Consider the following 62,910-nt stretch of genomic DNA (forward strand, 5'->3'; position numbering starts at 1 on the left):
CTAATAATCCCCTTATGAACTTCGCAACCACAAATTACTCTTATGAAAACCCGTTGTAGTGGAATTTTTACACATCATGGTAAATTTTTCATAGAACCCTATTAAAACCTAAAATATCAGTTCAACCTATAGACAATTCGGTTTAAAACGTACCCAAAATCTCGAAAGTACCGAATTACTTATGATAGTATAATTTTCTAACCAATGATAATCCAAATTACTATATTCAATTTGATTGAAAAAAAGGATCATAAACTCCCCAAAATACGCACAAATGGGGTGTACCGTTGTATGAAGGCTGCATTAAAAAGAGGACAATTACGGATAATTACTAGTTGAATGCTACAAATCCACAAAATTCCGAAAAATTCCGATGGTACCAGACTCAGGGATCTGGCACTGGAAGTTAATTGGTTAATTAGCGACCAAGTTAAATTGGCTAGAACATCTAAATTATTTTAAAATCGGTCCAGGTCGGAGGAAAGGATGATCGGATTCTGGAAGCAATAGCTTTGCACACCATTTTCACGCATATGAGGGAAGGGATCAACCAGAACAGGCCATGTGAGGGAACAGTTATAGTGTCATTTGACGCGTCATTCCCGCCGAACTGCTGCATTACGTCGATGCAACTACTCTCCTACCAAAGTAAAAACGTTAGAAGGTGAATTAAATGTGTAAACGCCAGTCGTACGTGGAATTCAGAAATAAGAAACCATAGGCCCGTAGAGTGAAACATGGAGTTCCCCAAGTAGGGGTGTCGTCTGCTGATGTAGGTGCAACGCAATGAATGAACATTAAATCCTACCACAATGCCGCTCTGGGGACTGCAATAGGGTGTATCCATATGGCTTCAATAGACCGCTTTCAATACACTTTCTTTTCTTTCTTGATAATACTAGATGAAGATACACTTTCCAGAACACCACTGTGATTTGGTATTCTGGAAAGTGTATCTGCCTTAATTCGTAAAGCGCACGAATCGAGGGCTTGGATAATGGTCCACATGACACGATACACCTCATCTACTGCTAAGCCAAACTTACTTATCTTACCCCATCTATCTGGTCGCATATACTTCAAACCTGAAGCTAGAATCAGAAGAAATTCTAGCCACGTAAAGAGGTGGTTAAATCTAGTCTAGGGAATATTACATAGATAAAAACAAGATGAAAATCTCAATCTCTTGGATATATAGCTGATTTATTTATTTGGCGTCCACTTAACCGGTATGTCTATATGTATTTACAAACATTGGCCTATATTGCACATTTTTTGGGGGAGAATTTTAGCAAAAATCTGGAATTCCAAATTAGAGCCTTTTCGGCCTACAGCTATAAGCCTCCAAATACCGAAAATTGGCCGGGATCTTTATATGGGATTGTGTCAAAACATTAACGTATACTGATCATTATACCCTAAGTCGTATGGCTAATGAGGGTATATACACTTCTATACGGCAAGAATATGCATAATCGAAACATTAGTTTTAGACCCCATGTTTCTTCGGACCAAATCCGTTTCGGGCAGTTTGGAGTCGATTTACAAATGTCCGTCCGTATCTGCCTGGCTGATACGGGCCATTACTCTCGAAGGGATTAACCGATTTCATCCGAACTTTGCACATCGTAATATTATTTCCAAATTTAGTTCCAGATCAAAGCTATGCTCCATTACTTCTGGTTCCTCCTGAACAATATGGCCAAATTGTGCAAATAGTTTGTTTTCTAATATCATATGAATGGACTATTCGATTTAACCGAAACTTTAATGGTTCACTTTAAAGGACCTTCTGGTACCTCCCGCACAAAGGGTCAATAAACTTGTAAATTTAATATGAATGCGAATTGAATAACCGATTTGTTCAAAATTAAATCGGAAATATATTTGTAGGTAACACCGACTAACACTTTTTTAAATGTTTTTCTGCAGAGATATATGTCAGCCTTTAAACCCCGGGATATCAATTTTGAGCCTTTTCTGATGGAAAAATAACGTTTAAAACCCCTAAAATACCGGAAATTGAGCCGGACCTCTATATGGGGGCTATGTCAAAACATGTATATGCATTTATAATTTTCTGCATATGTGGATTTCTGCATCCAAAAACCTGGCATGCCAAATAACTGTCCTTTGTGTTGGATAATGTGTCTGAACCTTCAAAATAACCAAAAATGGGTGGTACTGTTATGTGGGAGCTATACCAAAACGTGGACCGATAAACCTCATTTGAATTCTAGGATTAATAGCAATGACAGTACAAAGATCAATTGTGATTTCAACAGACAGACGGACGTGGCTAAATGGACATACAACTGTATTCTGGTCAAGATTATATACATATTGGGGTCTCAGGCGAGTATCTTGAGGTTTTTCAAACGAAATGACAAAATTATTACAACTTTACCCCATGGTGAAGGGAAAAATAACATATTTTATATGGACTTTTCTACTCTGACTTCAGCCAAGTTGTTCGACCCTTCACTGATACGTTGTTTCATTAGCATTAAAAAATATTAATGCAAAAATTACATTTGCCGATCTTTAATGGTCCTCCTCTTTTTTTAAGGACAATCAGTCATTTGCAGTTTATCCCGTTCAACCTTATAAATCATTTCACTTCAGACTGTTTAAAATCAATTTATTATAAAATTTTTGCTTTTGGGGGTGGTTGTGGTATCAGCAAAGCTGGTGAGCTCCTAGCTGGCTGACTGGGCTGGAACTTAACAATAAGGTAATCAATCTTAACATCCAAACTCATTATGGCACTTAGATAAAGTAGTCTGACATCATGCTGCCAAACACTTTGAACACATAGAGACACTCACACATACACCAGAGATAAAGTGAAATTCTCGTTAAACTTAAACCAGAGTAATGTCATACATGTATGTTCGACGATGTGTGCATGTATGCATATATGCTGCACATGTTGGGGACCAACAGACTGACAATGCAAACATTTTAACAAACTCCTTGCTTTCATAACGGGTTTTTTGCATCTTCAGCTCTTCAGATATCCCCCGTTCTTTTACTCTATATTCTTGCTTATCCCAAGCTCTAATATGCATTACTCCAAGGATCAAACACACATACACACATATATTTTTGTATGTTGATGGTTTGCTGCGGAATATAGAAAAAAATAACATCGACAACACCTTAAGCGTTAAAGGATATGAACCCATTTACTGCCTGGTCGTGTTGAGATGTATGAGTCTGTGTGTGTGTTTTTGTGTCGTTCCTAAGGTGATGGTAATGGTGCCGTGTGAACAATTGTTATTAGAAAAAATTTCAGCTGAATAGCTACATTTTAAGTGGATGAAGGAGAACATGAATGTTGCAATATTTTCAAGTGTTTGCCCACCAGTAAACCCTTAGTGCAGATGGTGTTTTGCAGCAGCATGGTCGACGGATGTGTGTGTAAAGACGACAAGAGACCCACAAGAGAACATCAACATAAAATCATACAAAAAACAACAACATACACAAATATAAAATGGCATGGTTTATGTAGCCGGATGAACCTTAATGGGGGTACACAAAATAGACATTGCTATAAGGAGGTTCTACAGAATTCTTAAGTGTTTATAGGGCTTATAAATTAGGCTCAAAAAACTTCCGACAGTGGATCTGTTAAGAACACCCTTTAAATGAATACTTGAGCCATAATCGTGCAATATTTTTATTCGCACTTGATTGTCTAGATAACCGTGAGCAATTTCCACGTTTGTATCTCCGATAATCTCGTTGGTGGCTCATAAACTCAGACCCATTTTTGTCTGTTGGCTGGGTGTCAAATGTCAAGACTCACATCTGCAGGAGATATCAGTTCAAGTTCGCAGCATGACAACGGAGCTGATACGTGGCCATATCAACGCCACAAGCCGGTATTGAGCCTCCGATAAAGGAGTTCTATAGACTTTTACTAAAGCAGTTATGGACCCTGAAATAGGGGTCGGTGTAGAGAGTGTTTTAACTCCTTTAATGAAGTCTTTGTAGTTTCCTATAAATTATATTCCTATAAATGGGCTCTGTGAATACTTCTATAAAGGAAACTGTTTAGATTCCACTAAAGCGGTCTCTATAGGCTCCTATGAATGATTTTTTATTAAGTTATTCAAGACACCTATGAAGGAGTCTCTATAGACCTTTATGAAGGAGCCTCTATAGACTCCTATTCAAGAGTCTATAGTGCCCAATAAGGGAGTCTCTATAGACTGTTATAAAGGATTCTCTATAGACAGCTATAAAGGGGTTTCTATAGTCTCCTAAGAAAGAGTCTCCTATGAAGGAGCCTCTATAGACTCTTCCAAGGAAACTCTATAAACTCCTATGAAGGAGTCTCTTTAAACGCATATAAGGAACTTCAAAAGACTCATACTCCAAAGACTCCATAGACGCTTTTGAAGGAGTCTCTATGGACACCTATGAAGGAGCCTATATAGACTCCTATGTAGGAGAGTCTGATATGAAGGAGCCTCTATAGACTCCTATAAAAGAGTCTCTATAGACTCCTATAAAGAAGCCCCTATGAACTCCTTTGAAGGAATCTCTATAGACTTCTATGAAGGAATGTCCTTAGACTCCATAGACTCCTATGAAGGAGTCTCTATACTTATATAAAGGAACCTCTATAGACTACTATAAATAAATCTGTTTTAAATCAAATAAAGCCTGATGGACCGCTATAAATGTAACCTCTATAGACTCCTATAAAGGAAACTTTTACAGACTCCTATGAAGGTGTCTCTATGAACTCTTATGAAGGAGTCTCTATAGACTCCTATGAAGGAGTCTCTATAAACACCTATGAAACAGTATCTATAGATTCCTATGAAGAAGTCTCTATAGACACCTATGAAGGAGTCTCTACAGACTCCTATGAAGGAGTCTCTATAGACTCCTATGAAGGAGTCTCTATAGACTCCTATGAAGGAGTCTCTACAGACTCCTATGAAGGAGTCTCTTTAAACACCTATGAAACAGTATCTATAGATTCCTATGAAAGAGTCTCTATAGACTCCTATGTAGGAGTCTCTGTATGAAGAATTCTCTACATCTGTAAATTCCTATATACTACATTAAATGGATCTCTATAGACTCCTATTTGCCTATAAAGGAGTTTGTATATACTTTGATAAACGAGTCTGCATTGATTCCTATAAAGGATTCTGTATAGACTCGTATGATGGAATCAGACTTGGTTCCTATTATAGAGTACGAATGGACTTCTATAAATGACACCTATAAATCAGTCTGTATAGACTTATATAATGTAGTCTGTATGTACTCCTCTTCAGGAGTCTCTTAAGATTTCCAATAAATCAGATTTTATTGGTTCCTATCTTAGTCTGTCTTACGTTTCCATAGTCTTCTAAAAATAAAAATGTTGCTATGAAGAGTCCCCAAAGACTCGAATATACGAATTTCTTCAGACATCCAATTAGAATTATTGGTTCACTCCTATATGACATTCTTAAAAACTGGACTATAAGGTGGAATCCTCCCTGGATTCCACCTTATAGTCCATTCCCATATGTAAATTTAGATTCGTATGTTCATTCTTCTACAATTTATTTTATGCCAACTGTTGTATGCATTTATACAACATCCTTGTGCATTCGATGTGAACTCAGCCAAATGAAAATAGAAAAAATATTTCAATTTACTCTATTGCTGCAACACCATTTTATTTCTTTCACTTTTATTACCACACAATCAACAACAACAACAAGAGCAAAATAAAAGTGTTGTCTTAGAATGATGAAGAGATGACGCGTACAACAAAGTATACCTCTTATTCGGAAACAGGGTAAGGTAGCTCTGGAGTTTAGTTAAGTAGAATATATATCAGGGGATTACTTAACATAAACTATGGAAATTGATGTTGATGATATTTGTTTGGGGAGTTATTTGCAGATTATTTTACCCTTTAGATATTCACTATTTATATATCACCATTTTTTCGTGATAAAGAAACTCCTCTGACCTCGCCTCGTTTTATTCTGCATTCATGTGCAATGGTAAAAATAAATACACTTTCTATGCTTTTGATCTTCAAACATAATTTTCTTGAAAGGAAACTGAAACATAAATGCAGAAGAAACAAAAACTCTGTTTTGAGAAGGTCTATAAATTTCAGCTCGGTTACATTTCTATTATTTTTCGGTTTTTGTTGAACGGCTGGCTGACTGGCTTCATGCATTTATCCAAGCACACCCAACAAGTACCCACACATATTTTAACACTTTTCCTTCAACACTCTTCTTCATTCATTTGTTCGTCATTCAATGGATTCATTCATCCATTGTGGTTATATTCGCACCAGTAGACTTCTATACACGGAGGTGCCTTAAACTAAACACACATACAGTTATGTTTGTGTGACTGTGTGTGTGTTTGCATAAATGTGTTCATATCTAAAAAGGTAGATTTAAACGTATGTCGTCGACGTTGGAAGGCTTGACTTGAATGATGGAAATGTTTATTTTAAATTAAACAGTTACACTAAAAGGACATTTTAATGGAGAGAGGGATATGATAAAATACTAAACTTCTCTACATTTAAGAAGGGCATATAGACCTTCATATAGTAGATAAGAACAAGTTTTACAATAAAATTGTAAGTTAAGGTTTCCTTTTAAAAAACTTGACATACTTCGAATTTTTTCTTCCGGGTTCATAATATACTCATCAAGGACTTTAATTGTCCAAGCAATTTTCTTAAATGTTTTAAGAATTGTACTTATAAAATAGTCTTCATAGACTTCTATGAAGATGTCTTGATAGACTCCTATTTAGGAGCCTTGGTAGACTCCTATCGAGTAGTCTTTACAGACTTCTATAAAGGAGTCTTTATAGTCTGCGATAAAGAAGCATTTATAGACCCCCATAAAGTAGATTTTATATACTTTTAAAAAGCAGTCTTTATTGACTTCAAAAAGGAGGGTGTTTTGGACCATTATGAAATAGTCTTAGGATATTCCCATAAGTAAGTACTAATAGGTTTCTATCAATGAGACTTTATAGACTCTTAAAAATTAGTCTTTGTAGACTCTTAAAAATGAGTCCTTATAGACTCCTATAAAGGGGTCTTTAAAGACTCCTATACATGAGTCTTTATAGACACCTATAAAGGAATCTTTAAAGACACCTATAAAGCAGTCTTTAGTTACCTATAAAGGGGTCTTTATAGATTCCTATAAAGGAATCTTTATAGACTCCTATAAAGTAGTCTTTATAGACCCGTTTAAAGGATTCCTTATAGATTCCTATAAAGGAATTCTTACAGAGGAGTCTTTATAGACTCCTATACAGGAGTCTTTATAGACTCCTATAAAGGAGTCTTTATAGACTCATATAAAGGAGTCTTTATAGACTCCTATAAAGGAGTCTTTATAGACTCCTATAAAGGAGTCTTTATAGACTCCTATAAAGGAGTCTTGATAGACTCCTATAAAATAGTCTTTATAGACTCCTATAAATTAGTCTATATAGACTCACGTGTGTGATAATGAAACTGCTTATTTTTGTTATGGAACTAATGGAGGATATATTGAATGATTTTAAATTCATAATAATACTTTATTTTAAATACTGGAAATACTATTTATCAATTCTTAAATTTTGTACATCCAACTTATAGTAATAAATAAAAAACGTCAAGTAATTATTTTTATATTCCAGTAATAAATGTAAATTTGCTTTGAGATCCTTCCGATTTTTGTTTTCCAAATTTGGTTGTGAATGTGTCGAGGAATCCAATTTAATCATTTATAACAGCCATTTATTTCAAATTTCACCTTTATCTACTATATAAAATTTCGTACTTTTACCAGAGTATATCCGCTTTTATTTGCAACATTTACCATCCCACTGTTCATGAGCTCACTGCAAATACTAGTTTAATACATCCTCTCTTTCTTAAGTATTATCCAGTTGATGCTTTTCTATTTATAAAAGTAATTTAGAACGTCTGTAAAATAGATCTTCTATATGAAACCACTGTCCTACTGTCTTCAAAAGGACTTCCCTCTAGTGAGGACTTCCAGAAGGTCCTCCATATTTATTAAACTAGTAAAGAAGCAGCATAGTTGTAAAATGCCGACCATGTAATGCAATTGATTTTTACATTCTAGAACCTACATCTAAGACTAAGTCTAGAAACTATATGGAAATCTAAGACTACATCCTACATATAAAATTTCGTGATACTTGGTCCATAACTTCGAATTCTCCTATGATTACAAATTAGTCACATAGTCAACACATTGGTCTAGGATCAATATTTCGAAGTGTACCAAATTCTTAAATTCACACACAAATAATTACAAATTAGTTGTGTAGAATAATATAAAGCGGCGTCTTTATATAGAGGCCACTGATCTAATATTGACCTACCACTGAGCTTTAAGTTTCTGCGGATCTATACTCAGCGTCTAATTAATATTTCGCCGTATTTACTTTCTGTTGACCGATTGGATGACTTATATTTGTGATGTCTGGCTTATATTTGTGGTGGATAGTTCGGCTATAAAACCTGACAACCTCGAAAATTATAGGCGTCTTTCTTGACCATAGCCATGCAAAATGTCCTAGCCATTATCGCTACATTTTCCCACTCCAGTGTGATACTGGTAATATTAGACAATATCAAAATTGGTAGATCCCCGTAAGTATTTATGTATAATACGAATATAATTGGCATCAATTTAAAGGTCAAGAATTTTTTTTTTTTTTTTGATACACTGTCAACTTCTCGGGTCCATGTCCTTTAGGTATATTAAAATGTGGGTCTAAGTTGATCGGTATATTAAAATGTGAGTCTAGCTCCAATATTCTGCGGCGTTACAAACTCGTGGGCCATCCTGATAACATGTAGGATAAAAAAACAACAACACAACTGTTGCAAATTATTTGTCTTCTCTTGTTTATCTTCAAATAAATATGTGCAAAGTTAGCAGCCCATTTAAAATGTTGAAATTTTAAATCGAGAATGGTGGATGGGGTTCCCTCAATGTATCAAATCTAATAGTTCTGATGATGATTGTAAAAAAAAAACATATACATAACCCACTCTTAAAGTTCCGACCATACTTCAAAATGGCTCTGTTGATGCTTAAGCAATTTTTTTCAAAAGAAATAAAATAGTGCGATGCCACCTTAAATGCCAGAAAAAAACGTCAAAAGTCGTCTGTCAACAGGAGACATATTTAATTTCTCTGTCTGCTAGACCATCGTCCGCCTGTTGAAATCTTCAGGTTGAAACCCATTATTTTTATATGAACTATAGGACTTTATTTAACATGCTCCATGATTTTTTAACATGTTGCATGATTTGTTGACATTTTAAAGGTAACTTCATAATGCCTCCCTCATAGAAGTCATGGTCTTTATTTGCAAAAAAAAAAAAAAAAAAAACACTAGTAGTCGATTCTTCCAATCCTCCCTAGATACCAATTTTGTATAATTAAAGAAATTTTACAATGCAAGAAAAAAATGATTACCGATTGGCAGATGCATTAAAACTTCCCAACCCGAAGTTTCTGGCGAGTCGCTGTAGATGTGTGTGGCCTAGCGTTGTCCTGGTGTGACACGACACCTCTCCAGTTGGCCAATTCTGGATTTGTGTAAATGGTTTAAAACAGTTTTATGGTCGATTTTTAGCTTCTGGGCGTTGTTACGACAGCTTGGCTTGAATTTTCGACTTTTTCAAAGAAAAATGTAAAATGTAGCAAATTTTCTGTTTCTTCACTTCCATTTTTAAGACCCTGTAACTCACAACTGAATGCACCAAACAAAAAAAGCAAAATCATTTTTTTTTCTGCGAAATGTACCATAAATCTGAAATTGTTTGATCGATACTTTACAAGAAATCTATATGTACAGCCATCTGTCGAACAAATAATGGATTTCTTTTTCGCCAACCTAATATATCATTTACAAATACACGTTTTTATTACATATTACTTTTGAAAGTGATACCTTTAAAAAGGCTCTCAATCTGCAGAGGACATATACACGGTCGTCTATTTATACTGCACATATGGCAAAGGAGTTAGAGATGAACTTCGGCCTACAAAAGTACCCCCGAATGTCTCATGCTTATATAATATTTTTTTTCGTGTTTATACAAGATAACAGTCATTTCTGTGTACGGAGGACATCTTGGAAGACTATATGATTTACAGAATATGTAAGAGGACTTAGGTATTTTGAGGACCTGCTGCATGTCCCTCTATCGACAATATCTAGAAGGATGTCTGTCTACGGTCAAACTCTAGAAGATCATCTGTCAATGCCATATTCTGATACTCAAATTTGTAGAAGTTATTTGGTAACGATGCGATGATTCTATCGGTAAATTCTAAAAAAGTATCTGCAATTTTGCAACATAAGATTCTCTATTTTTCATCACCAAAATGGGTTTTCGGAATAACCTCATTTTACAATACCTCTTGATTTTGAGGATAACTTAAGAAAGCGGTCAGCGTCGGATTTTCCAAACAATATGGTTTCAATTTTACAAATTGGTTGTGCTATGAATTTAAAACTTCTTCAGAAAAAAAGAGGATCGCTAAAATATGAGTTCGCCTTTTTAACACAGGGGTTGTATGAATTTCGAATCTTTCAAATATAACGAACTTTATTTTTTAAGGTAAAACTTTATAGAACCAAAAATATTAAGTATTTATACACAAAAGCCCCTAATTAGATATAATTATTATTATTTTTATTATTTTACAACAACCGTCCCAAGCATCACGTTACATCAATAGTCTGAGAACCACTCGTTGACATTTTCATCTCACGCCCTTGAGCTAAACAATGACAGTTATTGTCTTGTCATAAGTTTACACAAAACACTAAAATATTATACGTATTTTCCAATACACAATTGGCGCACTACACCCGCTCACACACACCTTCACACAAACACCCACACTTGTGTACAAAGCCATTCATTTGAACGCCACAAGTCAAGTAGAAAATAATAAGTGTAATAAGAACACAATAAAATATTAAAACAACAAGAACAGCAACAACAACAACAGCAATAAGAATGGCAATCAGAAACTTGACTATACAAATGACATAAGTCATCAAATGTCAAAATATTTACTAACACATATATCAGAGACATACCACAAGTATTGTGCAAACACATACACACACTTACACCTTTTGAACACCCATCCGCACCTTTTCTCACAACTTGCTTAAAGCGGCACACACAATATTTTTCCTTTTGTGTAAGGACTCAATAAACAACAATAAAAGTGTGAGAGTGAGAAATGGCAAATAACAACAACAACACCAGCAGCAGCAACTACACTCACTACAACTGACAAGCTGCCAGGCTCGGCCCGACCAGACAAACAATAGTCTCCCTAATGGCAAACTAAGTATGGCCAGAAATAAAAATATAAACAAGGACAACAACAACAGCAGCCAAAGCAACAAATATTAAATGGATGTAAAGTGAGATGTTAAAAACAACTGAAGGCATCAAAATAAAACAATAATAAAAAAAAACAAAGCAGCAATAATAATAACAGCAACAACACGCTTTCACTAACGACCAAATCATCATCGTCATCATCATCAACTGTTGAAGCAGCAGCAGTAGCAACCGTTCAGGCTGCCAGCCTGGCAGCCAGGCCATCTCGCTAACATAAAGACGAAAACAAATATTGCTCGAGAGTAGCAGCATATGAATGGTTAATGGAGTCATAAGTAATAAATGAGGGCGATGGAGGAGCATGAAAGCAAACATTACAATGTGGGCGGTGGAAAGGGAAGTGAAATGGGCGGACATTCCAAGTGACACTAACGAAAAAATAAATATTAAAAAATAAACAAAATACAACAACAAGAACATCGTACTCATGCAAATAACCAAAACAACAACAGCCATTCATAGAAAAGTGTAAATTAATATGTGTATGTATGTGTGAGTGTGGGACCGTGTTTACCCTTCCAGCCAGCCAGACTTTCGAACACATTAGCATGTTTGTTTACACGATGAGTAAAACTTCTGGCGACATTTTTTATAGTATTTAGTTGGAAATGAGTTTTGAACAAAACAAAGAAATTATGGAAAAGAAAAACAAAAATAAAAAACTCATCGTTAATAGCCGCCATCCTTTGATGGTTGGCAAGAAGAAACTTGAGTAGATCTACATTAAAGGAATATTGTGAACGTGTTGTAATGAAAATATGAACTTAGAATCTACATACAATGCCAGTGACTAGTTAGTAGTCGCATAACATATTCAAAGGATTCAAATGTCATGCCATACATGAATTCAGTGTCTACTGAAGGGGTTAAAAGTCTTGTATTTAGCTTGGCATTTTCTTGCATTTGTACAGGGGTGATAATTACAACTATTGCTCAATTGCAGGAATAAATATTAAAGTGAAAATAGTCATGTCATATGATATACTATTTTCATTACTGTTGGTCAATAGACCGACTCCAAAGCGGTGCTCTAGAATTTTGTTTTTGCAAAATAGTGAGGGTGAATGCCAGTTTGTTGTTTTTATAAAAAAAATATTTATTAGAGGGGAAAGTATGGCATTGTCCGCCAAGCATGCTTTCAAGTCACACATTTTGGCTGGACTCAAAATCGAAATAATAAATATATTCCGGACAAATATATGGCATAAATATCTGTTTTGAATTATAAAAATGTGTGCCTCAAACATTTGTAGTGCCACGAAATATTGGTCCTAGATCCACCATTTAGTATATCGTCAATGTTTTTGGTAGTGATCGGTAATAAAGGCTGATTTTCAGCTATTATCATGTTGGCAATACTGTTTTAAACATCTCACGCACGTTTCGTGTTTTTTTAGTGTCAAACATATGCAAATCAATGAATTTTATTATAAAAATGCGTGATCTGTTATGTTGTATAATTATCTTATCGCTGTTCGCTGGGGCTATGTTTTTCGGAAATGTGAGAAGAATTGCAGCCGAACAACCTACCGCAACTCAGAATACTGGTGACTGGACTATTGGAAAGTTGGACGTAGATCCACTTTATAAGTAAGCCGATGTACTATTTGAGGTGCAGTTGCGGTCAACATTTGAATGAAATAATCTTGAAAAATTAAATTATATCGATCGCAAGAAAATTTTGAAAAACTTTCCCACAGCTCCTTTAAGAATCACCATCTATTTAGAAGATCGAATGGACCAACAACTTTATAACAAATCAGGCGTTAATATTTTAAATTGTACATGGGGAAATTGATCTGGCCAACGAACAACCATGGTGGTTTTGATGATGATCGTTCAACATCAAATATAATTCATTTTGTTATAGACAAAATACAAACATTTCAGTCAATGGTATTTACATTTCATCCGGGAAGACATAGTCCAGAAAAATATGCTAGTGTATCCAAGATGACTTGTTGACCTTCGAATTGATAAACATTTTAATATGTACACGGATAGGAGAATACAAAAAAGAAAAAAAAATGTTTTCAAATATTTGAGTGGGAGTTCTGCTGTACTTGCAAATATTTTTATTAAATATACGGTCAGGAACGTTTATAATTAAACAAGTAAAAAAGTGTCAGTCGGTGTTGACGACATATATATCCTCAGTCTATGTATCAGTATCGAGGTCGATGATTTTTTTATTAATTTGCCAATTTTCAAAATTGTTAAAGTTTGTGGTTAGTACTCTGAAAAAAAAACAAATCTTTAAAAACTTCACGCCTATAGTAGAACTTGAAAAAGTATTCTTTAAAATCATCACGACTATAGTAGAACTTGAAAAAGTATTCTTTAAAATCATCACGACTATAGTAGAACTTGAAAGTATTCTTTAAAAAATCCACGCCTTTCAGAGACCTTGAAAAAATATTCTTTAAAAAATCCACGCCTTTCAGAGACCTTGAAAAAATATTCTTTAAAAAATCCACGCCTTTCAGAGACCTTGAAAAAATATTCTTTAGAAAGTCCACGCCTTTTATAGACCTTCAAAAATTTTCTTTACAAAATCCACACCTATAGTATACCTTGAACAAATATTCTTTACAAATTCCACGCCTATAGTAGATCTTGAAAAATTTGTCTTTAAAAATCCACGCCTTTTATAGACATGAATAAATCGGCATATATATATATATATATATATATATTCAATATACACTCCATATACACAATATACACTCCATCTTGAGGTCAAAGATACAACAAATCAAAAACTCTATAAGTTTAGCTGGCCAGAACTTTAGTGAGACTTAGGTCACAATTAGGAACTGAGGAACTTTTTGTCCACTAAAAACCCGAAACGCCAAATTTCAGTGACTTCGGCCTATGCTCTATATGGAACCTTCATATAGAGTAGCCTTAAACTATATCAATTCTACTCTGTAAATATATTTTTTATCATGTTCCAAGAACTCCGAATGCGTTTGATATATATGGCTGTACGTATTATGGAGTCTATAACAAAACGTGGACCGATAAACTTCTTATAAATCCCATATGAATTGAATCGATTTATCGATTTTATTCACTCTTGGCATCTAATCAGGTCCGAAGATAGGAAACTTTAGTCTAACAGGTATATAATTTAACAGCAAAATTGCTCGATGACCACTATGGAATTCCAGCGGCTCGTTAAGAAAATTCATAGTGTTAGCTACGGTCCTAACAATACTGCGATAAACTGATATTACTGCATATTTACGGATTTAAGGGGTATACATATATTAATTTTAATATTTTTATTTAAATATTTTGCAAAATTATTATAATTTTATGTAATTTATTTAAAAGCCTTAGATTTAGGATTACAACATTTGGGGAAGTAATTTATTTAATATTTTCTTTTAAAAAATAATAACCCACAATAGCCTACTATTATTATCAACTCTATAGTAGACTATCATATAAATATTTAATAGTTTTCGAGCCTTGTATGTGCCCCTATTCGCCTAGCTAATAAAGACACATATACAACTAAAAAACTTATTTCCATAAGACTATTATGGATACGAGCAAAGTGGGAAAACTGAATGTGTTTAACATCCCTTTCTTTTTTGTGTTGCTTATCTTTTGAAATCAAAAGTTATTATCCCAATTTTTTAGGTTACCTCTTATGGATGCCAGCTATAAGCATAAAATGCTGGATGTGTGCACACAAACACATATGACCATACATACATTTTCCAATATGTGTGTGACAAGAAAAGGCAATACAAAAAAGTGGGATGATGACCTCATTTGTATATGTTGATGAGTGTCATGATTATATTTGTTTTGTCGCTTTTGAGCCAAATGTTGGCTAGAAGAAGAAGAAACAAAAAACACGAAATAGCAAACAAAAAATGAACACAACGGAAAAGTTACATATCTGTAAAACAAATAAACTTTTTTTGTTTTGTAGATTTGCCTCAAAACAAATTGTAATGGAACAACAACAACAACAGAGCAACACACAAAATCTCAACATATTTATTTTTGGCATCCCTTTTTACATGAGTGTGTCGTGTCTATCTATCTAATGCATTTATAGCTCAGAGCATAATGACACTGGCGGAATCTACAAGCTCGGGCTCGTATGTTTACAAATGGGTGTGTGTGTGTTATTTTCAACACTACAGCTAACGTGGAGAACAAACTCGAGAATATGTTTACAGGCGCTCGATTAAAACGATAAATGTTGGAAATATTTTTATTGTCATCATTATGTGCTTAAAACATATTTTTGGGTTCACATAATGAGGGAAATTTGCCGACACTTAAAAGTATGTAGGTGGAATTTGTAAAATTTCCGGCTAAAAAGTTCAAGAAGATAAATTTGTTATGTAGAATGTTTTTGTTATAGTAGGCAAAACGGATAATGAAGGCATTTTTATGATATAAATTTTGTTGAACTTTGGACAGAGGAGAACATTTTAATAATAATTTATCTAAATACAATTGTATCTTATAAGATAAAACTATTTTCAAATATCTAGGCACTGGATATGTGAAACAGTGTAAAGCACATGAGGAATTAATATGTCCTTCGGTGCGTATACTTCTTTGAAAAATCGTGTGCAATAAGTATACGTAACATATGACTTTATATAAAGAAGTCTGGACATATTGAAAATGCCCAAAATATAAAAAGATTTTATGAGAAAAATAATAATGAAACAAGCGCAAAAAGCGTTAAGTTCGGCAGGGCTGAACTTTTGATACGCTGGCAGATACAATAAAAATATATAATATATACTTGCAATAAAAAATATAAGGAACAAATCAAAGTGGGCCCATTTTACAAAACAATGAATTTTTCCTAAAATCTAAAAACCGAAAACTAGGACTTATACTGATGACGCATGGAAGAGTATGTAATACCTTAACTACTGGAATTTAGATTGCAACGTTATATGAGAATATTGGGGGTTATCATAATATGAGGGCAATGCCTAATTAATGACCATTATTTGTCAATTTCTAAATTCCTGCCGATATATTTCATTATCGTCAGGTTCGATGTTTGTTATCACGATATCCTAGAAGGCGGAATGATTTCAACAGAGGGCTAATTCGTCTTAGAATTCCATACTTTGTACGGTAAAAACTGATTATTTCAAGTAACAACTATCATCAATACAATGGTAGAATACGCATATATGGGGAACACGGAACAACACGGAACAAATCAGGTAACTATTTTAATATAAACAAGTGAAAAAAGCGTTAAGTTCGGCCGGGCCGAACTTTGGATACCTTCCACCATAGGTATACTAAAAGATACTAGCATCGAAAATATCGTCGAATATTAATATTTTTTGGGATGGATATTTGTTACCATATTCCAGTGAATTCTGCTGAAAACGTGCTCAAGAACCCCAAAATATCGAAAATTTGCGGTGCACTTATATGGGAGCTATCCTTAAACGTGGACCGATATAGCCCATCTTCCAACATGGCCTGTCTGCAGCAAATTTTTGGTGATCTATATCAATTCGTTTAGGCGGTAGACAATAGATGGACGGACATACTTAGATCGTCATAGAATCTTACGCTGATCAAGAATATATACTTTATAGGGTCGGAATTTATTATTTCGATGAATTACAAACGGAAAAACAAAATTAAAATACTCTCCATACCATGGTGGAGGGTATGAAAGTAATAATTTTCGGCGCCCAATGAGTTGACATTACCCCTTAAACACTATATTGAACTTGCTGTTTTCTGCAAATTATTTAAAAAAATGAGCCACCTTTTGGATTGAAAACACATTGACTTGTCTGCGATGGTAACATTAATACTATCCAATAATTTCACTCAGTCGACTTGGATTTATTTTCATAATTATTATTTTTCCATTTTTTCCAACTGTCATCAGACATTATTAAAAATCAATTATTCATAGAAATAAAATCCTATCCTATTATCTGAGTATTATAAATTAATTTTAATTGTCTATATTTTCTCTTTTCTTTTCCAGATAACTCAGGTTTAAAAACAAAACACAACAAAATTGCCATTTACGACGACAGCACCAACGAACAGCAATCAACCTACGCATTTATAGCAAAATAAGATAAAAAAAGTCAACAGCAACAACGATCTGAGACACAAATCACCGAGAAATTCCCTACAAAAACGTATAAAACCCAAGCACATGCTCAGCAATGAGTACAGCCGCAATTGTTACCAAGGCAAAAGGTAAAGTTATATTTTGTTTCTGTGTTTTTGTTTTTATGTTAAGTCGTAATCTCCCGTTTGAGCCTCTTTCTTTGTTTTTTTCTCCTCATTCACCACCACCTACTCACCCAGTTGATTTCAACATTTAGTCCTTTTGGTTTCTGTTTTTTGGGATAAAACTGTATTAAGGTTATTCGCCGCCATCGCAACAACCTAAAATGGAGGCCATGTGCGACTTTGATTGTCGTCAAGTCGGTTTCAGTTTGAACTAATTTTTCGGAGAAGTTTTTTTTGTGGATAAAACGTAATACTGCGGGCCATCAGCAGAAAGTTTGCAGTAAATATTTAAACCTGGCTGTGGCACATTTATTTGAGAAAGCGTCAAAGTAGCTGCAGGCATACATATGTGTTCACCAGCAGAAAGACAGTCAGACATACAGACACCAGTTCAGGATTTCATTGGAATACATATGTTTAATGTGTGTTTCTTTTATGAATATGCTTGTCAGATGATAATATTTTAAGCAAGCAACTCAGGGCAATATTAGGTTGGTTCCAGGGAAATTTGTTTTTTTACTCCATACAATAATAATGAGGACTTCTTCATGTATTTTTATTTAATGCCAAGATTGTGTAACTTCCAATTGCCCGTAATTCTAACTCGTAGACACATCTGCAGGAAAAACAGTGAGCAGAGCAGTATAGTCGGACGGGGCCGACCATACGATACCCTACATAACTACGACGGAATTCTAACTTTCTAAGGAAATTTATTCCGTGCCTGGGAAATATTTCGTGACATTTGTACCCGCTTGCCCGATTAGAGGTCAATATCACATCTGCCATACACTGACATATTTTCCGAATATTACTAATATTCAGTACAGCCCTTCTTATTACTTGTCCAGATTGACTTCAGCGTGGGTTGTATGGTGATGATCGGTTTATAACTGTGGCCTATAGATCGATTCGAAAAAGTGCAAAAAAATAAATTTTCGGTCCACTTCATCCCAAAAATATTATCTGATCATCACCAAAAATTATAAGCGCTGTCTTTGAACATAACTGGAACCCCATGGAAAACTTCAAATCGATCAGTGTTATATTTCCGGTAATGGGTTACTAAATAATATTTAAATACGTAAGCACCTGTAAATATTTAAGTGTAATTCCCACATCTGAGAACATATATAATTGGTATCAATTTAAAGATTGCCGTTTTGAGCATTCACGAGAATTGGGGAATGTTTGTTTTCAATCGTGAAACGAACGAACGTTGTTGATGTTCGTTTGGTAAAGGATTTATCGCCATACATTCATTCTTAAAATGAGCACAAAACGAAAAGAATGTATTTTGAATTATAAACGTACCGATAAATTTTTGACTTTGGAAAGCCTAAGCCTTTGTCCAACCATTATCAACGTTAAAAATTGTCATATAGGATTAATTTTACTAAAGAAAAAAATCGTAGTCATCAATTGCGGATTTTCAAGATTCCCTGGTATATTTCATTTCATTGCAAAAGATTTTCAGATATTTCTTCTTATGAAAAAATGTTTACGACCTGGCCTTTTTGGAAAGGTAACATCGTAACACACTATAAAGCAACTATAAAGTAGGTCTCAATATATTCTTGATCAGAATAAAAGTTTATATCGTTTAGCCCGAAGGTGTCTTGAAATCACGATAGACTTCATAACATATAAGATAGAGTTCTGAAGTCTTTGTTGGTCATTGGTTTTATCCCTATAGCGTTGGGTATTGAAACCACTTCCGATATAACAGTACCTTTGTTTTGAAGCTTTTAGATGCACTTTTCCAGGAAAGTGGCAACAATATGGCGTTCCGCATTGTTGGTGAGGGAAACCTCTTCGAAGAAAAATTGTAAAATAGGTCCATATTTTGACATAGCTTTCATAAAAAGTCCCTTCGTACCGAACTCCGAATTTTTGAACCTCAGGGTGCATTCAGTTGTGAGTTACAGGGTGTTAAAAATGGAAGTGAACAGGACAACGGCGAAAATGCAAGCCAATCAGCTAAAATTGTGAATGATGTTTATGGTTCCGATTCTGTAACAGACAATAATGTGCAATTTTGGTTTCGTATATTCCGTTAAGATGCACAGGTAGGCCGGTCGTCGAAAATGTTGATAAAATCGGAGTCGTAACATCGCCCAGCAGCTAAAAATCGATCATAAAACTGTTTTAAACTATTTACAATTGACCGGAAACAGCCAGAATTGGCCAACAGGAGAAACTTCGGGAGCTTGGCAGGGAAGTTTTAATGCATCCGCCATACAGTACGGACTTGACACCAAGCGACTATCATATTTTTCTTGCATTGCAAAATTTCTTTTGTGATAAAAAAATTGGAGGATTGAAAAAATCGGTGCATATTCCGAAGCATGTTCAATAAAGTCATATAGTTCATATAAAAAATTGATTTCTTTTTCCTCCACCTGATATTTGACAACGACACTGATATAAATATATATTTTAGATCAGAATACAATTCTGTAACGCGGATATACTTATCCGCCGGTCTGTTGATATAACGGTAGAATTTAAAATATATATGATCGAGATTTTAAATTTTACACGGAGAGTTCTATACTTTCAAGATGTTTGGTTTTTATTTTGTGCGCATCTCCTCCAATTTGAAAGACCATGCTCTGAGATGTTGTCTTCCACTTGGTCTTTCCATCTAATTCGTGGCCTTCCTCTTCTGCGTGAAACATCAGTAGGTTCACTTTTATATGCCCTTTGAGCTGGGGCATTCTCATTCATTGGCACAACATGGCCTAGCCACCATAGTCGCTGCAGCTCAATACGAGCTGCCGATGGTTCATTCGACGCCGATATTCACCAGATCGGACCGTATATCTTTCGGAGAATTTTCCCTTTAAACCCCTCAAGAGCTGCCTCATCCGCTTGAGCAAGTACCCATGCTTCAGATCCATATAACAGCACGGGTAATAACAGCGACTAGTAAAGTGTGAGTTTGGTCTGGCGGGAGGTGGCCTTGTTTCTAAACTGCTTACTTAGACCATAGTAGCATCTGTTGGCCATCACTATCCTGGTGTCATTAATTTTATTTATGGCGGTACCAAGGTATATAAAATCTTTATCTACCTCGAAGCTGTAGGACGTCTTGCGCGTTGATACCATCAGCTTGGTCTTCTCGCCATTTACTGTCAGAACCCCTCATTCTCAATTTATTCAAATGTGGCTGTTACCGCTCGCAATGTTCGACCCATTATATCGATGTTATCGGCGTAGGCGTGTAACATGTGTTTTTTGGTGTACAGAGTGCCATTTCTGTTCACATTTGCCTCTCGTATGACCTTTTCCAGCAGGATGTTAAAAATATCACACGACAAACTCTCACTTTGTCTGAATCCTCGTTCGATATTAAAGGGCTCCGAGAGGTCCTTTCCGACTTTAACTGTTGACCGTGTTCCAATTAAGGTTATCCTGCATAACCGTATTAATTTTGCAGAAATGATGAACGCAGACATGACTTTAAACACCTCTGAATGGATGGGGCTTTTGAATGCGGCTTTATAGTCGACGAATAGGTGGAATGTGTTGATATGTTTTTCGTAGGTCTTTTTTCAGGATCTGGCGCAGAGAGAAAATCTGATCAATGGTGGATTTGACGGGTCTGAAGCCGCATTGGTATGGTCCAGTAATGTAATTGACCATTGGTTTCAGTCTAGGCGCTCGTAAAATATGTCTTAGGTCTGCTCATCTTTGTCATCGGTCAGAGCATGGACGCAAATAAGACTGATGTAGAAGAACTTCGCTTTTATACGGATTAAATCAATTCACTCATCTACTGGAGGGAATCTGGAGACGAGGTCTTTTATTTTCCTGGTAACCATAAATCTGCAGCCAAACGCCATTTTAAAGCCAATCAGAGATATAATTTCCCAATATCTTAATAATTGGACAGAGCATAAACATTGTTCCCACGTTTCGTTGTCTTCTTCGTAGGCTCCATTTTTTAGCTTGATACTATCTGTCATCAGACTTTCGGATGACGTGACCAATATTATTTCAGGTATTGCATTGATTTGATTCTATTTTCGTGCGGTTTATTGTACCTGGTATCGATGTACTTCTTCCGAGCTTGGAGTATTAAAGCAATGATGAATGCTTTGTATTTTATATGCAGATCAGTTGGATGTAGACTATACTGTAGATGTAGACTATACGGTAGTCTGCAAAGCCGTAATGGTTGTTGTACGCATTGCCCCCATATACCGGACTTTTTGTAGTGATTTTATATTTAATTCTTTGTGTATCATCTTTGTATTGAAATCCGATTTGGAGTTTATGCTTCTGCTGCAGAAAAATTATCATCTACCTGTTTGTTAATGTGTTGCGTGTGTGAACTTTCCATTCCTGTCTAGCGTTACTCTCAGATATTTAACTTCATATTGTTATCTATCCCATATTCTTTCTGGTAAAAATATATATTTATATATTCTTACTGGCAATGGGGATTTTAAATATGCCCAAACGTCGACATCTATTTAGGTGATTATTAAATTTTTAATTAATTAAAAAATTAAAAATCGAAGTGGTCAGATGTACTTCAGTGGCTTCACATTTATTATCGTTATCATGTGGAGATTTCTGTCTATCTTTCCTATGTGATATGAACATTTTTCATCCCAACCTAATCAACATTCCAAACTCACATTTCACTGATTAAAATAATAACATTCGCATGAATAAAATAAAGAAATATGAGTATTTTTATACCCTCCACCATAGTATGGAGGGTATATTAATTTTGTCATTCCGTTTGTAACTCATCGAAATATTCATTTCCGACCCTATAAAGTATATATATTCTTGATCAGGGTAAAATTCTAAGACGATCTAGCCATGTCCGTCCGTCCGTCCGTCCGTCCGTCTGTTGTAATCACGCTATCTTCTGAAGGAATTGAGATAGGGTGCTGAAATTTTGCATAGGGTTGTCTTTTGTCTGCAGGCAGGTAAAGTTCGAAGATGGGATATATCGGTCCACGTTTAGGTATAGCTCCCATATAACAGTACCTCCCAATTTTCGGTATTTTGGGGTTCTTGAGCTCGTTTTTCTACCGAATACGCTGAAAATTGGTACATTGAGTTCTTATTGGGTACTAAATGTCTCCACAAAACATTATAAATATAGGTCCACTTTTTCTGGTAGCCCCCATATAACGGTACCTCCTAATTTTCAGTATTTTGAGGTTTTTGATCGTATTTTTCCACCGAATTGGCTGTAATTTAGTATTTTGAGTTCTTAATAGGTACCAAGTCTCTACAAAAAATTATGTATATAGGTACATTTTTTCGGATGGCCCCCATATAAGGGTACCCCCAATTTTCGGTATTTTGGGGTTCTTGAGCGCGTTTGTCAACCGAGTACGCTGAAATTTAATACATTGGGTTCTTAATAGGTACAAAATCTCTCCACAAAAAATTATAAATATAGGTCAATTTTTTCGGATATCCCCCATATACGGGTACCACCCAATTGTCGGTATTTTGGGGTTCTTGAGCGCGTTTTTCTACCGAATACGCTGAAATTTGGTACATTGAGTTCTTAATAGTTTCCAAATCTCTCCACAAAATATTATGAATATAGGTCCATTTTTTCGGATAGCCCCCATATAAGGGTACCCCCAATTTTCGGTATTTTGGGGTTCTTGAGCGCGTTTTTAATACATTGGGTTCTTAATAGGTACAAAATCTCTCCACAAAAAATTATAAATATAGGTCAATTTTTTCGGATATCCCCCATATACCGGAACCCCCCAATTTTCGGTATTTTGGGGTTCTTGAACGCGTTTTTCTACCGAATACGCTGAAATTTGGTACATTGAGTTCTTAATAGCTTCCAAATCTCTCCACCAAATATTATGTATATAGGTCCATTTTTTCGGATAGCCCCCATATAAGGGTACCCCCCAATTTTCGGTATTTTGGGGTTCTTGAGCGCGTTTTCAACCGAATTTGCTGCAATTTGGTATTTTGTAGTCGTATATGGTAACAAATCTCCCTACCAAAAATTATTAATATTCACCCCTTTTTTGGGGTAGTCCCCATATAACCCCCTTTTTTATATTAAAATAGTTATCTGATTTGTTGCGCGTTTTGGGTTTGGTTCTAAGACCCTTTTGTAATCATTTCAACTGCGGAGGATAGAGAGGTAAAACATTAGAACGTAAGGTTCGGTAGTGAACTATAGCCGCATTTAGACCTAGCCCCTGATTGGAGGTTCCAGAAGGATTGGACCGATAACCCCATCTTCGAATTTGAACTAAGCTTGGAAGAAATAATAAGATGGCCAAAGTTCGGATGAAATCTAAATTTTCTGAAACGGATTTGGTCTAAAGAAACATGGGGTCTAGAACCAATATTTCGATGAGGCACATTTTCATCGTGTTAAAGTGTATACACCCTCATTAGCCATAAGGCTGAGGGTATAATTATCCTTTAAAAATTTCGAAAATTTTTATTATGGTTAACATAATCCGTTTTTAGAAATATCGGTATAGGTCCACTTTTTGGTATGTTTCCTATATTTTCATTTATAGTACCTGTCAATATAACTATGGTGGAGGGTATCCAAAGTTCGGCCCGGCCGAACTTACCGCTTTTTAACTTGTTACTTTTAGCTAAATTACGAAATTAGTAGCAGTGGCATATGCCACGTTTCGACATTCCGACATGGAAAAGTGAAAGTTAACGCTTTCAGGTGTCTGTCTGTCATACTCTGTGTGTATATTTATATATGCCAGTTGGTGTTTGAATAAATGTTTTGCGGTTATGCAAACTTTTTTCATTCGGGTTTGTGTTTGAGGTTTTTATTATTTTGGTAATTTGCTTCTGACATCCTGCTTCTGTAACACCCACCAACCACTCAACCTATATTTTTTTATTATAAAATGTTAATTATGTATATATTTTTATTGCCAACACTTGTTACATGACCGACCACTTTTTCACTTTTTTTATTTTTGTATTTTTCACTTTCTGTGTATTCCAGCTTTTGTCTGTCTCACCTCATTTTCGTTGTTGGAAATTACTTTGGTAACCACCAGCGCATTACTCCTATTACTGCCATTCCCGCCGGCAGCCAAAGCCACAAGCGGCTTACGTGTACCCACCTTCCTGCAGGAGCCACCATCACGTTTGCTCTTTGGCAATGACACTGGCAGCCAGGCTAGTTGCACGGCACATGGCAATCCACCACCGATTGTTTCCTGGGTGCTCAGCGATGGCACAATGGCCACTCAGGTGCCAGGACTTAGGTAAGTTTGATGTTGGCATTAAAAACGGCAACTAACACTGTTCTTCGTACTACACGTGGAGGAGTATACTTAACTCGTCGTCGTCGTTGCCATATAATAATACCCTAATTGTCATTATGTGTGTGTTATAAAATGTATGCTTGTTGCACACCTTTTGAGCACACACACACACACATCTATACTCACACAAAAACATAATAGTATTTGAGTGCAAATGTTGTTTTTTTGGCTAATGAAGATAGGGGTCGTACTTACGCATGCTGAAATAACAAAATAAATCTTTATGGTATTATAATTAAAACATACATCCATACGTATTTAATTACAGAAATGTAAAACATACTAGTGATTTAAAAAAAAAACGTATACAATTTTCATTGTAAATGAATCGAGATATATCTTTATAAAAAATGTTACATAATAAGAGCTGCATCGTATGTGGGTCATTTTTGGCGCTTAAGCGTATTATAATATAGGTTGCTTGCATATAAAATTATTTATCATATAGAAACTGGAATAGAAGTTGTTCGAATTGTTGAACACTTTATGCGAAGAAATGCAGAATACAAAATTCTTCGTATTGAAAATTGGATATAACGGGCCACGATTTGGTATAGCCCCCATATGCAGTACCCTATTTCGGTATTTCGACGTTTTGGTGGCACCGAAGTGACTGCAATTTTGTACTTAGATTTTCAATTCAATAGAAAATGTCCCTAACAAAAATGATCGATATCCGTTCACTTTTTATTATAGCTCTTATATAACGGTCTGCTAGTGCGAAATGAAAAATTATATAATTTTCCTTATATATGTTTTATTTTTATATAGATTATTTGTAAACATTTAAAATTCGTATATGTTAATTAGGAAATATTTCCTCACACTCTACGATCGCATTAAGTGGATCGGGGACCTTTCTCTTTCCACATAGTTATCATCATTTTATGAAAATTTTATAATTGTTGGTGACACTACATTTTATTGTTTTAGCTATTGTTTTCATTTTCCCGAAATCTGCTTGTCATATCACAACTCCTTCCTTAGCTAGATAATGACAGAGTTTTCGTTCTATAAGCCGACCTTGTAAAAAATTTCCAGGCGCGTTGGTCTTTTGTGCAGTTTTTTTTTTCATGCCATGCCATGTTCGGCAATGTTGTCTTCCACTTGATCTTTCCATCTATTTCGTGGCCTTCCCCTTCAGCGTGAACCATCAGCAGGTTCGCTTTTATATGGCTTTATACATAGGGCATCTTCATCCATTCTCACAACATGACCTAACCAACGTAGTCGCTGCAGCTCGATACTCATGAGCCATTCGACGGCGATATTCACCGTCAACTCAGATCGGCTTATAGATTTTTCGGAAAAATTTTCTCTCAAACACTTCAAGAGTTGTCTCATCTGCCCATGCTTCAGATCCTTATAAAGGCATGGGTAGTATCATCCTCTTGTGGAGTGGGAGTTTGGATTGGCGGAAGGTGACCTTGTTTCTAAACTGCTACTAGACCATAGTAGCATCTGTTGGCCAACACTATCCTTCTCCGAATTTCAAAACTGGTGTGAATAGCTTTATTTATGGCGGTACCAAGGTATATAAAATCTTTGACTACCTCGAAGCTGTAGTTCTGATGTTCCACATTTGGTCTGAGTCTACTGGACGTCTTCCGCGGTGATACCATCAGCTTGGTCTTCTCGCCGTTTACTGCCAGTTTCACTTTGTCTCAATTTGTTCAATGGTGGCTGTTACCGCTCGCAATGTTCGACCCATTATGTCGATACCATCGGTGTAGGCGAGTTAATACTGTTCGGTATTAAAGGAATCCGAGAGGTCCTTTCCGACTTTAACTGCTGATCTTGTGCAACATAATGTTATTCTGCATAGCCGAATTAATTTTGCTGGAATGCCACACGCAGATATGGCTTTATACACCTCTGAACGGATAGGGCTGTCGTATGCGACTTTTTAGTCGACGAATATGTGGAATACGTCGATGTGTTTTAGGTGGGTTTTTCCAGGATTCCAGGATACTTATTTCGAAAAAATCCACTTTTCAAAGGTTCACCCAAATCCAAATGTCAATATCGCTGTATCGGTTCACCTAACTGCAAATTTGGTACCATTTAGTACACGATAGTACGAAGTTCCAAAACTTTCTACAAGTCCAATCCTATACCCCAACAGTAATCCTATCATAAAATTTCAAGATTGCAGCTCTATCGGTCCACCCAAATCAAAATATGATACCATCAGTTAACCTAAAATTCGAAATGTACCAAAATTGATGCTAACATCAAATTTCAAGATTCCAGCTCTATCGGTTCACCCAAATTTAGTACACTAATGACCCTAACTCCAAATTTCAGGATCCCAGCTCCATCAATTCTCCCAAAATTCAAATTGTACCAAATTTAGTACCCATAAGTATGAAATTCCAAAACTGCATCCATACCCCGATGCTACACTCCAACAGTAACCATATTTCGAAATTTGAGCATTCCAGCTCTATCGGTTCACCCAAATCCAAATTTCGTACAATTTTGTACACATTAGTAAGAAATCAAATTGTTTCAATTTTCAGGTTTCGAGCTCGATTTGTACCTCCAAATCAAATTTATAGCAAATATGGTACTATATAGTACTTTTTGTACACATGAGTAGACGCTTTCAAAACCATCTCCTTATATCGACCCCACTTCTCTACCCCAAATTCGCATTCCAATTCGCAATCCAAAACCATCTCCTTATATCGACCCTACTTCTCTACCCCAAATTCGCATTCCAAATTTCACATGCTACGAAATTGTACCAAATTTAGTACTTTTCGGATACTTATAGTTCGAATTTCCTTTGCTGCATTCATAGGACACTCCATCAGTGACCCTTATTTCAAATTTAAAATTTCTAGCTCTACCGGTTCGCCAAATACAAATGATACCACATCTAGTACTTTTCGTACCGTTCTAGTACGTATTTCAAAAAACCCAGCACTTTGGAATTATTGGAGGGGAATTGTTCGTTGCATAGGTTTACTTATGTTTAATATTCCTTATATAAAGAATCTAAAAAAATTACTCTTCCGCGGTTGGAGGTTATGCTAAGATCGGCCCGGTCGAACTTAAATCTTATACTTTTTTTCAAGAGATAATTGTAAGAATAAGGAAGGCGGTCTACCTCCCCAAAATTTGTCGCATATAACAAACCCCCCATTATTCGTTGCATCGAAGGTTGAAGGAGTGTAAGTGGGGTTGGAAATAAAAGTCCATACTCCTACAGTGGAAATGTTAGGAAATTGACTATTAAAAGTGGATGTTAATAAATATTTATTTTGGTTCTAGGGTGTGCGAAAACTCTCTCTCTCTCTCTCTCTCTCTCTCTCTCTCAAAAAAAAAAACAAAAAATAATTTTTTCAATAATAATTATTAAAAAATTATTCTTTAAAAATAATTAAAAATAATTGTTTAAATTACAACTTTAAACGACCATAGGACGATTTTAATAAAAAAAAAGCACAATACAAATTGTTATTTAAATTTTAAAGAGTCATGGTAAAATTCCTCTTTTTGCGGTTTCCCCATGCAACAAAAAAGGGGTGAATGGCTTCAAAATTAAGCCCTACGTCGTTGTGTGTCATATTTTGGTTTTATGCTGACCAAACCTTTTTGGCCTGCCTCAGTTTGTGGTTTTACAGCTAACCCGGAACAGTGGCAATCCTAACTCTGTTGTGGTTTTTAATTACGAACTCTCTTAACTGGGATGAAATATGACAACTCTTGCCAACATTTTCGGCTAGTATTAAAACGTAGGCATGTAACTTGTATATGCTAGTAATATCGAATTTTAAATACCAGTAATATACAGGTATTGACTTCAAATCCGTAACATATTAAAAACCAAACAACTGTACAACTCTTATCAGCAACATCGTCATCATCTCCTGCTATTTAAAAGGATGTAAAATAATCGAAGTTTTTAACAATTTATTGTTGTTATTTCAGCCATGTCATATGTCAAATGATTGTTATGAATATGGAGTTTTTTTTGGTTGTATTTTGCAGAAAAATCTGCCACTTCCCTCAATACTCGAGTAGATAGAGTGCGCTGTGCTTACACACTTCCATACTCCAGCACTAGCATTGTCATCATCACTGTCATAATCATTCGCATGAAATCACTTATCCCGATAGTACGTACACAGCATCAGGTCAATGAGTGGATCAAGGGAATATATTTTTTGGTAGATGGAAATTAAAAACCCTTGAGAGTATTTATATTTTCAATTACCACCACAAGAAACTTTGAGTTCATTAAAAGCACATAACATCGCCCAAGGTTAATGTGCATGTTTTTCTGGTTGTTTTTATAACTTCCATAAATGTCATATTACTTCTAAGATTCATAACCCAGGAACGTGCTCCGACCGATCCCCCGAATAATAACAACCTCTTATGTTTGCTATACGTCCATATTTGTCTTAAGCTTTTGTGCAAACGTTGAGTTTTATGAATGAAGGTATTCAGAACCTGGGTTTTTGTTTGCTTTTTAGAGAAGAGGTGTTGGGCAGGGTAGAATGGAGTGGAGGAGAAACATCATCAGCATACATGGATGACTTTGTGTGACACGTTCTCTTCTGTGGGGGTACGTGTGTGTATGAGAGTGGCAAAACATAAGTTCTGTTTTGTATTGTGCGAACTTCGTTGTTTTGTTCGTTTGTATCATCCTGACGTTCATTGTTCCTTGCTTGCCGCAAATGTGAGGAAAACGAAACGAAGGAATACACACACAAAAACAACAACAGCAACAACAACAAAACCACAACAGTCAAGAGAATGTACATTGATTTTGACAGGTTTACTGCAGTCATCCAGGCAGTCCGACAGTCAGCCAGTCAGTTCGTCAGTCATTCATTCAGTTATAGCTTTGTGCACTCAAATATGATTGCCGTTATCCTGTTGGTATGCCACACAACAAAAACAACAAACATGATAAAAACCAAAGGATACAATAAATGCGGTAGTGCAGTGAACGAATTTTATATGTTATCCATTTATCGATGATGATGTTGATGGTCGTGTAATTTTATTGAGAGATACTTGAAAATAATAATTGCCAGAAAAAACTATTTACTTTTATTAATTTAATTTTAAAATTCACATGACCATTCACACAATTTATGCACATCCATTCAAGGCTAAAATCACGATTTTTAAATCAGTGGATTTTTAAGTAAAAACATTTGACGTGGATCTTATAAGGCGTGTATTTTTAAAGAATGTTTCCAAGGATATGATGAAGTTCATAGGCGTGGATTTTTGGGGATGGTGAAGATCATAAGCGTGGATTTTTAAAGAATATTTTCAAGGATATGGTGAAGATTATAAGCGTGGATTTTTAAAGAATATTTTCAAGGATATGATGAAGTTCATAAGCGTGGATTTTTAAAGTATATTTTCAAGAATATGATGATGTTCATAAACGTGGATTTTTAAAGAATATTTTCAAGAATATGATGATGTTCATAAGCGTGGATTTTTACATAATATTTTCAAGGATATGATGAGGTTCATAAGTGTGGATTTTTAAAGAATATTTTCAAGGATATGATGAGTTCATAAGCGTGGACTTTTAAAAGAATATTTACAATGATATGATGAAGTTCACAGGCGTGGATTTTTAAAGAATATTTCTAAGACCATGAGCGTGGATTTTTAAAGAATATTTCTAAGACCATGAGCGTGGATTTTTAAAGAATATTTCCTACAGGACTATCAGTTGCAGAAGCGTGGATTTTTAAAGAATATTTCTAAGGCCATGATGAGGTTCAAAGGCGTGGATTTTAAAAGAATATTTCTTTAAAGAAAATTCCTGAAGGCCCTGCACAGCCAAAGGCGTGGATTTTTAAAGAATATTTCTAAGACCATGATGAGGTTCATAAGCGTGGATTTTTAAAGAATATTTCTAAGACCATGATGAGGTTCATAAGCGTGGATTTTTAAAGAATATTTCTAAGACCATGATGAGGTTCATAAGCGTGGATTTTTAAAGAATATTTCTAAGACCATGATGAGGTTCATAAGCGTGGATTTTTAAAGAATATTTCTAAGACCATGATGAGGTTCATAAGCGTGGATTTTTAACGAATATTTCTAAGACCATGATGAGGTTCATAAGCGTGGATTTTTAAAGAATATTTCTAAGACCATGATGAGGTTCTAAAGAACATTTTCATGGATATTATGATGTTCATAGGCGTGGATTTTTAAAGAATAATTCTAAGACCATGATGAGGTTCATAAGCGTGGATTTTTAAAGAATATTCCTAAGACCATGATGAGGTTCATAAGCATGGATTTTTAAAGAATATTTATAAGACCATGATGAGGTTCATAAGCGTGAATTTTTTAAGAATATTTCTAAGACCATGATGAAGTTCACAAGCGTAAATTTTTAAAGAATATTTTCAAGGATATGATGGAGTTCATAAGCGTGAATTTTTAAAGAATATTTTCAAGGATATGATGAAGTTCATAAGCGTGGACTTTTAAAGAATATTTTCAAGGATATAATGATTCACTATTTTTTAATTATTTGTGTAATAGTTAGAACTATCCTTGCATTTATACTTATGAAGGATTTTCTTTCATTTCCATTAACATTTTCTCCGAAATACTTGTCTTCTGATAAATCTTGCACATCTTCTTCACATTTAAGTATAGTCAGACGAATAATGATTACATTGGAATTCCTTTTCTCTTTCGTTCTCCTCTTTATTTTACTTCCTTTCCCCCTTTACATTGTTGAGTGGTTTTATGGTTATTCATTCCAGAAAACCCAGAAACTTTTTTGTTTATTTCAAAGACAACACGTTGTTTGAATCTGTCTGAGAGGGTAGAATTTCACACACATTTTACTTTTAAAACACACACACACAAACTGTAACCGTCTACACACATGTGGATGCATACACGAGTACATACATACTTATAAGTTCATTTTTACACATTTGTCGAGTTGAGAGAAGAGCAGAGTAGAGTAGAGTCAGTCATTCATTCACCATTTATCAAAAGACTTATTGTTTTTATTATTTAAGTGGTGTGAAGTTATACTTGGCGGGGATTTCTTTATGAGTCCTTTTTTGTTTTTATTTCAGGATGACAGAGTTTGTGTGTGTCGGTGTTTCTTGGGTATTCTAATATCTTAAGTAGTGTTTTTAATATTCTGTGTATGTGTATGTGGGAGAGCAGATCTCAAAAAAATTAAGTGTTTCTTGCAATTTATTTTCTAAAAAGATTGAGATTTAAGAGGCATTAAATGTGAAGCAGGTCTTCAGTGATATTGACATCATCTGGATTTAATTTTTTTAATTAATATTTTCTTTTAATTTAATCCTTTGTTTATGAAAATATTAATCATAGAAATTTTTGTTGTTGTTGTTTTTTTTTTAATTTTCCCAGTCGTAAATTATAAAAAAAATATTTTGAAAGGTAGGAAGAGGTTCCTAGGCGTGGATTATTAAAGAAAATTTTTGAGGGATATGAAGAGGTTCCTAGGCGTCGATTATTAAAGAAATTTTTGAGGGATATGAAGAGGTTCCTAGGCGTCGATTATTAAAGATATTTTTGAGGAATATGAAGAGGTTCCTAGGCGTGGGTTATTAAATAAATTTTTGAGGGATATGAAGAGGTTCCTAGGCGCGGATTATTAAAGAAATTTTTGAGGGATATGAAGAGGTTCCTAGGCGTGGATTATTAAAGAAATTTTTGAGGGATATGAAGAATGATGTAAGGAGGTGAAAAGGCATTGACTATTAAATAATAATTTTATGGATATAAGGAGGTGAAAGGCGTGGATTATTAAAAAATGTTTTTAAGGATATGAAGAGGCTCCTATGCTCGGATTTTTAAAGAATATTTTGAAGGATATAAGGAGGTTAAAAGGCGTGACTTATTAAAGAATATTTTGAAGGATATGAAGGGGTTCCTAGGCTTTCTAGGCTAAAGAATATTTTGAATAATATAAAGGGGTTGCTAAGCGTGGATTAATTAAGAATATTTTGAAGCATATAAGGAGGTTATTAGGCGTGGATTTTTAAAGAATATTTTGAAGGGTATAAGGAGGTTCATAGGCGTGAATTATTAAAAAATATTTTGAAGGATATAAGGAGGTTCATAGGCGTGAATTATTAAATAATATTCTGAAGGATATAAGGAAGTTCATAGGCGTGAATTATTAAAGAATATTTTTAAGGATATAAGGAGGTTCATAGTCGTGAATTATTAAATAATATTTTGCATATATAGGTATGAATGATTTGGAAGTTATAATGAGGCGTGATCTTTTAAATTAATAGGCATGGAATTTCTATGTATGTTTGGAAGGAATTTTGGTGGACATTTTATGATAAGTAATGTTTTGTGCATTCATCCATTGTGGTATATAATCCAGTTTTCCAGTTTTTGGGTGGTCGAATGCAATTATCAGATAATATTTCTTTCAACATTAAATTAAATTAAGGGGTTGAGATTCACTGTTGGTAACAGTCAAAAATCAAAAACGTTTTTCTTTTAAACTTACTTTATTTTTGAAGATAGAAAATATTGGACCACTTCTTCTGGTAGCTTCCTCACAAAATGGTCAATTGTAAATCTCATATCAAGCCAACGGAATATCCAAACTTTTTGAGTACTTTTTCACATCATAATATTTTTAACAAAACTCGATCCCAATCCGTTCTTGGGACCCATCAGTCAATTTCTTCTGGTATGCAACACAAATGCGAATGGGAGATTCGTGGAGTGGATCGGTGGGTCTCAATCTCGGATTTGATACAAACTCTGTATATCGTAATATTTATTGCAAACATAAATCTACTTCGAAGATAAAGGATACCGGTGCACTCCTTCTGGTACCTGCCCCATAAAATTGTCCTTATATATAAATACTTGTAAACTTTTTTTATTGTATAATATTTTCTAAATATCAAGCTGACAATTTTTTTTTTCAATTTATTTCGAATTCGTATGTATACTCTGCAAAAGTTTACGGTTCTTCGTACCAAAATCGGAACAACATCTTGTGAAGATGTCCACGACTTCGGAAAGTTTTGTCGGAAGTTTCTTTGCGAATTCCAAACGAATTCGTAAAGGAACTCGGGAGAAATACAGGGACATTTTTAAGGGAACATTCGATTTTCTGCACAATTTCGGACAAAACTCTGAAGGATGATTCGACAAAAAGGAAAGTTTTCAATTACTTTTTTAGAAATTAAAAAAAAATGAATACTATCGGTAATTTTATTCGAAATTCAGAAATTTATCGGATGTTTGATCTGAAATACGAAAAAGTAGTGGATGTTTTATTCGAAAAAATAATCCATTTTATTTTTAGAGTAAAGAACATTTTTTATTAATTCCTTGCGGAAGATTTACTATATTATGTTCATACCCTACACAACAATGTTGTCCGGGTATTATAGCTTTTTGCAGCACCAATAGTTTGTAACGCCGCGAAATATTGGTCCTAGATCCACCTTTAAGTATACCGATCGTCATATCTCGACTACCTGAGTCGATCTACACATGTGTGTACATCCGACCGCCTGTCCACTTTAATTTGTAAATATTTTTTTTTGGAAAAGATCGGTTAATATTTAGGGGATGAAATGGACAAAAAAACTTTATTTTTGTCGGGTTTTCTGGTCGCTCCAGAGGCCACAATTATGTCCCAAACATCGCGAATTTTTGCATGGAGAAGACGATCGGACCAAAGAAAAGGCAAGACGTTTGTGTGAAAAATTGTAAAATTTGTTTTCTATACCGTATATATATATATTTACTCCTGAAGGACATAGTCCCGAGAAGTTGATAATATATCCAAGAGGAGTGGTTGGTCTTCAAATTGATACCAATTATATTGTCGTACGCACTCGGATGTGGTAGTTACATTTAAATATTTACCAAACTAGAGGGCGAAATATAGCGCTGATCGCTTTGAAACTCCAGGTATGGCCAAGGACCACGCCTTTAATTTTCGGTTTGATCGGATAATAATATTGGGATTAGGTGGACCGAAAACGTAATTTTTTGTGTTTATTTCGAGTCTATGGGCTACAATTGAAAGCCGAACATCACAACACAACCCACGGTGAAGGGAATCTAGACAAGTAATTAGAAGGGATGTACTGAATATTAGTAATATTTATTGACCTCTAGTCGGTCAAGAGGGTTCAAATATCGCGAAATATTGCGCAAGCTCAGAATATAGAACCACAGAAAGTTAGATTTTCGCGGAAGTTGTGTAGGGTATCATATGGTCGGCGCCTTCCGACTATACTGCTCCGCTCACTGGTTTTTAAATATAGTCTTATATTTAGGAGTCTATATTATTTTTTACCAAGTATCACCTATTAACGCCACTTTAGGAGTTGCCTTTCTTTTTTATTATTTTCCGGTTATTTGGCATCCCTAAACCTTTAAAAAAATGGATGAAAAATTAACCTTATACCTTCTAACTCAAATCCTTTTCTTTCTTTAAGTGTTCCCTTGGTTATTCAAATAGTTTATATTTTAATGACGTTCGTTGTTATATTTACAGAGGAATACTTCATTCCTTCATATTGTATCAATTAACAGGAGACAACGTTATTATTTTTTCACGTCATTTTAATAATTAATAAGCGTTAATAAATTGATTTAATTTTAAAAGTATTAACCTTGTCACGAGCTACTATAGATATTCACCTCTTTAATTTCACTTCAAAACTTTTCACTTCCACATAACCCCACATTGTTTTATATCTAACAAATGTAAACTTGTATTCCATCGTACCAGCATTTATAAGCTTTTAAACTCCAGATATAATTTAAGTGAACTCTTTGCTGGCAACAATACCATTATAAACATTAGATAGCAATGTATGCATGTATTGTTCCATAAATTTAAATGATAGTCCGAGGACAATAGCAGAAGAAAGTTTCATAGCATAAATGCTAAAGACTTGCTTTTTCTTTATCTATTTCCCAACTGTCATTGTCACACCATATTAAATGTTGCCAGCCGCCTGCATTCTCGGACGGGTGGGCACACACATATTTAACCAAAGATGCCAAACAAGGAAAAAGGAATCATCTTTGTCATTGTTCCTTCATGAATAGAACAAAAAATACGAAAAAGAAGAAGAAGCTGTTGGAGCTACAAAGGATAGAATAGTTAATATTTGCTCTGTTATGAGTTATGAGATGATATGCAAAAAAGTATGTATAAAAATTGCTCAAGTGAAAGAATATTCCAATAAATGTTGGCAAACACTGACTATGTATGGGTGGATTATGTTGTATGTATGGGTGTGTACGCATGCAATGTTTGAATTGCTGTTGAGAGGGCAACATGTGTCACATGCTGCAACATTATCTTAAATAGCTTATGTTGTATGACTTCGTATAAACTTGCTGTCTTTGGTGTATAATATTTTTCAACAATAGGAAAAATAAAAATAATTTATTAAAAATTTTCGAACATTTGTTAGATATGGCATGTACATAATTTACAATATTTTACATGTTTTTTTTTTGTTTTTTTGAAAATCAATAAATTTTGAATGTGTCATAGCCATTTCCCCGAAACAGTAGCTTGGTATATCCCAGCCCACATTTTTATTTTGCTTCTAGAAAAGTTTTCGTTGGGTTTAAATGAACATAGATCGATGTGTGGCTATTTGAAATAAGGATCAATGTTTTGGAGAAAAAATAAACTTTTGAAAATTAATGACATGTCGGTCAGATTTTACCCTACACAACTATATTGTGATGTCATTATAAGTTTTGTATGACACCAAGAATTTGTAACACCAGTATACTGATCGCTATATATCTAGACTACAAAAATGGAATTTATGCTATAATACCTACAAGGGCCTATAAATTCTGATATAATTTAGTATTATCAGTCGTAGTATTCGGGTAATTTAAAAAAAATGGAAAGAAATTTGGTCGTCAAAAATGATTTCTGCTTTTTGAAGGTCAAATGTAATTAGACTTTTGTGTTAAAAATAAAACATTTTTATACCTTTCACCACACTGTGGTACAGGGTATTATGCCTTTGTGCATATATTTGTTACAGGCAAAAGGAAACGAGATAGACACATGGTTCCTTTTGAGAATATGCATAGAATCACTTTCTAAGTCGATTTATACATGTCCGTCCGTCTGTTGGTGTTAAATTGTAAACAAAGTACAGGTCGCATTTATGATCCGAATTGGATGAAAATTGGCATAGGTCACTTATTTGGCCCAAGGACGAACCCTGTTGAATTTGTTAAAAATCGGTTCAGATTTAGATATAGCTCCCGTATATATGTTCGACCGATTTAATGTAAATAGTGTACCAAAGTCCCTATATATCTTCCGATTTGCACGAAATTTGGCATAGCGTACTGAATTGGGTCTATAATGTGCACAATTCCGTGAAAATCGGATCCGATTTAGATATAGCTCCCATATATATATTCGACCGATTTAAATTAAATGGCATACCAAAGTCACTAAATATCTTTCGATTTGCACGAAATTTGGGATAGCGTACTGAATTGAGACTAGAATGATGTGTATAAATTTTGGTGGAAATCGGTTCCGATTTAGATATAGCTCCCGTATATATGTTCGACCGATTTAATGTAAATAGTGTACCAAAGTCCCTATATATCTTCCGATTTGCACGAAATTTGGCATAGCGTACTGAATTGAGTCTAGAATGATGTGTACAAAATTTCGTGAAAATCGGTTCCGATTTAGATATAGCTTCCATATATATGTTCGACCGATTTATTGTAAATGGTTCACCAAAGTCCCTATATATCTTTCGATTTCCACGAAATTTGGCATGGCGTACTGACTTTAGCCTAGATTGATGTGTGTAAAATTTCGTGAATATCGGTTCCGATTTAGATATAGCTCCCATATATATATATATATATATATATTTGACCTATTTCATGTAAATGGTGTACCAAAGTCCTATATATCTTCCGATTCGCACGAAATTTGGCATAGCGTACTGAATTGAAACTAAAATGATGTGTGCAAAATTTCGTGAATATCGGTTCCGATTTAGATATAGCTCCCATATATATGTTCGATCGGTTTAATGTAAATGGTTCACCAAAGTCCCTATATATCTTCCGATTTGCACGAAATTTGGCATAGCGTACTGAATTGTGACTAAAATGATGTGTGCAGAATATCGGTTCCGATTTAGATATAGCTCCCATATATATGTTCGACCGATTTTATGTAAATGGTTCACCAAAGTCCCTATATATCTTTCGATTTCCACGAAATTTGGCATAGCGTACTGACATTAGTCTAGATTGATGTAGGTAAAATTTCTTGAAAATCGATTCATAGCGTGTGTCAAGTTTTGTTGAAATCCGTCCAAATTAAGATATAGCTCCCATATAGTTTCGTTCGATTTTAAGTAGGACCCAAAATATGTTCATTAGGAACAAAACGTGCATAAATTAGTTTATGATCTAAGTCGATTCACATTTAGATAAAAGTAACAAATTTTAGTTCATCTAATTTCATGTTAATGGCCCTTCTATTAGGATGCATCTTTTTAAGGGTATATATGATATCGTCCCCGTCCGACTTTACTGCTTTCCTTACTGGTTTAAATCTTCAAATTGACAGCATTAAATTGGTGTATGTACTCGGATGAGGGACTTCTACCGATGTATTTTTAAGGGTCTAAAAATTCTGACCATGATACTGCTCTTACTGGCTTTTTATACTTCTAGTACAAAGACCACACCCAAATATCGCAAAACCCATACCCATTCAATTGGTGTATGTACTCGGATGAGGGACTTCTACCGATGTATTTTTAAGGGTCTAAAAATTCTGACCATGATACTGCTCTTACTGGCTTTTTAAAGTTCTAGTACAAAGTCCACACCCAAATATCGCAAAACCCATTCCCATTCTGGCTGACCTGAACAATTAGTTCCCTTCCCGTCTTAACTGAAAAAATGGCATGGAAAAATAGCCTGCGATACCTGAAAAAGTATATTTATGTATTACAAGCAACTATGCAGGCACCAACAATTTTGTGGCATGATAGAAGCTGACAGTCATTAAAAATATAAATAAATATCGATAGATCTTGAAATTAAGTCAAAAATTCTGCTAGAATCTTCTATATTCCAAAAATGGGGTCGGACCTTTATTATGGGAGCTATATCAAAATATTTACCTATGTTAAAAAGGTGTGGGTCGTTTTTCACCCAAAACTAGGAAAGGAAAACTATAAAAATTATAGGAAACTTTGGCTATGACCATTCATCCTTTAAGAACCCGAAATGAAAAATTACATCCTCTTCTTTAGAAAATAAAGATAAAACCTTGAACATAGGATGCTAGAGTTATATCGAACATCCGAGTAGTTGTAGCAATATATAAGATTTGATTTGAGAATATCCGTTAAAGTACGATCAGAAAATGATCTTATACTCGTATATCGGCGTTTTTTCAATCTTCGAAACACTTTAAAAAATGCTCGTCTCGGGTCAAACATGACCCATATTGTGTTTGGAAATCATGGGTTAATACTCAGGAGATGGAGGTAACAACTAGAACCCAAACTTCACGAAATTTTGCACGTAGAAGGAAATTTGTGCAAGGAATAAGCTATTCATGATAATCGGTCCATATTTAGCATGTCAAATGAACCCAGATTTGTTCGGAAAATTTGGTGAAAAATGAAATCCATAATTATACCCTACACAAATATGTTGTCAGGGTATTATAGCTTTGTGCAGCCCCAAGAGTTTGTAACGCCGCGAAATATTGGTCCTAGACCCACCTTTAAGTATACCAATCGTCATATCTTGACTAGATGAGTCGATCTAGACATGTGTGTCCGTCCGTCTGTCCATTATAATTTCTAAACACGATACAGGCCACAGTTATGGACCAATATTCACGAAATTTTGCATGTAGAATGGGTTCTGGCCAATGAAGACCCCTATTGTTTTTGGGATAGATCGGTTAATATTTAGGGGATGAAATGGACCAAAAACTTTATTTTTGTCGGTTTTTATGGTCGCTCCAGAGGCCGCAATTATGACCCAAACACCGCGATTTTTTGCATGGAGAAGCGGATCGGGCCAGAGAATAAGCATGCCTGTTTTGTTAAAGATCGGCCAATATTTAGCGGTTCAAATGGACCCTATCTTTTGTGTGAAAAATGACAACATTTGTATTCTATAGCGTATATATTTACCACTGAAGGACGTAGACCCGAGAAGTTGATAACGCCGCGAAATATTGGTCCTAGACCCACCTTTAAGTATACCAATCGTCATATCTTGACTAGATGAGTCGATCTAGACATGTGTGTCCGTCCGTCTGTCCATTATAATTTCTAAACACGATACAGGCCACAGTTATGGACCAATATTCACGAAATTTTGCATGTAGAATGGGTTCTGGCCAATGAAGACCCCTATTGTTTTTGGGATAGATCGGTTAATATTTAGGGGATGAAATGGACCAAAAACTTTATTTTTGTCGGTTTTTATGGTCGCTCCAGAGGCCGCAATTATGACCCAAACACCGCGATTTTTTGCATGGAGAAGCGGATCGGGCCAGAGAATAAGCATGCCTGTTTTGTTAAAGATCGGCCAATATTTAGCGGTTCAAATGGACCCTATCTTTTGTGTGAAAAATGACAACATTTGTATTCTATAGCGTATATATTTACCACTGAAGGACGTAGACCCGAGAAGTTGATAGTATATCCAAGAGGAGTGGTTGATCTTTTAAATGATACCAATTATATTGTCGTAGGTACTCGGATGCGGGAGTTACACTTAAATACTTACGGGTGCTTACGTATTCAGATATTATTTAATAACCTATTACCGCACTGGAGGGCGGAAATATAGCGCGGATCGCTTTGAAATGTTCCATGAGGTTCCATTTATGGTCAAGGACAACGCCTAAAATGTTAGGTGATGATCAGATAATAATTTTTCGGATGAAGTGGACCGAAAACTTAATTATTTGTACCTTTCGAGTCGAAAGCCGAACATCACAACACAACCCACGGTGAGGGGAATCTGGACAAGTATGTAGAGGGGCTGTACTGATTATTAGTAACATTTGCTGACTACTAGCCAGTCAAAAGTGTGCAAATATCGCGAAATATTGAACAATCTCAGAATATAGAACCACAGAAATTTAGATTTTCATGTAAGTTGTGTAGAGTATCGTATGGTCGGCCCCGTCCGACTATACTGTTCCGCTCATTTCTTTTTATATGAACTATAAGACTTTATTAACATGCTTCGGAATGTCCGATTTGGGCCAAATATGCACCGTTTTATTTTATGATTTGTTAAAGGTAACTTCATAATGCCTCTCTTATAGAAGTCCTGCTATCTCTTTGCAAAAAAACTTTAGTAGTCGATTTTCACAATCCTCCCTAGATAAACATTTTTTTTTATCATTAAAGAAACTTTACAATGCAAGAAAAATATGATAATCACTTGGTGCCAAGTCCGGACAGTATAGCGGATGCATTATAACTTCCCAACCAAGCTTCCGAAATTTCTGGCGAGTCACTGTAGATGTATGTGGCCTAGCGTTGTCCTGGTGGAACACGACATATCTGCTGTCAAAAAAAAAAAAAAAAAAAAAAAAACTTTAAAATGCACCGAATTTTCTTTTTGTTCACTTCCAATTTTTAACACCCTGTAACTCATAACTGAATGCAAACAAACAGCTAAATAATTTTTTTTTTTTTACTGCGAAAAGTCACCCTTCCAACGGGCATAAATCTGAAATTGTTTGATCGATACTTTACGAGAAATCTATCAGTACACCGATCTGCCAAAAAAATAATAATGCAAATGCAATTTTGTAATAACTTATCGCTTAACCAACGACGAAAAAAATGCATCATGGTGGGTGTGTCGGTTTTCTCTGACTTGCCTTTGCTTAGCAAAACTTAGAACATAAAGCTCAACTCGAAAGAGAAAAACAATTAAATTTGTTACCATTTTTTTGTAGGCTAAGAGTTGATAGTAGTTCCGCTTGGTAATTTCTACATAGGATTTTCATTTGAAGGCACTTAAATTTTACCAAAATCTATATCGCTTTTGTCCTCTTCAAATATAAAATACTTGTAACCAATGTAAATGGTCTTTCGTGTAACAAAACTAGCCTGTCAATCGATTTAATATATTCGCCTAATTCATTCCACAACACCTATAGCCAACCACATCCAATCTTCATGTGTAGGTTGTTCATCTTCCAGCTAAGTTAATAAATTATTTATGCTCTCACATTAATGACCATCAATAAATTGTTTAAAATCATTCCAACGTTGTGTGTATCTTAGAATGTGTTTGCAAAGTTTGGCCATGAGAAGAGCAAACATTTGTCGAAGTTTTCCCCATTATCTAATGAATTTTTCGTTCATTATTAATTAATTAAGATATCATTACGCTCACGGATGATGTCCATTAACAACCACAAAGATAAGTGAGTATGTATGTGTGTATGTCGGTTTGTTAATGCTTAATTATTAATTGGCTTGATCAAGGTTATTTATTAATGAAGTTCCTGAGAAAATTCATGCACGAAGAAACTAAGGAAACATATGTACATTAATACATAATGTATTATTTTTAGGAATAAATGTCAATACGGCTATATATATACATACAATGTTTTAATTTGATATATTTAATCTACCGCAAGATGAAGTGTATATCCGATATGAAAAGAAGTAAGATAATGGGTTTCAATAATGGTTAATAAATGAAAAAGTAAGAAAGAGGTCAATAATTGTTATTTTTGGTCACCAAGGGCAAAACAATATTGTATTATAATTAACTGTAGTTTTTGGCGGAATATCTTTGCTACAATTATTTATATAGGTCAATTCCAAAGTCTTCGGTGTAATACACAAATGAAGATACTATAATAAAATTCATATTATTTTTTGTTATAACATTTTGAGCGAGAAACTTTTTATAGCTAACACAACAACACAGGGTATTATAGTTTTGAGTGGCTCCAAGAGTTTGTAACACCGCGATATATTTAGACCCACCTTTGAGTCAATTTAGATTTGTGTGTCCGTCCTTATGTATGCCCGGTTATGTTCAGGCAAAACCATTATTTGATTTGCTATTGATCGATTAATATTTAGGACATGAAATGCACCAAACACTTTATTTTTGTCTGCTTTTTTGGTCGCTCTAGATGTCACATTAACCACTCAATCATAAAGACATTTTACAGGGGGAATTTTATATGGCCCCAGACTTTGGTAAAATGCCAGTAGGACATAGACCCGATAAGTTGGCACTATATCCAGAAGAGTGGTTCTATTCGGATTTGAGAGTTTTACAACGCCACACACAAGAGGGCGTAAATTTAGCGCTGATCGTTTTGAAATTTTATATGAAGTTTCGGATATGCCCAAGGACGACGACTATAATTTTCGATGATGATCAGATGATATTTGGACCGAAAACTTTAATTTTGATTTATTCGGAAAATATGCCTAGGGAAAATTTGTCAAGAGGTTGTAAATGTCGCGAAATATCGCCAAGCTCCGAATAATCCGCAGAAAGTTAGAATCCAGTTAAAATATAACACTCCGTTCATTGGTTTTATTTTTAAAGAAGTAACCGATTTCAAGAAGTAACCGATATATATATATATATATATATATATATATATTATCTTTACCAAGCCTATATACAGTCCCAATATGAGACCTGTCGCCACTGTATTTTATATATAAATGTAAATTAAATTTAAAGAAAATTTATTAACCGATTTGATCATCATTAAATCCTTTTTTTCTTTAAAAAAGAAACACCCAACGTATTTAAAACGAGTAATAAAGCCTGTGTGTAATTCCGAGAACGTTCGCAAACCATAGTCTAAGGGTATGTATCTGTCGCCAGAACCGACTGACACTTTTTTGTTTTTTTTGGTAAATACAGTTGAATTTGGTAAATTCTTCGCGAATTTCCAGACAGTGCCCCAAGAAAATCAATAAGAAATGTTTTTTTTTTAAGTAGACCATTGAAAACACGTGCTATTGCCTTTAAAACACATAAAATCTGTCGTGACCTTTATATGGGCCATATGTTTAAAAATTGTCTATATTGGAAATACTGTCAATAAGTATTTATACTTTAAAATCCGCAAATGTTCTATACTACGAGTTTTAAAAGCGGGAATAACAATAACATATCAAGGGCGATTTATTTTTCTTTTTAAGCGGCAAAAGATATTCCGTTTGGAGTTCATAGTTTGAACCGAATTTTTCCCATGAATTCCGTCAGACAAATTTTGGGCGGAACTGCTGTGATTGCCAGTTATGCAAAATGATACCGGCGACAACTTCCTGCGACGTTCTTGTATCCATAACTTATTACCTATTTTTTACAATATATATATATATATATATATTTAAAAATCAAAAACATATACTCTACAAATCCTCGACTATAAAGTTGCTAGTCCTTATAAAAATATTCTTAGAAAAATCCACGGGTTTATGCAATAATCGAAAAAATAGATTGTCAAACTGTTCAATGGAAATGTCAGATGTTACCAAACTGCACTAAGTATTGCCTAGGTCAGAAATATATAGAGTAGCCATCGTCCACTATAGTCTATGATGTTGTTTTATGAACGGTTGGTTTAAGCTGAAATGGGCCAGGGATCCCGTAATTTGAGCAGAGTGTTTACGAAATATCACATATAAGGGTATTGTGGACGCTGATTACGATTCTGCAAAAAACAAGTAAGAATTTAATAGGGTGGACCGAAAATGGCGGTCAACATTTTTTTAATTAAAAAAATTTAAAGAAATTATGTTTGAACACATTTAATCAGAGCTTTGATGTGAAACCAGATTTTGAAAATCAAATAAAATGAATCGAAAATGGCGGATCAAACTTTAGAAAAAAAATAAATATTTTATTTCTTATCAATATTTAATACGAATATAACATATAATCGTTGTTTTAAATATTAAGGGCTTAAAAATATGGGACACCTTAATTTAATTTGTAATATCTATGATTATGATAACAAATCCCCAAACTACAGAAAAAAGGGGGATCCGTTTATATGGGCCAATCACGAAGACTTTACACACCCAATGAGAATTCAAAATACTGAATTACAGCCAATTTGTTTAAAAACCGCGGAAAAAATCTAAAAAAAAATGGGTGTAACTTATATCAGTGGGACTAAAATCTTGCTATGTTATTAATTGCGGATTATAATTTTGTATTAATTTTTTACATTGCAATTTTCAGTAACAATTTTTAAAATAACTCTAAAGTTTATTAAGTCGTCGATTGGTGTTAAAACCATTCAAATATCCTCTTGCACTGCTTGGCACTAAATTCTAAAAGTCAAATGTTTTGGAAAAAATATATTTATTAGTTTTATATATGACATTTTTGATTGTTATATTCTAATTACTAAAATTTGCACTTTCATTTTAATTACCAGTTCCATCTCTTTAATTGACTGTCATTTCATGTAAATATTTTGACACATCTCAAGATTATATAACATTTTTCAAATATAAATTTTATTCAGACCCGCGACCCACAATTATAAAAAATGTATGTAACGCTTTTTCTCCTCTACCTGAAATGGACTTTTTTCCAAAAAATTGGATTCCTGGCTCGTAGTGTAGTGTGTGTTATTCAAAAGGCCGGATGAATGAACTCTCTCATCACGATTTTTTAGAAAGGTCGGTTCTGGCTCATATAAAATGAGAGTGACTACATTGATATCAATTGAATTGATAAATTAAGTTGGAGATATAACATATTAATATATAGGAATTAAATTGAAAATTATTGTCATTACCAAACTAGAGGATGATAAATTGCTTGCTGGGTCGGGAAATTGCTTTGCAGAAGTAAATGTAGGGTCGGTCCATTCGGGCTTCACTTTTGCATACAATTCTTATTTTTGATCAGTTTCTGGGGTGACATCAGAAAAGGTGGTTATTTAGATGGAACACATTTTTAGATCGTATAAAGTGGTATTTAGCTTCTGTGGTCATTAAGTGTAATTGTGGAATGAATACTCATTAGTTTTCAATATTTCACTTCTCAAAGCCAAATTTATTTTGGACTTACATACGTGACTACATTATTTGGCATTCGCTTTAGTTTTAAAGCTGAAATACATGCACACATTTTTGCAAAATGTTAGAACATATTATCTAGCAATGTGACATTGAAATAACAGGGTGTAACGAAATGAAAATGATTATTAATAAAATAAAAAATAATATGCCTTCATTCTTTTGGTACTTTTTTGTGTAATTTATTAAATATATTATAAAATAATTATCATTGATAATTTCATTCGACATTTTATGAACTTTCAATATGCATTCTTCCCTACTAAACAAATATTTCAAATGTTAATGCTGTTACCAGTTGTGTATCTCTATTCCAAATACAACATTGCTGCAGGGTAATAAACTTTTTTCCTGTTCGCCCGCCTCTCCCAGTCGATGCTAACGTTTGGTGGAATGCAATTCACAGGAACTTCCATCACACATACGTCTGGGGGAAAATTAATGACTCCATTTTCTTGAACGCAACAAAATATGTTTGCTTTCGAGTGTGAGTGTGTGTGTGCGGAATGTCGTTGGTGGAGTGAATGCATTTGATGTTGACTTTCTTATTCCCCCACCGTTAAGTACATTATCTGTTTGTATTTGTCTTTTTCTTTTTAAATGAGCACTTAAATAAATTTGTTAAATTACGTTTAAATGTATAATGAATGGTTTTAATGGCATTTGTTTATTAAGGACTGCATACAATCCTATAGGATAAATATACTTGGATCCATATCCTGGAGAATAGGAAAAAAATTAAAACCTATCCAGGCACTGAGTCGAAAAGACTTGACTTGATATTTTACACAACCCGCGGACCCCATAATACATATTCTTGATCAGAATTAAATTCCATATCGATATAGCCATGTTTGTCAGCCCGTTCTTCTGTTGATTTTATATTTTGGATTCTCTTTGAGCTGAATTATAAAATTTTGCCCAAATTTTGGGTTGTTCCACATAATGGTACATCCTATTATTCGACACTTTTGGGAGATTGGATACGTGTTCATTTTCATTTTCTTATGCGGTGCCAAATCTTCCTAAGAAAATTTTCAACATAGGTTTACGTTTTGGTATAGCCCATATAATGTTGATGTTTCCATACCCAATTTCCAATCTGAATGTCTGTAAATTGGGACAATATTTTTTCAGAGCATGGACAACTCATTTCAGTTCAGCATACTGCTATTAGAATTTAACAGAGATACTAAATGTTTTGTTGGATATACTGTCCTGTCATTGGCTTCATTTCATTTTTGAGACTCACACAGTTGAAAGCGATTTTAGTATCAACTTAGACTAGTTCGAATCATTCCAAATTTGGGATGTGCCTCTTGTTGCGTTTCGTGTACTGTCTCAGAACCACCACTAACTAGTATGCTTACAGTCCCATATCCTTTTCATGAAATTTTTCATAACCAAATCACAAAGTTGCGGAGGACAGCATTCTATCTTCGGATAACATGGCTCATAAAACAAGTAAAAAAGTGTTAGTCGGTGTTGCCGACAGATATATACCCTCAGCCTATGGTCTTCGGAATTACACACAGATTTTGCTATTAGCTTTTTGTCACAGAGGTTTCGGTTTTATTGTTGATCAATTCGCTTCGAATTAGATGTATACGTTTATTTTTAAGTGACTTATTTATACTCTTTCGAGCTTAAGGATCTAAATTTTGCAATGAAAAGGAATGCCAGGGGAAGAACCCTCATAACCACCATTATGGGACGCGTTTCGCGGTTGGTTAAGCGGCTCATCAGGCATATTGGGCTATGTGGCTTTACAAAGTTCGTATGTTAATAACTTGTATTTATTTCGCCCTGATGCGAAACTTGTAAATGCGAATTAAGGGGAACGCCTCCTATTCTCGGGGTCAAAAATTTTTTTGATTTAATTCGAATCTACACTAATTGAAGAATGTCCCTACACAATTTCATGTGAAAATCTCAATAACTCTTGAATATATAGCCGATTTATTGTGTCAGCATCAAATGACGGCTAAAGGGCTTCTCAAACTTTAAACGCGTTTTTCTCTTTTGCGAATGGCGGATACGATAACTCAAAAACTAATAACCCATAACTCTGTGAGTGTATAGCTATCGTATGAACTAGGATAATGTGAATCGATGAAGATCTTTCTTATTTTTTAACTTGGTTTTTGGTCAAAAATCGGCGATATTCCAAAAATATTTTTTCAAAGGTCCGCCATTTTGTTAATTTTAGAGCGAAGTCAATAATCCTAGTTCATACGAGATCCAGACATGTCCTCTTCCTAACACCTTTGGAATTATCGAATTCCGATGTTCCAGTGAGGAGTTATCATGCCCGCCATCAAAAATAAGGACATCATTTTAATTACAAAAAAAAAAAAAAAAAAACAACAACAAAACAATTACAAATTTTTTTTGGTAAATTATTTTTCTTCTCTTTTAAATCTTCAAATATATACGTGCAAAGTTACAAACCTTAACAAGTATTGGTATTGATTTACCAGCCCATTGAAAATCTTGAAAAAGTAAAATCGAGAATGGGGGGGGGTTCCCTTAAATTCAAATTTGTCAAGGTTCGTCATTGGTCTTCATTCGAGAAACAGTCCTTTTCAATGCAGATTTTTGTTGTACCGATAGATAATTAATCGACACACCTACAATTGATTCCATGGTGTACACATGTTTTTGAGCAACCGTTTTAGGAAGTGTGTTGATGGCTCAGAACGTTAAGTGGTCTGGCAACATTTGTGTTGCTCTGAGGACCGAAGTTCGAGCCCTAGCCGTGCTCAGATGAATTAATTTTTGTTGTTATTTGAATTTTGCCTTGTAAGGCCAGTGAGGGAGGTATCGGAAGGAGTGGACCAATGGGTCCCATCTTCGGACTTGATATAGACTTGGTAAAGATAATAGGTTATATAAAGTTTGGTTCAAAGCGAACATTCCAATATAAAATATTATAAATATTGGAAATGCTGACCATATGTGGAGGAGGTCTCATCTTCAGATTTGATCTAGACTTTGTAAAGATAATAGGTTGTGCAAAGTTTGTTTCAAATCGGATATTCCATAGGTCTGATATTGTATTTATAAATATTGATCACTTTAAAAATTTTGGGGGGAGGAACCAGAAGAAGTGGACCAATGGGTCCCAACTCTGGACTTGATCTAGGCTTGTTGAGGACATACTGTGTAAAATTTGGTTCAAATCTGAAGTTCCATTCTCCTTTGTGGGAGAAGTACCAAAAGGAGCGAACAAATCAGTCTCATCTTCGGACTTGATCTAGACTTCGTAAAAATAATGAGTTGTGCAATGTTTGGTTTAAATCGGACGTTATTGGATTTATTGGACGAATATTGGATTTATAAATATTGAAAACTTTGACTATTTATGGGGATGTACCAGAAGGAGTGAACCAATTAGGCCCATATTTGGACTTGATCTTGACTTAATCTGTTCAAAATCAGATAGTCTATTAGCATAATATTATGAAACTGATTTTTAGCACAATTTTTACCATTTTGTTGGGCAGTTACCAGAAGGAGTGAACCGATATTCCCAATTTTCGAATTTAAACTAAGTTTGGAAGAAATAGTCTGGAAGGACGGGCAATTGTAATTCGACTCCACATTGTCTGAAAGAAACATGGGGTCTGAAACCAATATTTCGATCAGGCACATTTTCATCGTATCAAAACGTATATAACTTCATTAGCCATAAGGCTGATGGTATGAAAACCAATATTTCCGTTGCTTGTGTGGCACAAGGGGCGTTTAAAAAAATATTGCTCCATATATTACATATTTCATATGTTTACTTCTGCAAATATCTACTAAATATGTACCATTAATTTACCCATGCCATCTACTTCCAACCACGTTATTATGTCGTATTGAAAAATTACCAAACATTTCTTTATTTTTAAATGAATACATCAATAATCTGCGGATATCTGCAATATTTAACTCTCACAAGGTTTCCATATTTATTAACTTTTTTCAGTATATTTATTTTGTCAATAATAAACCTGTTCATAAACATATTTTTTGGAAGATAGCGCAGTTTTTCATATTGTAAACAACACCGCTTCGCCGAGTACAACACAACATATGCATCTACATATCTATCTATTTATGTCAATATTCCATTTCATATATTTTGTAATTTTTTTTCATTTCGTCTTCGTTCTTGTTTTTTGCAGAAAAATAGCTGGCAACGGAACTCTTTACTTTCCACCATTTCTGGCACAATACTATCGTTCCGATGTACATGAGACCATGTATCGCTGTCGTGCCACCAATGAAGTTGGTACTATATTGAGTCGGAATGTGCACGTACAAGCAGGTAAATAACATTTTTGTTTCACTTCACTTTTTTTCATTCAAAACTGGGTTTGTGACTGTAATCCGTATGCAGAATATCTTTTCAGTCTTGTTTGACACAATTCGCGCAGAACTTGCCCGGGAAAGTGTAATAACTTCAACATTTTTATAATATTAACTTGCAACATGAACGAACCAACACACATACACATTGAAGCGATAGACAAACAGAATTTCATTTGAAAACTTTGTTACGTTATTTGCCGCATATTTTTGCTAAATTGAGAAAATTGCTTATTTGAAAACAATTTATTTCAAAAGAACAACAATGTTTGCATAAATTATTTCCGTCGATGTTGGACAAGTAAAATTTCATAATATGTTTTATTTAATATTTGTTTTAGATGAGGAATGGCTTTTCTTGTGGGATTGATAGATATATATTTTTAATGAAAAATCTGGAATTTCAGAGAGGCATCGGAATGGCTTATAAAAACTCAACCGTATGAATAAAAAGGGTATAAACACATGAATAGATAAAAAATGTGCCACATTGAACTTACTTATTTAGCTGGCTTGTGACAACATTTGTTCCATAAGTCGAGCATAAAAAAATCCAGGCGCGTCGGTCTTTTGCGCAGTTCTTATAATTTGAAAGACCATGTTCGGCAATGTTGCCTTCCACTTGATCTTTCCATCTAATTCGTGTCCTTCCCCTTCTGTGTGAAACATAAGATGGTTTGCTTTTATATGCCTTTTGGCCTAGCCAATGTCTGACAATGTCGATGTTAGAGAATTGATGGTACGGCTCATGGTTCATTCGTCGGCGATATTCACCGTCGACGCAGATCTCAAACACTTCAAGACTATCTCATATGCTTGCGCAAGCACCCATGCTTCAGATTCATACAACATTAGGGTAGTATCAGATTGTGAGTTTGGTCTGGTCTGTTGGCCAACACAATCCTTCTCCGAATTTCAAACTGATGTCATAAGTTTTATTTATGGCGGTACTAAGGTATATAAAATCTTTGACTACCTCGAAGCTGTGGTTCTCAAGTTCCACAGTTGGTCAGAATCTACTGGAAGTCTTGCGCATTGATACCATCAGCTTGGTCTTCTCGCCATTTACTGCCAGACCCACTTTGTCAGACTCCTCAATTTGTCCATTATGTCGATGTCGTAGGCGAGTAGCATATGCTGCTTGGTGTACAAAGTATACTCTTATGACCTTTTTCAGTAAGATGTTAAAAAGATCACAGGACAAACTGTGCTTTTGTCCGAGTCCTCGTTCGGTATTGACGATCCTTTCCGACTTTAACTGCTGATCTTGTGCCACTCAAAGTTATCCAGCATAGCCGTATTAATTTTTGAGTGGCACAAGATCAGCAATTAAAGTTATCCTGCATACCCGTATTAATTTTGCAAACGTAGACATGGCTTTTGATACCTCTGAATGGAAAGGGCTGTCGAATGAGGCTCTATATTCGACGAATTGGTGGAATGTGTCGATGTGTTTTTCGTGAGTTTTTTCCAGGACCTGGTAAATGGTGGATTTGCCAAGCCTGAATCGGCATTGGTATGGTCCAATAATGACACGCTGGATAGCACTTTATATGTAACGGGAAGGAGAATTATTCCTCTATAATTGTCACAAATCGCATTGTGCCACGGGACACAGGATTCTGAGGTTCCAATGATTGGACATGTATTCCTTCAGCCAAATTGTACTTATCAGCTGGTGCATGCTCCTGACCAGTCGAACTATTCAAGACCGGTGGCCAAATTCTTGAATAGTTCGACTGATTGCTTATCTGACCTCATCTGTGTTGGTGGTTTACAATCTATACCATCATCTCTTATTGATTCTTCACAACCACTGTTTGATACCAGAAGCTTTGCAAAACGTTCCTTCAAGATCCTCAACACCAGGTTTCCATCTGTATCTCCACAGGAGGATGTGTCTGCACCAAAGCCTTCGGTTTGGTAAAATTTCCTGTCTTCATTATGACTCCTATACATCTCAATTTTCTCGCGCTCACGCTTTTCTTCTTTTTTCTGAAAATACGTTTATCCTGTCTCTATTTCTCCCGATAATTCTCCATCGCATCACGTGTTGCCACTGTCTGCATGGTTGCCCCATATGTTGCGTTTTTCACATCAGTAGCATTACGACACTCCTGATCTTACCATGGGTTTCTTTATGGTGGTTTTAGGTACCCAAGTGTTGCCAACACCAAAATAAGATCTCTGTAAAAAAGTAATTAAAAATGCTTGACCTTTTCGAAAGTTACACCTTCTATTTGTGAGACTATTTATTGTCCAGTGTTCAGGCTAGATGTGTTCTTGACGATTTTTGCCATATGTTCTTGTCTTTTGGGGGATCCAACAAAAAACAGTGTGTACTTGTGGAGGATAAAACCATAATAGTAGTGATTTTTTCTGATTCTGGATTTGTTATAATTTGTATAATTTTTTGGTACAAAGAAATTATCTCCGAAACTTCGTGCATTTCCAGTTTCTACTCAAACAAATAAACAATAGATACACCCTCAGACTATGGATAGCGGAGATCTACGGAATTAGATTTGTACCCTACAAAACAATGTTGTCAGGGTATTGTTGTTTTGTGTGCCCCTGCAAAGTATTGGCCCTAGACTCTTTTGGTATACTGATCGTTATACCTCGAGTTTCTGAGACTAGCTGAGTCGATCTAGACATGTCACGAAATTTTTCATCACGAAATTTTAGGTGTACGTCCTTTTTGGGCCAGTGAAGGCCCCTATTTGTAATGATCGGTTAATTTGTAGGAGATGAAAAAGACAAAAAGTTTATTTTTGTAGGTTTTTCTTGTCGCTCTAGAGGACAAAATTGTGCACCGAACATCACAACATCTTACACATAGAAAGGGACCTAACCAACAACAATATTTCATTTCATGATAATCGGTGTATATTTAGCGGGTCAAATGGGCACAGACTATTATGTGAAAAATATCAAAATTTGCATTCTTTAGCGTATATATTTACTCCTGAATGCCATAGACTGGAAGACGACAGTATATAACCGATAATTGCATTAAATCTATGTTTAGTATAAATATGCTATGTATCAAATCTGGAGTAAACGAATTGTGGGAAATGAAATTTACAAGTTTTTTAAAATGTTGGCCCTTTTTGTGGGAGGAGGGTACCATTGGTCTTCGGACCTGAATACTGAATACACACATGATATTATAACATTAATTTTCAGCAAAGTATTGACCATTTTGTTGGGGAGATATCAGACATCTTTGAACTTGATTTAAGCATGGAAAAAATATTACGATGTGCAAAGTTTGGATGAAATCGGTTGCGCCTTTCAAGAGCTACTGAGCGCTCCAGCCAGCTAGACAAACAGACTTTTGTAAATCGACTCCAAATTGTATGTGACACGACCAAATTCTTTTCAAATCCAACGTGAAATATAAATCCAATAATTCGATGAGGCCATAAGGCTGAGGGTGTAAATATGATATAGGAATTATGTCGATCGCATTGGACAATTGAATATCAAGAGTTCAGCTTTATTTAACGTTGAGGAGAATTTCGACAGGTTGTGATAATGATTGCAGAGGTATATGATGTATATAAAACGATCGAATATACAGTATATTTAAATAAAATCTTGTACTCCATTCCTATCATATTGTGGGGTTGGACCGACATGATTTGTGTTTAAGAGGAATATTTGGGTGTGTAAAGTTTAGAGCAAATCGGGTTCTCACTTCGCACCAATCAGACAGAAGTTTATCGGGACAAAACATATGCACCCTCATTAGATTGGGTATGAACAAATAGGGTATGAACATATAATGTCAAAAAATGTATATATTTTTTATGAATCTAGATATATGTATATAGTAATTTAAACTAAACACTGGAAATATATATTTTTTATTATAGGGACCCTTAATAAAATGTTGTTCCCTTCATCAAAAAATATTTACATATATACTCGGAATATTGCATCTGTTTATTTATTTATATTTGTGAGTCAGAATATCAATGATTCTGGTTTAAAATTGTTGTTTTTCACACAAAAAACAACTTTTAAACTTTATTTTATGTATGTATTTGTTTACACAAATACAAAAAAAAACAGCATCCATACAAACACACATATGAAGATACAACTTGTTACTATCTATTGATGTTGCTGTAATACCGAGAGAAAAAAACTTTGTTTTCATAAAAAATGGAAAAAATGTGAAATGAAAAATTCACCTGAATCGATGTGGTTGCTTTCAAAGAAAAAAACTTTTCTTTCTGCACAGCACTGCATTTGCATATTATATGACCTTTCAAAGCAGAACGCAATTTATCATCTCATAGTTTATTTATTCGAATGTGCAATCTTGAAAGCAGTTTACTATTACCATTGGGGAAAACGAACAAAGCCAACAACAACAAAACCTAATGTTTTTGTAGCTTTGCCTTTGGAAAAATAAAATGTTTTTCATTTTTTATAGAAATAAAAATAAAACATTGTGCGTATCAATCAATAGATGATTTATTATACAAATAGAAAAAAACATGTAAAATGGCTTTGTTAGACAAGAAACACCAAAGAAAGATGGAAATGCTATGCAAAATATATATAGTCAAAGGATTAAAAATATAGATTAAGGGAAATGTATTTTTAAAATAGAAACGAACATGTATGCTCATGCATTTGGTAAAATATAAAACTTAATGGCAAAAAGGAGTTTTACATAAAAATGATTTTCTTTTCTCCCTTTTGGCTGTGGGGTTTCCGATAGTATCTAGGGCTCTGACAATTTTTTACACAGCGTAATACCCATAGTGCGTAGATTATACATATTTATAAAGGGTTGTATTTTTAATAATTCGTAGTATTATTTAGAATATCTTCATTTTATATTTTATGAATCATATTTTCATAAAACCCTCGCCTACAAAAAACGACAATTTTAAATTACGCCTCAATATTTTTTCTTTTTTTGCATTTGTGCGTTCATTTACCCCCGACCCCATTTGTGGCCTCAAGGTATTTAGTACGGTGATGATTGTTTCCCCCCATGGCATCGTTATAGCTGTGTTTGTTATACAGCTGTTCATATTGTGTTAAGTTTCTGTTGTTACGGTTGGTCCTTTCGTGTTGCCATGTTTTCCAATCCTTTTTCTGTGATGTCATCGCTTTATGGCACAACTGATTGCTGTTTCTCATTCATTCATAAGAACAAGAATGACATTATATTACCCCAAAGCTATTTCTGTTAACTAAATGCCAACAAATCGTTATGATATCCATTTTCTTTTTTCATCTTCTTAGTGGAGATACAGAAAATTGTTATGCGCGATACAGATTATAAAATGAAATGTCGCAATATAGAGGCGATGTGCTTATTTTTTATAATCTAAAAATAATTGAAGAATAAAGATAAAGCATGGTTGAGATCAGATTGGTGGCATCTGTAACAATAACACAATTTAAACACGTACAAATATTCAAAATATTATTTAAAAAATCCACGCCTTATAGGTAGAACACATGGAAATTATGATTAAACCAGTGAGCGGAGCAATATAGTCGGACGGGGCCGACCATACGATACCTTACACACCTACGACGGACTTCTAACTTTTTAAAGAAGTTTATTCCGAGCCTGAGAAATACTTCGTGACATTTGCATCCTCTTGCCCGATTAGAGGTCAACAGCACATCTTCCATACACTGACATATTTTCCGAATATTACTAATATTCAGTACAGCCCTTCTTATACATGCCCAGATTGACTTCAGCGTGGGTTGTATGGCGATGATCGGCTTATAACTGTGGCCTATATATCGATTCGAAAATTTCAAAAAATTTAATTTTTGGTCCACTTCATACCAAAATTGTTATCTGATCATCACCGAAAATTACAGACGCTGTCCTTGATCATAACTTGAACATCATGGAACATTTTAATGCGATCAGCGCTATATTTCCGCCCTCCAGTGTAGTAATGGTTTATTAAATAATATATGAATACGTAAGCACCTGTAAATATTTATGTGTAAGTCCCCCATCCGAGTACACACGACAATATAATTGCTATCAATTTAAAGGTCAACCACTCCTCTTGAACATACTGTCAACTTCTCGGATCTAGGACCTTCAGGTGAAAATATATACCCCATAGAATACAAATTTTGTAATTTTTCACACAAAAGTCAGGGTCCATTTGGCCCGCTAAATATTGACCGATCTTTATCAAAACAGGCATACTTTTTATTTGGCCCGATCCCCTTCTCCCTGCGGTGTTTGGGTCATAATTGCGGCCTCTGGAGAGACCAGAAAAACCGACAAAAATAAAGTTTTTGGTCCATTTCATCCCCTAAATATTAACCGATCTTTTCCAAAAACAATAGGGGTCTTCATTGGTCAGAACCCATCCTACATGCAAAATTTCGTGAAGATAGGTCCATAACTGTGGCCTCTATCGTGTTTACAAATTATAATGGACAGACGGACGGACGGAAGGACGGACACACATGTCTAGATCGACATGGTAGTTAGCAGCACCAGATTCAAGCCACTTGGATTTCTCGCGATCGAACAGCGAGAAATCAAATTGATGAAGTTGTGATAGACGAAAGGCATTCATCCAGTGTTCTAGACGTCCGATCGATCCGGGGAGCGAATATCGATTCGGACCATTGCCTTGTGGCAGCCAAGGTACGCACTCGTCTTAATGTAGCAGCAAAAGTGCGATCTAATGTGACGTCGAAAAGCTACAAACACAACAGATAGCAGAAGTCTACTCCGCTCAACTTACCCAACTGCTTGACGAAAGCACCCCTTGTCCTGATAATAATATAGAAGCTCAATGGCAGAGAATTTCCCAGTCCCTACAAACTGCAGCAAAAGCAACACTTGTGTACCAAATACCACCATCAAGAAATCCGTGGTACGATCAGGAGTGTCGTAATCCTACAGATATGAAAAACGCAGCGTATAGGGCAACCCTGCGGTCAGTAGCAACACATAATGCGATAGAAACTGTCGGGTGAAAAGGAGAGAGGAGAAACGTATTTTTTCAGAAAAAAGAAGAACGTGAGCAAATCGAGATGTACAGGAGTCAGAATGAAGTCCGAAAATTCTACCAACGGGTAAAACACTAAACCGAAGCCTTTGGTGCAGACACATCCTTTTGTAGAGATGAAGAAGGAAACCTGGTGACAGATACAGACAGCGTGCTGAGGATCTGGAGGAACCATTTTGAAAAACTTTCGGTATCAAATAGTAGCGGTGAAGAAGATACCCCCAAACCAATAATAGATGATGGTATAGATTGTGTATCACCTAGACAAGATAAAGTCAGAATAGCAATCAATCGGCTGAATAATAATAAAGCAGCAGGTGCCGATGGGTTACAAGCCGAACTATTCAAGACTGGTGGTCCTGTGTCAAATGCACAAAAAAGGAGACAAAACGATAAGTGCCAACTATAGATTAATAAGTCTCCTTCCCATCGCATATAAAATGCTATCCAGCGTACTCTGTGGATGACTGAAGCCAATGGTGAATGACATTATTGGACCATACCAATGCGGCTTCAGACCTGGCAAATCCACCATTAACAAAGATTTTCACTAAAAGCGAACTGATGGTTCACGCAGAAGAGAAGGCCACGAATAAGATGGAAAGATCAAGTGGAAGACAAAATTGCCGAATTTGGTCTTTAAAATTGAAAAATTTGCACAATAGACCGACTCGCCTGGAAATCTTTTTTAGGCTAGGCTTATGGAACTAAAGTTCTGTCACAAGCCAGCTAAGTAAGTAAATAGAACCAACTGCTGAGTCTTTTTTCATGTTCTGTCCTCTCCCTCCATGCTGATCTATTCCTAATCCCCTTTTCTATAAATCCCCATAACGAATGACATTTCAATCACTCGACTAGTGATAATCAGTCGACAGAAAAAGAAAAAAACTAAACTCATGCATGCAACCACATAATTCAACAAAGTCCCCAGGATATCATAGTAAATAACGTTAAACAAAAGTTTATATATTTAACTAGTCCAATTAAAAAGAGTTATTTTTGTGTGCGCTCTGAAACGGCATGACCAATTACATGACTCCGCTAAAAGTTTGAAGTGCAATGCAAAAACAAAGTTCAAATTCAATTTCGTTGTTTTCTGTCTACACACACACACCCCAAAAAAGTTTGTCTAAAAATACTAACACTACCGAAATCATCATCATCACCACTCGGAACAATAGAAGACCAAGAAAAAGTAGAGGTATGCAAAGCCCTGCACCAAAACAGAAACCAGACAACGTTCATTGTTGGCAGTCATTGACTTTCACAGATAAATTTCGAGTTAGAGAAATATTTTTTTTCTGGTTCTGCCGATTATTTCAATCCGACTCAACTCAACTTAACTCGACCCGACTGGTTTTTAGTTTTTCATTGCTGTTCTGTTTTTTGTTTCTTGTTCGCCCTGTTTAGTTTTTAGTTTCGTTACTTTTTTTGGTGTGTTTCAATTTAAAATATTCAGTTTAAAACCTGTTAATCCTTACTGCTCATGAAAGCCATTGGAATTGTGTTGATGCAATCGTTCGTTCCGTCAGTCGTTCTCTCCGCCCTCTTTTCGTTTACTTGTTTGCATGTCGGACTATTTGTTTTCCCTCCATTACTTCTGTTCGTTCGGTTGTTGTTTGTTCTTGCTGTTGTGTATCATCACTGTTTGCTGTGGTCGTTGTTGTTTATGTGTCCTTTCGCTCATAACCGGAAATAACACTTTTGTTTTAACACACAACATTGCCATACATTTTGACTAGACATTTTACTACAAACGGGCATTTCTCTGTTATTCCGGCATAACAACACCATGACCGGATATTAACGGATTTATATACATATGAAGGTATGTGTGCGGGATATTGGGATGGAGTTGTATGGTGTTTTGGAGAATGTTGATGTTTTCTATTGGATTTATGGCTTAAAAATATATGTTCTCATTGATAACATGCCCCTCGAGCGGCTCTATGTATATAAAGCTTGTAAGGGGTGGGGGATTTCTTAAAAATAGTTTTTCAAGCCATCCACAGGGCGTGGATTTTAAAAAAAAATTGTTCATGCCATCCATAAGGCGTGGCTTTAAAAAAATTTTTTTCAAGCCATCCATAAGGCGTGGGTTTTTTAAATAATATTTTTTCATGCTTTATATAAAGCGTGGATTTTTTAAACAATATTTTTTCAAGCCATCCATAAGGCGTGGATTTTTTAAACAATATTTTTTCAAGCCATCCATAAGGCGTGGATTTTTTAAACAATATTTTTTCAAGCCATCCATAAGGCGTGGATTTTTTAAACAATATTTTTTCAAGCCATCCATAAGGCGTGGATTTTTTAAACAATATTTTTTCAAGCCATCCATAAGGCGTGGATTTTTTAAACAATATTTTTTCAAGCCATCCATAAGGCGTGGATTTTTTAAACAATATTTTTTCAAGCCATCCATAAGGCGTGGATTTTTTAAACAATATTTTTTCAAGCCATCCATAAGGCGTGGATTTTTTAAACAATATTTTTTCAAGCCATCCATAAGGCGTGGATTTTTTAAACAATATTTTTTCAAGCCATCCATAAGGCGTGGATTTTTTAAACAATATTTTTTCAAGCCATCCATAAGGCGTGGATTTTTTAAACAATATTTTTTCAAGCCATCCATAAGGCGTGGATTTTTTAAACAATATTTTTTCAAGCCATCCATAAGGCGTGGATTTTTTAAACAATATTTTTTCAAGCCATCCATAAGGCGTGGATTTTTTAAACAATATTTTTTCAAGCCATCCATAAGGCGTGGATTTTTTAAACAATATTTTTTCAAGCCATCCATAAGGCGTGGATTTTTTAAACAATATTTTTTCAAGCCATCCATAAGGCGTGGATTTTTTAAACAATATTTTTTCAAGCCATCCATAAGGCGTGGATTTTTTAAACAATATTTTTTCAAGCCATCCATAAGGCGTGGATTTTTTAAACAATATTTTTTCAAGCCATCCATAAGGCGTGGATTTTTTAAACAATATTTTTTCAAGCCATCCATAAGGCGTGGATTTTTTAAACAATATTTTTTCAAGCCATCCATAAGGCGTGGATTTTTTAAACAATATTTTTTCAAGCCATCCATAAGGCGTGGATTTTTTAAACAATATTTTTTCAAGCCATCCATAAGGCGTGGATTTTTTAAACAATATTTTTTCAAGCCATCCATAAGGCGTGGATTTTTTAAACAATATTTTTTCAAGCCATCCATAAGGCGTGGATTTTTTAAACAATATTTTTTCAAGCCATCCATAAGGCGTGGATTTTTTAAACAATATTTTTTCAAGCCATCCATAAGGCGTGGATTTTTTAAACAATATTTTTTCAAGCCATCCATAAGGCGTGGATTTTTTAAACAATATTTTTTCAAGCCATCCATAAGGCGTGGATTTTTTAAACAATATTTTTTCAAGCCATCCATGAGGCGTGGATTTTTTAAACAATATTTTTTCAAGCCATCCATGAGGCGTGGATTTTTTAAACAATATTTTTTCAAGCCATCCATGAGGCGTGGATTTTTTAAACAATATTTTTTCAAGCCATCCATGAGGCGTGGATTTTTTAAACAATATTTTTTCAAGCCATCCATAAGGCGTGGATTTTTTAAACAATATTTTTTCAAGCCATCCATAAGGCGTGGATTTTTTAAACAATATTTTTTCAAGCCATCCATAAGGCGTGGATTTTTTAAACAATATTTTTTCAAGCCATCCATAAGGCGTGGATTTTTTAAACAATATTTTTTCAAGCCATCCATAAGGCGTGGATTTTTTAAACAATATTTTTTCAAGCCATCCATAAGGCGTGGATTTTTTAAACAATATTTTTTCAAGCCATCCATATGGCTTAAAAATATATGTTCTCATTGATAACATGCCCCTCGAGCGGCTCTATGTATATAAAGCTTGTAAGGGGTGGGGGATTTCTTAAAAATAGTTTTTCAAGCCATCCATAGGGCGTGGATTTAAAAAAAAAATTGTTCATGCCATCCATAAGGCGTGGCTTTAAAAAAATTTTTTTCAAGCCATCCATAAGGCGTGGGTTTTTTAAATAATATTTTTTCATGCTTTATATAAAGCGTGGATTTTTTAAACAATATTTTTTCAAGCCATCCATAAGGCGTGGATTTTTTAAACAATATTTTTTCAAGCCATCCATGCGTGGATTTTTTAAACAATATTTTTTCAAGCGTGGATTTTTTAAACAATATTTTTTCAAGCGTGGATTTTTTAAACAATATTTTTTCAAGCCATCCATGAGGCGTGGATTTTTTAAACAATATTTTTTCAAGCCATCCATGAGGCGTGGATTTTTTAAACAATATTTTTTCAAGCCATCCATAAGGCGTGGATTTTTTAAACAATATTTTTTCAAGCCATCCATAAGGCGTGGATTTTTTAAACAATATTTTTTCAAGCCATCCATAAGGCGTGATTTTTTAAACAATATTTTTTAAATATAAAGCGTGGATTTTTTCAAGCCATCCATAAGGCGTGGATTTTTTAAACAATATTTTTTCAAGCCATCCATAAGGCGTGGATTTTTTAAACAATATTTTTTCAAGCCATCCATAAGGCGTGGATTTTTTAAACAATATTTTTTCAAGCCATCCATAAGGCGTGGATTTTTTAAACAATATTTTTTCAAGCCATCCATAAGGCGTGGATTTTTTAAACAATATTTTTTCAAGCCATCCATAAGGCGTGGATTTTTTAAACAATATTTTTTCAAGCCATCCATAAGGCGTGGATTTTTTAAACAATATTTTTTCAAGCCATCCATAAGGCGTGGATTTTTTAAACAATATTTTTTCAAGCCATCCATAAGGCGTGGATTTTTTAAACAATATTTTTTCAAGCCATCCATAAGGCGTGGATTTTTTAAACAATATTTTTTCAAGCCATCCATAAGGCGTGGATTTTTTAAACAATATTTTTTCAAGCCATCCATAAGGCGTGGATTTTTTAAACAATATTTTTTCAAGCCATCCATAAGGCGTGGATTTTTTAAACAATATTTTTTCAAGCCATCCATAAGGCGTGGATTTTTTAAACAATATTTTTTCAAGCCATCCATAAGGCGTGGATTTTTTAAACAATATTTTTTCAAGCCATCCATAAGGCGTGGATTTTTTAAACAATATTTTTTCAAGCCATCCATAAGGCGTGGATTTTTTAAACAATATTTTTTCAAGCCATCCATAAGGCGTGGATTTTTTAAACAATATTTTTTCAAGCCATCCATAAGGCGTGGATTTTTTAAACAATATTTTTTCAAGCCATCCATAAGGCGTGGATTTTTTAAACAATATTTTTTCAAGCCATCCATAA

The 62,910-nt window shown here is 34.8% G+C and overlaps 1 protein-coding gene across 1 annotated transcript; it reads left to right on the forward strand.

Moving 5' to 3' along the window:
- Positions 1-17,645: 17,645 nt before the first annotated feature.
- LOC133332096 (cell adhesion molecule Dscam2-like) lies at positions 17,646-50,499 on the forward strand (the record flags this gene model as incomplete). The annotated part of the gene is made up of 3 exons (XM_061540477.1): positions 17,646-17,695; positions 24,720-24,984; positions 50,357-50,499. Coding segments are annotated over exons 1-3 (442 nt in total), but the record flags the coding sequence as incomplete, so codon positions are not given.
- Positions 50,500-62,910: the final 12,411 nt, after the last annotated feature.

The sequence above is a fragment of the Musca vetustissima genome, unplaced genomic scaffold, assembly GCF_032173495.1.
Source record: "Musca vetustissima isolate MV318-11 ecotype Yass unplaced genomic scaffold, APGP_CSIRO_Mvet_v1 utg180046, whole genome shotgun sequence".
In the NCBI taxonomy this organism is placed as follows: Eukaryota; Metazoa; Arthropoda; class Insecta; order Diptera; family Muscidae; genus Musca; species Musca vetustissima.